The 72,089-nt window shown below is 43.2% G+C and overlaps 1 protein-coding gene and 2 long non-coding RNA genes across 5 annotated transcripts in view; 2 read left to right on the forward strand and 1 right to left on the reverse strand.

Annotated features, from left to right (window-relative positions):
* Positions 1–5,264: 5,264 nt before the first annotated feature.
* Positions 5,265–20,923, reverse strand: LOC309514517. Of its 2 annotated transcripts, none has more exons than XR_014212035.1 (3): positions 20,839–20,923; positions 7,464–7,548; positions 5,265–5,800 (listed from the first exon to the last, which is right to left on the reverse strand). It is a non-coding gene; the product is annotated as an uncharacterized lncRNA (long non-coding RNA). The 2 variants fall into 2 exon arrangements; XR_014212036.1 differs by having other exon boundaries at positions 7,464–7,571; positions 20,839–20,911.
* Positions 20,924–22,099: 1,176 nt separating this feature from the next.
* On the forward strand, positions 22,100–32,611 carry LOC309514505. Of its 2 annotated transcripts, none has more exons than XR_014212017.1 (3): positions 22,100–22,254; positions 26,739–28,733; positions 32,249–32,611. It is a non-coding gene; the product is annotated as an uncharacterized lncRNA (long non-coding RNA). The 2 variants fall into 2 exon arrangements; XR_014212018.1 differs by lacking the exon at positions 22,100–22,254 and adding an exon at positions 25,355–25,975.
* Positions 32,612–54,172: 21,561 nt separating this feature from the next.
* MEGF10 (multiple EGF like domains 10) overlaps positions 54,173–72,089 on the forward strand; it is a 118,711-nt gene continuing 100,794 nt past the window's right edge. Inside the window, exon 1 of the mRNA XM_082191545.1 lies at positions 54,173–54,696. The gene's annotated coding sequence lies outside the window, so the exon portion shown is untranslated. The remainder of the gene's footprint in view (positions 54,697–72,089) is intronic.

Here is a 72,089-nt window from a genome sequence, read left to right on the forward strand (position 1 = left end):
CCAGTATACCTGAAGGAGCGTCTCCACCCCCATCATTCTGCCCGGACGCTGAGGTCCAGCGCCGAGGGCCTTCTGGCGGTTCCCTCATTGCGAGAAGCAAAGCTACAGGGAACCAGGCAGAGGGCCTTCTCGGTAGTGGCGCCCGCCCTGTGGAACGCCCTTCCAGCAGATGTCAAAGCGATAAACAACTACCTGACATTCAGAAAACATCTTAATGCAGCCCTGTTCAGGGAAGTTTTTAACGTGTGATATTTTACTGTATTTTTGGTTTTTATGGAAGCCGCCCAGAGTGGCTGGCGAGGCCCAGCCAGATGGGCGGGGTATAAATAATAAATTATTATTATTATTATTATCATCATCATCATCATCCCTCACAAGAGGATGAACCCGCACTTTTCTCTGTAACTGTAACTACAAACTAAAGCCTGCCTTCAGGATCATTCTGTGAACTGAATGTAAGTAAACCTTATCATCACTTTTAAAAGAAAACTGCTATGTCATTATTGTTTTCAAGAGGGAACTAAAGGGGATTTACCAGCAACATGTCAAGGCTAAAAATTGGCCGCTGTTTCTTTAATGCTTAAAAAAGTTGGGTGAGCATTATTCAGCGGCCTGCAGTGACTCATGCACCCTTTCACTAGGTTGTACTTGTATATATGGAGTGAGAAATGTTAGTTTGGTGTTGGGTTGGTTGGTTGGTTAGTGAAAGCTGGTAGTGTTGATGTGTGTACAGTTGGTCAGTCGCTTTTGCAGAAAGACTTTTAAGAATAAAAGCAGAAAGTAATCTGCAAGGATATTCTTCTCGTGGACTCTTTTATGCTGACAAGAGTCCGAGGACCAGGCTGAGGCGACGAAGGGAGGTCAGAACCTTTTTTTTTTTTTACAAACACTGACAGAACACTCCAATATGGACAAGCCAGACTGGATTGCTTAACTCAAACGATTCTCACGAATCCATCAACTAGCTTCCTGCAATGTACAAGGGAATGTGCTCTGCTACTAGCTCACTAGCATGAGTGAGGAAGGATAATATTTAATCAATATATCCTCTCCTACCATCCTCAACATTCCCACAGTTCAAGCACCGCTTTGGCTTCATCACACAAGAAGCAGGGATGCTTCAGGAGAGAGGGGGAGACAGACAGCGATTAAATGAAACTGTGCGACACATGAAGCTCCCTTGCTAACATATTCTCAGACAACTGATCCCGCAAGATCTTCATCACTGTCATATCCTGCTCCATATTAAGATGCCGATGGCTTCTGTGGCACAGAGCAAAGGAGTTAGCATGCCAGGTCAGGATCTGCAAGCCAGTGTGCAGTGTGTCACAATTATTATTTATTAAATAAATAATCAAAGGATGACAGGGCTGCTTACGATATAAAATGCAAACTGGAATGTAAAATGCAATGCCGTGAGAGCAAGTGGGAAGATGCAGGCAGCATTTCCATTTCTTGGAATCAGCCTATTTGCAGCTGCCACGGAGCAGAAGAGAACAGGACATCGTGGAAAAGGACCTCGATTATGGTTACAATACACTACTTTTACATGCACAAAGATGGAAGGACCCAGCAATGGAAGGAAGGCTGTTCAAATCAACAGACTTGGCTGAGATGGTGAAATGGACATGCTTCATCAGAGAAAAGCCATTGCTAACATTGGTTAAGGACTGGAAACCTCTCATGGGCTTTTTTGTGTGAAAAAGAAATAATGATGGGGTCCCTGACATCAGCACCGTAAGAACCTCTGCTTCCTGTCATGGTAGAGGGAGAGCAAATTCTAGACTCCAGGATGCAAAGAAAGAAGTTGCAATATCAGATTGTGTGGAAGGGTTATGGCCCTGAAGAAAGATCATGGGAGTACGCAGAACATGTCCATGTGCCAGACTTGCAAAGGGCATTCCATACACGCCTCCCCAACCGACCGAAACCACAGGGTGGGAGGGCACTGTGATGTCTGGGGCTGGGCAGAGGAGGAATGGTGGAGACCACCTCCCCATCCTGACCCTTCCAGGGAGGAGGAAATGGAAGACAGTATAGATTTACAACAGGGGTTTGAAGGAGCTCACAGCTCAGAGGCAGATGAGGGGAAAAGTCGGGAAATAATGGGAGAGGAGGAACAGGCAGAACCCAGGGCTGGATTTAGGTTTGATGAGGCCCTAAGCTACTGAAGGTAATGGGACCCTTAATATGTCCAGCTGTCCTTTGTTAACAACAAATGGCCGCTGTTTTTTGTTTTGAATATATGTGTCAGGGAACTGACATCGGAGCGAGAGGCGAAGGGGAGGTTCCCAGATGATGCTGGCGAAGGACCCAGCAGCAGGGGGAGAAACAGCTCAGTAGAGGGGGAAGCCAATCAGCGCAACACCAGGGATAAAGGGAGGCAGACGGGGGAAGTGGAGAGAGGGCTCCAGGACTCTTCACTGGACATCAGTGAGGAGAGCCCAGGTCCTCCCCTACCCACGCCTTCCCTGCGCAGAAGACTCCCGCGCAGTGAGAGGAGGAGGAGACTGGGTGTCAAACAACTTTTATGTTGGAAGAGGTTCAAGAAACGCCCACTGATGGATTCTACCAGTGACTGAGGCAGCCACTATGAGAAGGAGCTGTGCAGTCAGAAAGGTTTAACAAGGCAAATTAACCGAGAAAGGCACCAGTTTACGCATGAGTAACTCATACCTATTACAGTATGCTATATGGTAATTTATGGACCTAATAGGTATCTAAAGCCATTTGCACAACACTGTTGCTGTATGTAGGTTTTATTTTATTTGTTTTTTATCTTTTATTTTGGAAATGTACATCCAGTTTTTTCCCTTTCATTTTTTTGGGGGCCCCCAATTGAGTGGGGCCCTAAGCCAGGGGCCAGCAAACTTTTTCAGCAGGGGGCCAGACGTTGTGGAGGGCCAGACTATATTTTTTTGGGGGGGGGGAGATGCAAGAGCACCGCGAGGCCCGGTGGCTGCTTACCTGTATCTTCCGAGCAGCAGGGGCTGGCAGTGGCGGTGCTGGAGGGACGATGAGTGGTGTGCAAAAAGGCTCCTGAGAGGGGCTGCTTAAAATGGCGGCCGCTCAAGCACTGCTGCTGCTGCTGGCACCAACAAAGCCCAGCCTCATTCCTCCTCTAGGCAGGGCAGGGAGAAGCCAGGAGGAGGGAGGCAGGAGGCGAAACCGCTGTGTGAGGGAGAGGGAGGGAAAGGGAAAGAACGCAATTGCTAGCGATCCACACGGCGATTCCCGTACCGTCTGCGGGCGGGATCCAGTAGGCAATTGGGCCTGATCTGGCCTGCGGACCTTAGTTTGCCTACCCATGCCCTAAGCTATAGCTTGTTTAGCTTATACATAAATCTGGCACTGGCAGAACTGGAGGCGCAGCTGGCTGACATGTTGTCACTAGAAAGCATTCCAGACCCTCTACCTCCAGAACCCGGCAAGCCTTAAAAGTAGGAGAGCAAAGAGCTCAAAGACAGAGGGCACTTAGCGGCACCCGTAGAGGAGATGATGGTGATGACGACAAATGAGGAAGTGGGAGAGATGGTGGTGGACGGTCACTCGGGGCAACGCCATTAACCAAGAGACTAGGTTCTATAGCCTCTCTCTGTAATATTGAAAGAAAAAAGGGCGGTAAGAAACTTCCTCTTGTTTTTCTACTTTCCTGGGCAACCAGCTGGGAGCCGCTGACATCATCCTGACAGCATGTGCTCTGTCACTGAGCCTCAGCCTTGCATGATAGGCTTCTTTCAGTGACAATGGGCCTGCTGCTGTATTCTTCAACAAGGAACATGGGGCAGTCGGGCCTTTGCTATTTCCAGTTGGGGTTCAATCACAGAGCAGCAAATTCAAGTTGCGCAACAAGCTCATTTCCTCCCCAAATCAGACTTTTTGCAATAAAGAGAGTGATGGGGTAACACTAGCTTTGACACACGGCCACCCAACACGTCAAAATGGATGTTCCTGAAACAGCCAACGTCTCCCTGAAAACATCTGAATCTCAGGTTGCGGGTTCGAATCCCACCAAAAGATGCCTGCTTTGCAGGGGGTTGGACTTAGTTGACCCTTTGTCTCCCTTCCAGCTCTACGATTCTATTATTCTTACGTAATCAGGATGAAATCTCAATAAACAGGTCATCTGGAAACGCCGATAAAAAGTTGCCAGGTGGACCCTTTCTGCAGTGGAATTTTTCTCTTCTTTTCAGATCTCAGAAACAAAGTTCACAGAGGCCAAATCCTTTTTCTATATGAAGCCGCTGGGAGAGATCATCAGGGGGTTTGGACTGGGTGTTCATCAGTATGCAGATGACACCCAGCTCTACCTCTCCTTTAAATCAGAACCAGTGAAGGCGGTGAAGGTCCTGTGTGAGTGCCTGGAGGCGATTGGAGGATGGATGGCGGCTAACAGATTGAGGTTGAATCCTGACAAGACAGAAGTACTGTTTTGGGGGGACAGGGAGCAGGTGGGTGTGGGGGATTCCCTGGTTCTGAATGGGGTAACTGCCCCTGAAGGACCAAGTGCACAGCCTGGAAGTCATTTTGGACTCACAGCTGTCCATGGAAGTGCAGGTTAACTCTGTGTCCAGGGCAGCTGTCTACCAGCTCCACCTGGTAAACAGGCTGAGACCCTACCTGCCCGCGGGCTGTCTCGCCAGAGTGGTGCATGCTCTAGTTATCTCCCACTTGGACTACTAGCTCTACGTGGGGCTACCTTTGAAGGTGACCCGGAAACTGCAATTAATCCAGAATGCGGCAGCTAGACTTGTGACTGGGAGTGGCCACCAGGACCACATAACACCGGTTCTGAGAGATCTGCATTGGCTCCCAGTACGTTTCCAAGCACAATTCAAAGTGTTGGTGCTGACCTTTAAAGCCCTAAACAGCCTCGGTCCTGTATATCTGAAGGAGCGTCTCCACCCCCATCATTCTGCCCGGACACTGAGATCCAGCGCCGAGGGCCTTCTGGCGGTTCCCTCATTGCGAGAAGTGAGGCTACAGGGAACCAGACAGAGGGCCTTCTCGGTAGTGGCGCCCGCCCTGTGGAACGCCCTTCCAGCAGATGTCAAAGCGATAAACAACTACATGACATTCAGAAGACATCTGAAGGCAGCCCTGTTCAGGAAAATTTTTAATATTTAACGCTGTACTGTTTTTAATACTTGATTGGGAGCCACCCAGAGTGGCTGGGGAAACTCAGCCAGATGGGTGGGGTATAAATAATAAATAATAAATTATTATTATTATTATTATTATTATTATTATTATTATTATTATTCAAACTCATGGGAGGAGAGGGAGATGAACACAGAACAGAGTTAAGTTTAGAAGAGTTCATACTCCAGAGTCGCGGGACGTGGACAGTTAAATAGCCTGGCACTTCCCTTAGAAAGAACTAAGCCAACTCGACAATAGTCCATTTTTGGAACAGGGATGTAGCTCCAGTAGGAGACCTCTCTGAAAATAATACTCTTACTGGTCAGATTCTCAGCAGCCTAGCTTTAAGCAGCTTTTTTTATGGGATGCCAAAGGAGATTTCTCAAAAGGTAATGCCTTTCCGCAGAGCACTCAGTTGCTCCAGTCGCAAATGGAAAGCAAAATTTTCCACAGAACGGACATACAGACCTGCTGGGCACCAAGAACGTGAAATGGCGAGTTTTATCCCTTCCCTGCAGTCTCACAGCATACTTCCCTCCTGACTTAAAAACATAACTGAGGCTGGACTGAGTGGAGCCAAGCTGGGAACACGAATTAGGCTATTAAAAGAAGCCTGCACTTTAGGGAGATAACTTTGCTCTGCGAGTCCACACATTCCCTGCAAAAAAAGGAGAAAAAATCAATCCCACATTCACATAAGCACGCATTTAACAAAAGAGGCCAATCTAAAATACTATTTCCAGTTTCTTGGTGACAATTTGCCCTTAACGTTTCAAACTGCTATGACCCGGCATGTGCTAAAGCATCACAAAAGACTTTCCCATCACCCAATTATTAACCTCTAAAAGTAATCCCGTTATTCACTACCTCATTGCTTTTTTGGATTATAAAACCGCATGGGCAGCTGGCAGAGAGAAGGAGAGAGAGAGAGAGAAAGAGAGAAGGAGACCTGTGACTTAATGTTTCCTCATCGAAGGAATGGCTTTGAGCAAATGAACCCAAGGCTGCTTTGATTCAGCTTAATTGGATCATATTAGCGAAACCAAATATTCCAGGATCAGGTTTATTGTTAGTTTTGCAGTACCCATTACACCTTGCATCAAACATTTGCTTCCATTTCCCTCCCCAAATCCTCTTTACAGCTTGGCAGGAACATTTGTCTAATTGTGAGGGTTCCACGCTACCAACCACAGGAGTCATCCACTTAAAAATGGTAGGCACTGGAGGACCTGAAATAAGTGTAAGATGTAGGCATAGACTTGATCATCTGTCATAGGAAGTTGACCACATAACACCGGTCTTGAAATATCTACATTGGCTCCCAGTACGTTTCTGAGCACAAATCAAAATATTGGTGCAGACCTTTAAAGCCCTAAATGGCCTCGGCCCAGTATACCTGAAGGAGCATCTCCACCCCCATCATTCAGCCCAGACACTGAGGTCAAGTGCCGAGGGCCTTCTGGCGGTTCCCTCACTGCAAGAAGTGAGGGAACCAGGCAGAGGGTCTTCTCGGTAGTGGCACCTGCCCTGTGGAATGCCCTCCTCTCAGATGTCAATGAAATAAACAACTATCTGACTTTTAGAAGACATCTGAAGGCAGCCCTTCAGGGAAGTTTTTAATGTTTGATGTCTTATTGTGTTTTTAATATTCTGTTGGGAGCCGCCCAGAGTGGCAGGGTATAAATGATTTAATAATAATAATAATAATAATAAACCTCAAATCTGGTCATTACTATGATGACGATTGGGGCTGGATGATATCTGATTTACAACAATATATCACTGACTAAATATCACGATATATCAATATACCATGATGTCTGAAATAAAGATGGAACTAAGTCGGGGGGAACGGTAAGGCTGGGCAATGTCTGGTTTTCAACATTGTGATATATCACCTGCTAAACATTGTGCTATACTGATACAGAGGTACCTCGGGTTACATATGCTTCAGGTTACATACGCTTCAGGTTACACACTCTGCTAACCCAGAAAGAGTACCTCAGGTTAAGAACTTTGCTTCTGGATGAGAACAGAAATCGTGCTTCGGCAGCGCAGCGGCAGCAGGAGGCCCCATTAGCTAAAGTGGTGCTTCAGGTTAAGAACAGTTTCAGGTTAAGAACGGACCTCTGGAACTAATTAAGTACTTAACCCGAGGTACCACTGTATATCATGTCTGAAATAATGATGGAGCTCTGAGGAGGCATCTCCCTGCGTCGTGATTTTTGCCAGCGCCTGCTCTTGTGATTCGCTGCCTCCAAGGTTTTGCAAACTACATTTTGGGTCATCATGTTTGGTTCATTCAGCAAAGTTGTGCTTACCTTGGTGAACTAGTAAACTGGCACTTGCTTCCCCCGCCAGACTTTGCAATGGACTTGAGCATTTTGCCAGCTGCGATGTCAAGCTCTGAAACCAGAACCAGAAATACCCTGTAGAAATGATAAAATATTCCCCTGCAATTATACGCATGGCACATTTTAATTGGGGGCCGTAAGTTATATATCAGCAGACAGTCACCAGATAGCAAGGATGCTTCAACGAAAGATTTGAAACATAAATGCAATTATAAATCATTTTCACATCGCTCCGAGAGAAAAAAAAGTTTACTACCAGACAAGCATAGTAATTTAATGCAGCACAAGAGGCACTGTTTAGAATTTACATTACATTTTCTTCCTGTAATGCCTCTTTTAAATTCACTAAAACAACAGCTGATATAAATACATTACACAGTTTCAAGGAGACACATGCCAGTAAGTATTAGCCAGTATTAGCAGAACACAAAGTGCTGTGCTTTGAACCTCTGATAATCTTACTGCATTGCTTGGCATAAAATATTCGTAGTTCTTCAAAATTATTCTAATAAACAACCGGTACTGTAGGCTGAAATGTTAAACTAATGCGTCCTGCAGCAAACATGAAAAAGAGTCAAGATGATTTAACTTTGTAATGTGACTTAAAAGCTTGCAAATTACCTTGTGGGTTTTTTAAAAAAGCAACAGTAAATTAATGTATGAAATATTTTATTGCTGGACTTCTTTAAAGCAAGCTTTACTTCCAAAAGAAAAGTGCAGTTTAAGTTTTATTTGGGAAGATTATAAACTATAATTTGGTGCACATATTGATTTGTAACTTTATTGATTAATGCTGACTTTCACCCTCAATGTGGCTCCTTTTCTTGCTCTTTTATTGGGGTGGGGGAGAAAGACAGTATCAATGATACCGTTGCTGCATATAAAGAGTATGGGTTTTACCTGACTTAATGAGTAGACCCATTGAAATAAGTGAATTTAAATTCATTATAACTAATTGTCTGTTGACTTCAATGGGTTTATCCAGAGTACAGTGCTTCCACCCCCCAAAAAAAGAATGTTTAGGGGTACTCTCATTTCAGCTCAAGAAAATCACCATTTTATAGATCATATCAGGAAAAATAAATAGAATAAATGGACAAAAGTACAAATATTCGCAAAATGTTTAGGGTGTGTGTGTGTTACGATATGGATGCAATGCAGCTGCAAACTGCTAGCTTGAAAGCATTACATGATGGAATGTTGGGACTGTCCGTGGGAAACAGAGGGGCAGTCAGTTCACAGGGCAATGCTCAGGAATAAGCTCAGAGTGTAATATGAGCTCTTCCTCTTACGTATGTACAGGAAGTACAGGAAGTCTTTGCAGTGGCATAGCGTGGGGGGTGCAGGGGGGGCCGGCCACACCGGCCGCAACATCTGGGGGTTAGGGTTAGGGGGCGCAAATCCATGGGTTGGGGGCGCAAATCCACGGGTTAGGGGGCGCAAATCCATGGGTTAGGGGGCACAAATTACTTGCCTTGCCCCGGGTGCTGACAACCCACGCTACGCCACTGAGTCTTTGTCACTTGACTGCTGGAGTTTGAAGAGTACAGACATGTTTTCTGTAATGCTGCAAAGAGAGAAATAAAAGCATGTAAATACGTTTCTGTCTATCTCCTTTTCCCTGCCGGGGGAGCAGGAGGGAGGGGGGGTGCTCTTCCCACGTTTGGGAAGAATCGCCTATCGTGACGTAGCCTGGATCTTGCTGGGGAATGCAGCCAGGGAGGTCAACAGGAGACCAAGCCGGATGCCTGGGAGAGTTGCCCAATATAGGCTTGCTTTTCGACAGTGTGTACCCCTGCGTACCCCCCAGAAAAAAGCACTCAGTATAATTAAGTTTGATACAACTCCGTATATACAATCCAAGAGGTAGGCACACTTACAGTACAATCCTACGCATATTTTCTCAAAAGTATGTAATGCTTACGAAAGCACACCCAAAAGTGCAAGTAGATAAATAAGTACCGCTCCGGCGGGAAGGTAAACGGCGTTTCCATGCACTGCTCTGATTTCGCCAGAAGCGGATTAGTCATTCTGGCCACATGACACGGAAAAACTGCAGACAAATGCCAGCTCCCTCGGCCAGTAAAGTGAGATGAGCGCCGCACCCCAGAGTCGTCTGTGACTGGACTTAACTGCGAGGGGTCCTTTACCTTTAAAGGATCCCTGGATGGTGAAGTCCAATCAAATTCAACTATGGGGTGTGGTGCTCATCTCGCTTTCAGGCCGAGGGAGCCGGCGTTTGTCCACAGACAGCTTTCTGGGTCATGTGGCCAGCAGGACTAAACTGCTTCTGGCACAACTGAACACCGTGACGGAAACCAGAACACCCAGAAACGCCACTTACCTTCCCGCCACCGTGGTACCTCTTTTATCTACTTGTACCGGTGTGCTTTCAACTGCTAGATTAGCAGCAGCTGGGACAGTGCAACAGGAGCTCAACCCGTCATGCGGATTCGAACCACCGACCTTCCGATCGGCAAGCCCAAGAGACTCAGTGGTTTAGACCACAGCGCCACCTGTGTCCCATGTCTCCTTATATAACTAACACTCAGGAGTTGTAGTCTTATTACCGTGATTGGTACAGTCACACGCTCCTCCTTCCCTTTGCACCATATCTTGATTTGGTGTTGTTATTTAATTTATATGCCACTTTAAAGGAAAAAGCAGAGTACAGTCAGATAAACCCATAAGAGTCAAAACAGGTTAAAAGTATATCATCAGTCTCAATTAGAACATATACTGATACAGTGGTACCTCGGGTTAAGTACTTAATTCGTTCCGGAGGTCCGTTCTTAACCTGAAACTGTTCTTAACCTGAAGCACAACTTTAGCTAATGGGGCCTCCTGCTGCTACCGTGCCGCCGAAGCAAGATTTCTGTTCTTATCCAGAAGCAAAGTTCTTAACCTGAAGCACTATTTCTGGGTTAGCGGAGTCTGTAACCTGAAGCGTATGTAACCTGAAGCGTATGTAACCCAAGGTACCACTGTATATAACACTAGAATTAGAGTGTTGCTACCCTCATCTTTCTATGAAGAAAGGTTCAAAAGCAACAGCAAAATCACAACTTTTCTTTCTAAAAAACTGGGCCATGTAAACAGCCTATATTTTTCAGAAATGAATTTATTTGGATCAGAAAAATTGCATGGTAAAACATTGCTCTCTGGATCACATTTGGCCCAATGCACTTTGTCCCAGTGATTGAGGAGCTATAGTGGACTGGTTATGTGACATTATTAAAAACGGCATTAAGAGCATATTAATTTTCGCTTATTTAACACGATGCATGGAAGTAAAATTATAATGAGACATCATTATGGGCTAGAAGGAAATAAAAATATACTGCAGCATAATTCTTGTTCGTGTTGTCAGCACACTAAATGTGACACTTTGACTGCCAGTTATTTAGCCAGAGAACTTTCAACAAAGTTGAACGCTCCACTGCTCAAACACTTTGAGACATATTTAGAAGTGGAGAAGAGAGCAGACGCCATAGTGGTTGTGTTTTCACATAATGCTAAGCTTTGTTTTAAACCATGGTTGGTGGAACAAACCAAGAAACAGTTTTATACACAAGGAAAGTAACCATACCTTGTTTTGCCTAATGTGGATCTTGTCTTTTAAGCATTCCCATGTTCTATACCCAGGTGAGACAGGGCACAAAAATAAGATTAGCTCCTTCAGTAGCCCATAAGACTTTTAATCTCAGGCTCATGGAATCGAGCCCCACCTTGGGTGAAAAATTTCTGCACTACGTGGTCCTTTTCAACTCTACAATTCTATGAAACTAAGATTAAGCCAGGATAGTGTGTTGGCATGTGACATGACATTGCGGTTAACACAAGTCAAGATTCATAAGCTGCCTTCAAACCATGGTTTCATAGTCTAGTTTGTTGGTCACATGCAAACAACAGACCATTTCCAGAGGTGGATTTGGAAAGACAAACCAACCAAAGTGGAGCCAGTCAATGACCAGCAGGGTTCAGGATTAAATATCAGTAACCATCTTTGCAAACCTGTATCCCACAAATATACTACATTAGGCCTCATTCAAGTGCCATGAACTATACAACCACTAGGCCATTCTGTGACCATTGGAGATTTTTGCAAGATGGGCATGTGACATTGGCAGAACTATATTCAATTGTGGCCTCAGTGGCCCAGAGTACCTTCCATCAGCTTCGACTGGTGGCCCAGCTACGCCCCTATTTGGACAGGAATAGCCTAACTACTGTTGTCTATGCTCTGGTAACTTCAAGGTTAGATTGCTGCATTGTGTTATACGCCTCTGAAAACAGTTGGAAACTTCAGCTAGTGCAGAATTCAGTGGTCATGTTGCTCACCGGAGCAAGACGGTTTGAGCATATTACACTGATCCTGGTCCGACAGCACTGGGTACCAATTTCCAGGCCCAATTGAAAGTGCTGGTTTTGACCTATAAATCCTTAAATGGCTCAGGACCACAATACCTCAAGGACCACCTCTTTCCATATGAACCTACCCGGACCCTGAGATCATCTTCTGAGGCCCTCCTTCGTGTGCCTCCTCCTTGAGAGGTCCACAGGGTGGCAACATGAGAAGAGGCCTTCTCTGCATTGGCCCCCCGTCTGTCGAATGCTCTCCCCAGGGAAGTTCGCCTGGCGCCTTCACTATACACCTTTAGGCACCAGGCAAAAATGTTCCTTTTTAACCAATCCTTTGATTGATCTGATTGACATCCTATACCCTTTTAAAATGTGGCTCTTTTTGTGTGTGGGGGGGGTGTTATTGGGTTATTATTCTTATTTTGATTTTATATATTGTGATCTTTTCTGTGAACAGCCCTGAGACCTCCTGGTATAGGGTGATATCTAATTAAAATAAAATAAAACAAAAAAACAGCGTGGAAGTAGAGTAGAGGAAGTCAATGTGATGTTCTCCAGAAGTCTCAACCAGCATGGTCAATGGCCAGGATGACGGGAGTTGTAGTCCAAAGCATATGGAGGGCACCATGTTGACTACTCAAGGAGCAGAGGAATACTGCAGTTGTGTGCTGGGATGCAATATAAACTCAATGAAAGATGTGTGGTCCACATTTATTGTACGAATAATCCAACTGTGTGAAATAGACCTTACTGGCTGAGGACAAGTAAGTGTTATTTTAGTGGGATTTAAATAAAAAATAGCTTTAGTTTTCTTTATAAGGTTGTTAGCCACTCTTAGCCTATGTGGTTAAAACATGTTATAAATCTAAAATGTAATGAAATAAAACCTCCTAGAGCTCCGGACACTCCTCTCTCCTTCACCATTTTGCAAAATAGCTATAATAATCACACAGAATGCCCAAACTTGGCCAGTGATATGTTCCAGGAAGCAGAGCAGAGCAATAAATCCTCAGCTACACTATAAATAAGCCCCAGCATTAGAACCAAGTATAATTTAGACCAATTAATTGCTTGTGCGTAAAACTAAGAGATAAATATGTCTCACTTTTCAGTTGCCCGTTTTTAATAACGGCAATTTCTTAAATAATCCCAGAGTGTCAAGCTAATGGCTGCTATAACCATGGGATATCAAATGATAGGTTATTAAACACACTTATGAGTATCTGGAATCAGCTGTTAAGATCTATTTTCTGCCTCATGATCTCTTTATCTGCCTAATCACATGTGCGTTGTTAAAAGCCAAAGGCTTGCCTGACAGAGCAACTATGAACCGATAGAAAAACAGAAATGTATTTTGTATTTTCTACTAGCTGGCCAGGAAACCAGAAATAATATATTCCCTGTGGTACAACCATAATTTCTGTTATGATATTTTAGCTTCTTAAATCACCCAATATATTTACTACCCAGGGCTTTCTTCCAAATTGCCCATTCCATAGTCATCCAGTGGCATCACAAAAGGGATCAATAAACTCACGAGAATTACATTCCCCAGTCAGAATGGAAAGGCAAAAAGTCAAAGGGTTTCCATTGACTGAAAGTTGCCGCATTGGCTTTGGCCAACAGAACAAGGCTCAACTCTGGTAGTCCAAAGATGCACACCAAAGAATCCAAAATGGAGAAACTTGCAATGATCCCTTTAGTAACGTGGTAGGCGAACTTATGCCAGTGTACTGGAAGAAGCAAAGATCACCAATGTCGAAGCAGTGATTCTTCAACATCAACTTCGTTGGACTGGTCATGTTGTGTGGATGCCTGATCATCGTCTTCCAAAGCAACTACTCTATTCCGAACTTAAAAATGGAAAGCGTAATGCTGGTGGTCAACGAAAGAGGTTTAAAGACTCTCTCAAGGCAAATCTTAAAAAACAATTGTGGGATAAACACCAACAATTGTGAAAGACTGGCCTGTGAGAGCCAGTGTGGTGTAGTGGTTAAGAGCAGTAGTCTCGTAATCTGGGGAACCGGGTTCGCTTCCCCGCTCCTCCACATGCAGCTGCTGGGTGACCTTGGGGAGGTCACACTTCTCTGTAGTCTCTCAGCCCCACTCACCTCACAGAGTGCTTGTTGTGGGGGAGGAAGGAAAAGGAGAATGTTAGCCGCTTTGAGACTCCTTCGGGTAGTGATAAAGCAGGATATCAAATCCAAACTCTTCTTCTTCTTCTTCTCCAATTGGAGAACGGCCTAGACCAAAGGTGTCATGGGCTTTGAAGACACTCAAACTCAGGACAAGAAACGTGCTAAGAGGAAGGCACACTTGACAAACCCTCACCACGATCAACACCCACCCGGAAACCTATGTCCCCACTGTGGAAGGACGTGTGGATCCAGAATTGGCCTCCATAGTCACTTATGGACTCACTGTTAAGACCGTGTTCATGGAAGACAATCTTACTCGGCGATAGAAGAAGAAGAAGAAGAAGAAGAAGAAGAAGAAGAAGAAGAAGGCGGCTTTAGACATAGTTTTGAAATACACATTCATTTTTAAAAAACTGAATTAAAATTTGGAAACATTTCTATGCTTAGATGCAGGTTTGGTGCATACACTATGACTGTAATATGACGGTCCTGGTTTTTTAAAAAGGCCTCTGGTGAAGAACATTGCACAAACCACTGCATGCACTTGGCTCCTACATGCATTAAGCTACTGCATGAAACGGCCACCTGTGTTTTGAAAGCTGTCATAAATTAAAGTAGCATCCAAATGATTGCTCTGACACATGCCTCAATATTGGCTGCAAATCCTGGAAGACTTGTTACCTTCCTTGTGGGCCTTTTCCTACCTGGCCTGGCAAGGTGGGGCCTTGACTGACTCCAGCTACAAAAGCTGAGGCTGCTGAACAGACTCTTGAGTGGGAATATTGGGGGTTTTTTTGGGGGGGGGGTGAGAGATGTTGCTGTTGGTTTTTTGTATCTTTATTTTACATTTTGTTGTGATTTATGTGGGAATTGTTCAGTTTGGTTTTGTATTTGTTAATGTCTGATTTATGGCTTATGACTGCTTTTGTTATGCTGTAGTTATGTGTTTTTTTCCAATAATGTTTATTAGGTTTCTTACAAATATAACACATACTAAAAAACCAATAAAGGAAGAATAGGAAAAAAATAAAGCAAATAACAACAAAAGATATAACAACAAGTACACAAACACAATACAAATTAATAATTGATTAAACTTCCAGCCTCATAAACATATTACTTGACTTACTCCAGTCCCTCCCATCTGAATTTCCTTGTAACTAAATGTAGCAGTTTTCCAATATCATTATTCAAAAACAATATTCCAATTATAGTCAAGTTTCTTAACTTTTCTTAACCTTCTAAATCTCATTTAATAATTAAATCCTAATTTAATCCTAGGCCTAATTGATACTTTCAGGTAACTTCTAATTTTCAATGTTGCAATCTCTATTCAAATAGTCTTTAAATTTCTTCCAGTCTTCTTGATATTCCTCTTCTTTCTGGTAGCAGATGTTATGCTGTAGTTATGTATTCTTTTCATGTCATAAGATGCCTTGAACATGGTTTGACCTGCGCAAAGGTGGCATACCGATAAAATTATGTTTTTTATATACGTATATATTAGATTTCCCCCCAAGTGTAAGCCACAAATGAGGTTGTGGGCACAGGTGTTACTGAGAAGCTTGATTCCATTGGAACTCTGCACATGGCCCAAAACCATGTGCATAACTTGGCTTTCCTTTGAGCTCTGGAAACAGAAGTGGATCCTTCCATTCTCCCCTTTGGGGTCATGCCAAAGGAGAGGGGAATGAGAAACGCAATGCTAAACTGTGGTTTAGTGTCATGTCTGAACCAGGTCTAGAAAAAGTTGGCTTGAAAGTAGTGCTTTGGTTTGGGTGGCATTTTCTAAAAGAACAGTTATTTTGATCCTGCCCTCTCTTGCACTGAAGTGGAAGCATTTTAACCATATCAGTACTGTCTTTTTGTTTTCTACAAATTGTGACATAGGTGATCCCAGAAAATAAGGCATCACACACAGCTAATCAGAGTTGGCTAGGTGACGAAATGAGAACTGCCTTCACTCTAGCTGGGGGGGGGGAATACTCCCCCCCTTTTTAATTTAAAAAAATCAATTTTACAACATACATTTGAATTCAAACAAGAATCATAATCGTCAACATTATTAAAGTTTCCATCTTCTTGGTTTCTGATTTTCCCAGTCATTTTCACCATTTCGGCATAGTTCATCAACTTTATCAACCATTCGTCTCTGGTCGGGACTTTATCTTCTTTCCATCTCTGGGCCGGTAGTATCCGCGCTGCTGTCGTCACATACATAAACAATCTTTTCTTCTCCTTTGGTATTTCTGCATCTAAATTTCCTAGTAAAAAAGCTTCTGGTTTTTTCATAACGTTATTTTAAACTTCTTTTTTTCAACTCATTATATATCATTTCCCAGAATGCCTTTGTTATTTTGCATGTCCACCACATATAGTAGAATGTGCCTTCCTTTTCCTTACACTTCCAACATACATTTGAAGCAGTGCTATTCATTTTTGCTAATTTTATAGGTGTTAAATACCAACGATACATCATTTTCATATAGTTTTTCTTCAACGCACAGCATGCAGTAAATTTTAAATCCTCCCTCCATAACTTTTCCCCAGATGAAAACTGAATACTATCGCCCAATATCTTTTGCCCATTGTATCATCACCGATTTAACTTCTTCATCTTTAGTATGCCGTCCTAGCAACAACTTATACATTTTGGAAAGTAGCTTCACACTGTTTTCCAATTGAGGAAAAAAACAAACTTTCACCCTCTTTTCAATCAATACATTTGTACCAATATATAAATAAATTGTGGAGGGCACTCCTGTTTGCATTGCTAAGCATCAACAGGAAAAGTGACCCCAACCTTATGACTTCCACTTGCTTGCAATGCAATTATACGAGACAGACAGTCTGCTGGCTTCACATTTCGGACATCAGCAGAAGATAGGTGTGCCAATGAACAGGCTGCACCTGCAACATGTCTTTATATTTTTTAAAAAAAGATTATTGCAGGCTGTCAGAAGCAATTGCAATAAAATCAAATATAATATGCTATTTTAAAAGGATTGAAACATCTTCATTACAGCAACCAAAGGAAGCAGTTACAGTGCAGTAGCTAATCAATCACCCTTTATATCACAGAGCATGAAAACTGCTTTATAATACAGGGGACAGTGATTTACTCCAGTTCAAAGGGCAAAATCATCATCATTATCATCAAATCTTTATTGGCATCACATGGCAAAATCTCAAGTGCTCAAGGAATTCAAGAATCTACCCTATTTGTGGATTAGCTACATACCCCTATTTCTGCCTGCCGTTTCCTCTTTCCTGGGTAATAATAATAATAATAATAATAATAATAATAATAATAATAATAATTTTATTATTTATATGGCGCTCATCTGACCGGGTGGCCGCAGCTCCCAACAAAATATAAGATGTGACTGGAAAGTAGGGTGAATCACTGCTGTATGTGATAATGGGAACTGCCAGATTCGCAGGGAGGGAGGCGTTCGCCCGTATCTTAGCTAACATATGTCCATGTGTCTTGGCATTTGTTGACAGGTCTACGTTCATGCAATAGCATTTTGTAGCTGTTAATAGTGCAGTGCGTTGCGATTGAAAATGGAGCAGAGAGTCAATATGAAATTCTGTTTCAAACTGGGTAAATCGGCATCAGAAACCCACAAAATGCTGACAGTTGTGTACGGAGATGAAGCTGTAACTCGAAAGACAGCGTATGAGTGGTTTGAGCATTTCTCTGAAGGGTGGCAAACCATCGAAGATGACCCTCAGTCTGGCAGACCATCAACGAGCAGAACAGTGGCAAATGTTGACAGAGATCATGAGTTATTGATGTGGGATTGGAATTTGTCCACCTGAACGGTGGTGGAAGAATTGCACATTCCACGTGAAATCGTTACTGAGGTTACTGAGTTGTCCCACTGTGCTGGTCCCAGGCGGTTACCGTGTGGTGTGGTCCGAGTCCAGTCCGAGGTCAAGGGTGTGGTATGGAGGCTGTCCGTCAAGGCTGAAGCGGGGTCCAAGGCAGGGAGTCGGGTGAGGTCAGGAACTCTTGGCAGAAGAGCAGGACAGGGTGCAGGCAGGAACTGGCTACCAACAACGTTGCTCCCGCAACCTGGGACTGGGCTGGCTGGCTTTTATCTGCCCCGAGGCATAGGGCGGCCCCGGTACACAGGTGACTCTCCTCTCCTGGCCTGGAGGCGAGCACTCCTCCTGCAGGAACTTAGTTCCCTCCGCCTCTCTGCTCTGAGCCTCTGCAGCTCAGGAAAGGCTGGAGGGTTACCGGACCCAGAGGCAACCTCCTCTTCCCCTGATGGGGCTGAGAGTGGAGCACCTGCAGGCAATGGGTCCTCGATCACCTCCAGAGCCAGAGCGGATTCAGCTGGTGTCTGCTCCTGAGGATCCAGCACAGGTGAGGACCCTTCAGGCTCATGCCCCAGCCCCGGCTCAGCTGGTCCTGGAGGCGGGGACTCCTGTGCAGGCTGGGATTCCTCAGGTTCAGTCTCTGAATCCGATTCCTAGGCCATCACACCCACCCCCCATATTCTCCCAATCCGGCCCCACCGGATTTCTCCCCCCCCCCAAACTGAAATCTGCAGTGAAAGGGCACAGATTTTCCAACATTTCACACGTCCAAGCTACTGCGATGAGGGAACTGACAACGAGAAGATGACTTTTCCAGAAGTTTCCAACAGTTCTACAAACGTTGTCAACGGTGCATTGTATCCGAGGGGGCCTACTTTGAAGGCCTGTAAGGTATGTATGTTCAAATATTTCTTGCTGTCCGATTTCTGTGACCATTCACCAAACTTTCTGGTCACACCTTGTATTAAAAGCACAATGAAAAAAAACCTGCCATTAAAAACTTCCCTGAACAGGACTGCCTTCCAATACAATATTCAACAGCAGTGAAGATCTTGATGGCTCAGTGTTGGCAAGATTAGCTGCCTTGGATGTTTTACGCTCACAGGCAGGATTTAAAATGTTCCACATCAATAAATAAAGGTTATTGATATGGAAGAAAATGATAATTCCTTAACAGAAATATTTCAGCAAATTTCCAAACAAGAGCTTTTCATAGCTGAATAATGTTTGGACGATTCCTGCTGATTCCAGTGTCTTAACTTCACCCCATCAAAACAACAGAATCATAGAAGCAATGCTTTTTTTCTGGGGGAACGCAGGGGTTTGCACACCCCTAAACATTTTGTGAATCTTTGTACTTTGGTCCATTTACTGTATTTATTTCCCCTGTTTTGAACTATAAAATGGTGATTTTCTTGAGTCAAAAGAAGAGTACCCCTATTTTATTTTATTTTATTTTTAGAAGGGGAAAAAATGTCCCTACCTAGAGATGATAGGGATTAAACCTGGGACCTCCTGCTTGTAAAGCAAATTGCCTAATGCTGTGTTATCAAAATGCATTTCATACTGTATTTAAAAGGAGATTTAAAAGGAGGGGTGGTTCTCTTAAAAATCAGGATAATCTGAAATGGAGATATGAATATGAACCAAGTGTAGGGGCAATTTATCCAGAAGACAATTGTATTTCAAGGAGATAAGTGATCTGACATGGTCTTCTCTTCCTGCTTCTGTTTACTTCCCCACTATCTGTTGTTCTACTCTTTGATAGCTGAGAGCAACCTTTAATGTATAATCTGGTGGAAGGAAGAAGCGATAATGCAGCGTACTGTAATGACTATAGGGGTTGCTCGTGCGTAAGTTGCCGCCACTCCTGGCTATGTTGCCTTGTTAAACCTTTTCTGTCTGGACAGCCCCTTCACTTTGTGGCTGCCTCAGTTGCTAGCAGAATCCGTCAGTGGGCGTTTCTTAAACCTTTTCCAGCATAAAAGCTGTTTGACCCCAAGTCTCCTCCTACTCTCCCTGCGCGGAAGTCTTCTGCACAGGGAGGGTGTGGGTAGTGGAGGACCCGTGCTCTCACCGCTGGTCTCAGGCAAGGAGTCCTGGAGCCCTCTTGCCGATTCCCCCATCTGCCCCCCTTTATCCCTGGTGTTGCGCTGATTTCCTTCCCCCGCTGATGAGCTGCCTCTCTCCCTGCTGGGCCCTTCTCCAGCATCGCTTGAGAGCCTCGGCTCCGCCTCTGGCTCCAATGTCAGTTCCCTGACAGGTACCTTCTGACCTTCTTTGATGTTAGACATTGTTTGGAGGAACGTGCGGTATTGGAAGAGGGGGCTAGCTAATGAATAATCTGCATGTAGGCCAGTGGCGTAGCGTGGGGGGTGCCAGGGGTGCTGGCCGCACCGGGCGCAACATCTGGGGGGGGGCGCGCTCGCTGCCTCCGGAGTCGCCGAAGAGCCTCGGGCGCAGGCTGTAGCGGAGCCGCATGTCTCGCAGAACCGACGAGCTGTGCGCGCATCCGGGCTGAAGGCGCCCGGCAGGCAGCGGCTCTCAGCGCTCGCCGCGGAGGACGCGCCAGGCAGCCCCTCCTCACAGCCCCGCCTCCGCCGGTGCTGCTGCAGCTGCTGGGCCGTTGCATTTTCCTCGCCTCTCTGCCCCCCTCCTCCTCCGGGCAAGCGGCGTCGTTTGGGCGGCAGCGGGGGGCGCAAATTACTTGCCTTGCCCCGGGTTAGGGGGCGCAAATTACTTGCGTTGCCCCGGGTGCTGACAACTCAAGCTACGCCGCTGATGTAGGCAGTTGGGCAAGCCATACAGGCTAGATATCAATAATCTGTAAATTAGATGATTTTGAGGCATACCTCAGATGCGCGTGTACAAACTCATGGTCAGGGGGTCATACAACCTGGGGCGTCACTTCACCACTTCTTGAGGGCTTCCCAGTGGCAGATCGAAGTGCTTGCTTGGTAATGTATATAATGCTTGCTGTTTAGAATAAAATCTTTAATTTTCTCAGTCACTTGTGTTTGTATTGCTTCTGAATCTCATAAAAAGAACCACCTTGCATTTGGCAAGACACAGAGGTGTTTCAACAAGATGTTTCAGACAGACTATCAGGTGCCTCAAAGTTCTGAAGAACTTTGAAGGCTGAGGAGCAATGCCCAGGTAGGTGGGTTGTCAAGGTAACAGTGACCTGCCCTCCTTTGTGACATCTTTTTGAATTCTGGCTTAAAAGTCACAAACCAGAGGTGTCCAGTCCAGGAGTCAGGAGTGGTAGGAGCAGTGTAAGAGTGTGTCCATGCGTGTGTGAGAAAGGAGAAGAGGATTTGTATTTTGTTTTTGCTATTTACACATTTTCATTCATCTTTTTATTTGATGCTTCCCGTAGCCTTGTATATTTTTAGATTGATATTTAGGGGTAGGGGTTGGAGTAGCTGAAGTGGGTTTTAGGGAGGTAGAAAACATAGGTTTTGGTTGTGTGTGTTAAATTACCTTTCTACAGAGAAACTTCATAATGTTAAAAATGTAAGTAGGATTTCTTCTGCAGCTAACTCAAAACTTGGCGTGAGAGGACTGGGGTCACCCACATTGCCTCGGCTCTCTTGAAGGTCACCAGTTTCTCCCCTGCGATGCTGAGTCCAGACTTCATTTAATGCAGAGTTTTCCAAACTGTGTGTTGAGACACCTGTATAGGTGTGTCATGCAAACACTCACTTGTTCCTTCCGGGGCTGGGAATGGGTTAGTTGAACCTCCAGTTTGCTAGTAAATCTGAATTACTGTGGCACTAAATAATGTATATCTTGAAAGAAATGAAACATGAAAAGTTTGGAAAGTTCTGATTTAATGGTTCACACAAGGCCTGTCTTCACCCCATACTGAGCTACCGAGACCAGTAGAATTACAATGATACCATGGTTCTCAAATGCCTTTGTACTCAAACAACGTGGAACACAAACACTGCAAACCCAGAAGTAAGTGTTCTGGTTTAAGAACATTTTTCGGAAGCCAAACATGCTCCGTTTTGCGTGTTACACTTCCAATTTGAGTGCCACACTTCCGTTTTGAGTGTTTGGCTGAGGTCTGTATGTTTTTGCTATTTTGCCTTTTTGCTTTTGCAGTTCTGTGTGTGTGTGTGTGTGTGAGAGAGAGAGAGAGAGAGAGAGAGAGAGAGAGAGAGAGAGACTGTGTGGAACCCAGTTCAGCCACTGATGGACTGATTGTGTGACTGCAGTACATTGTTTATTGCTTTCATTTTATGGATCAATGGTCTCATTAGATAGTAAAATTCATGTTAAATTGCTGTTTTAGGGGTTATTTTTAAAAGTCAGGAACGGAATAATCCATTTTGCATTACTTTCTATGGGAAAGCGCACCTTGGTTTTGGAACGCTTTGGTTTTGGAACGGACTTCCCGAACTGGCAGCCTGCCGGCTTAGGTAATCAACACTCAGTAGTTGTATTTACAAGAAGATTTATAATACACAGTAATTAACCTCAGAGTTAATATTAGCGGCTGTATTATCACAATGAAGTTGAGGCATCTGAGCTCAAATTATGCCACCAACAGGAAACACAAAATCCCCACCCCCTTCTTCTTTGATTGACACCTTTTCTTAACCTTTGTTTGTCTGCGCGCCCTCAGACTCTTGGGGTCAACTCCGACCTCCTCCTCTGACGAAGAGTTTTCCCTCCCCATAAGGTGACTAACAGTTGTTCCTCAGAGAATGGGCCACTGTCCAGTCCACTCTTGCTGTACTGATAAAGTACAGTCTCTCCTCCTCCTGAAAGGGTTGGGGATTTTTTAGCCCACTGCCTTCAGCTCACTGAGAAAGGGGCAGGTCTATTTCTTCCTCTTCTGACTGACTGCCCCCTCACTCATCCTGCTCATCTTGACTGTGGGAAGCCATGTCCATGACAGGAACTGATTAAGTTTGAGAACCAAGATACCACTGTATCTCACTATCTTTTTATTTGAGATGTAGACAAGACATGTGGTGCCAAAATCCCAATGGAGCAGAAAATATTATTTATGTATGTGACCACATCTGCGCAGATGTTATTGGCCCAGAGATGGAAAGAAGATAAAGTCCCTACCAGAGAAAAATGGCAGATCAAGTGGATGGATTATGCCAAAATGGCAAAACTCACTGGCAGAATCAGAAACCAGAAAGACCAAAACTTAAATAAGGGATGGGGAAAATTTATAATTTATCTTAAAAAATAATTGTAAACAGTTAGAATGATTAGCAGGATTGGAGTAACACTTATAGTTTAATGGTGAATTTTGGATATAATGGAGATGTAAAAGATTTGGATTATTATAAAAGATGCAGGAGGAAATGAGTAACAATAGGACCCACAAAGGGGAGGAGGGAATCCAGGAGATTCTTTGGAGTCTTGTTTTTATGATGTATGTTGGGTATGTGATTGTAAAACTTTAATCTGAAAAACCAAATAATTTTTTTAAAAAAATTGATGATGGTCAGGGAAGAAAAATGTTAATTGCGGCTGTTTCAAGAAGACCCCTGTCAGAACCTCATAGTCTGAGATTAGCTGCACCACTGTCTGGTGTCAGCACTTTCCCAAAAATTAGTGACCCCCCCCCCAGCAACAAGCACAGGGCACGAGCCTCTTAATCTGAGTTGTGGGTTCAATCCCCACATTGGGCAAAATATCTCTGTATTGCAAGGGGTGAGACTGGATGGCCCTCAGGGTCCCTTTCAACTCTACAGTTCTCTGATTCTGTGAAAACTTCATTGGGACTTGATGGGCCATTGGCCTGACCCAACAGGTGCTTCTAAACCTGTTTATGTTCCGTGTATCCCTAAGGACTATAGCAATACACCTGCTGTTACTTTTAGCTGAAATGGACAGTGTATATTTTCCCATGAAGCATAGTGCCAAAAGAACTAAGATTCTTCCTGTTTCAGCCAACTCCTTTGTCTTGCTTGAACAAATTTTGCTTGGATTGTTCCAGCTTTTCCCGTGATAAATCTTGATGTGATATCCATGATATCCAAATAACATAACTAACAGGAGCCGAGGGAATGGAAACGATGATTGCTTCCTTCCTGCTGCAAGAGAGGAAAGTACTAATTGCTCCTCATGGGATACAAATGGTTCCCTGCTCAAATATGTTATTTAGGATATTGTACAGTTGTTGTACTTCTTCAGTGGTGAAATCACAGCCAACCTCCTCACCCAGAACCCACTCCCAGCATTGTTTAATATCTAGCCTGGTGAAGAATTCTGGAGCATCTGAAAGTTTGCACGCTATTTTGTGACGTTTTCCTTGCCTGAAAAACATGTTGCCTTACCATGGATTGATGGATAAACATGGCTACCTTCTGAATTTGAAAGGAAAGAATTGATAGTGAGACAGCTATGAGCACAAAGCTTTCTACCAGAATGCCAGAGGACTTCTGGTGGCACTAATGAGCAGCAGTTTTTAGATATCTGACTGTCAAAAAGAAGATGCAGCAGAATTTTTCATAGATGCTCCAGAGGGCAGGACTAAAGCCAAGGTGTGGATATGGATGGAAAGCAGATAATGGCTAAAGATTAGGAGGCACTTCATAACAGCAAGAGTGTTTGGAGTAGAAGTGATGAGTTCTCCTCGATGGGATCAGAGGCTTGTCAACCATCTAGCCTGAATTTTTCAGGAAAATCTGGATGACCTCCCAGGTCTCTTCTATAATAAGTGTTATCCTGCCAACAGAGCTCTAGCTCCATCTGCAAAGCAGCACCTATGCTACTCACAGGTAAGTCATTGCTACCAAGGACGCCTCTTGGGCTTGCTGATCGGAAGGTCGGCTGTTCAAATCCCCATGACAGAGTGAGCTCCTGTTGCTCTGTCCCAGCTCCTGCCAACCTAGCAGTTTGAAAGCACACCAGTGCAAGTAGATAAATAAGTACTACTGTGGTGGGGAAGGTAAACGGTGTTTCCATGTGCTCTGGTTTCTGTCACAGTGTCCTGTTGTGTCAGAAGCAGTTTAGTCCTGCTGGCCACATGACCTGGAAAGCTGTCTGCAGACAAAGGCCAGCTCCCTCGGCCTGAAAGCGAGATGAGTGCCGCAACCCCATAGTCACCTTTGACTGGACTTAACTGTCCAGGGGGCCCTTTACCTTTACCTAAGTAATTGCTCCTTTAATATCCCCTTTTTGCGGTAACATGTTTTGAATGAACATCCAGGATTCGAATCTTTCCCCTTTCCAAACAAAACTTGTGACCGTTCCATGTCACGGGAAGAATTGCCTCATAGACTTGAGCACAGCGGAATTTAATTAAAATGCCTCTAGGTAAATTCAGCCTTTTTTTGCCCTCGCTCATTTCTGCCTGCTCAGTCTCTGTGGCACAACGGTCACGAAGGCCCAAGAAGATTTTAATTTTTCTTCTAAGAATATATTCAAGCCATCATTATGATCTCCCTCTGGCAAGTTCCTTAGCTTAACATGGTTCCTTCTAATTTTCCAACCTCTTTCTTTTGCATCTCTTCCTTTCTTGTTTGCTTACTCGCTTGAATTTATTGTATTGCTACAGAATGTGTTTTCTTTCTTGAAATCTAAGATGCTTTAGATAAAGGAGGTCAAGCCTCCCTTAATTTGCCACTCTACCTAGAGACCCATTTCATGAATTGTATTCCCTTTCCTTGCTAGAGTTCTTTCTCATAGTTGCACTTGAGGCTCAACCTTTTGCTGACCTTTAAGGTTTCTTCCATTTTTCTCCCTTACATAGAATTGTAGAATTGGAAGGGACCCCAAGGGTCATCGAGTCCAACCCTCTGCTATGCAAGAATCTCAACTAAAGCATCCCTGACAATTGACCACACAACCTCTGCTTAGAAACCTCCAAGGAAGGAAAGTCTACCACCTCGAGAAGGCATCTGTTCCACTGTTGAACAGCTCTTGCTGTCAGAAAGTATTTCCTGGTTTAGTCGGAATCTCCTTTCTTGTAATTTGAATCAATCGGTTCAGATCTGAGCCTCCATGCCCATCCTTCATGTGACAGCCCCTTAGATATTTGAAGATGGCTATCATATCTCTTCTCAGTCTCCTCTCCTCCAGGCTAAACATACCCAGTTCCTTCAAGAGCTCCTCATAAGACATTGTTTCAAGACCCTTGATCATCTTGGTTGCCCTCCTCTGCACACATTCCAGGTTGTCAACATCTTTCTTAAATGGTGGTGCCCAGAATTGGACACAATATTCCCAGTGTGGTCTGACCAAGGCAGAATAGAGCGGTACTAATACTTCCCTTGATCTGGACCCTAGACGTCTGTTGATGCAGCCTAGAATAGCATTAGCTTTTTTGGTTCAGCATCAGACTGTTGAGATATGTCAAGCTCATGGTCTACTAAGACCCCTAGATCCTTTTCACAAGTACTACTGGCAATTCAGGTATCCCCCATCTTATATCTGTGCAACTGGTTCTTTCTGCCTAAGTGTAGACTCTTACATTTGTCCTATTACAAATTCATTTTGTAAGTTTTTGACTTATGTTGGATAGCACCCACCATGTGCTTTTTCACAATTTGATCGTTATTTTCCCCAAGAATGGTCTTCTGAAACTTGCTTGCTGCAAATTTTTAAATATTTGTTCCTATCAACTGCCTCCCTGAGGCATCCAAAATACCATGTCTGGTCTTGCAGTGAAAGCAGTATTTTCTGCCTAAGATAATGGATGAAAAACCGCTAGGAATATAAATGACCTACGATTCATGAAACATGAGTTCTTTGCATGGTTTGGGGTTGACATCAGCATGGAGCAGAATTCTGGTGCCCTTAATGGCTATTAGTTTTTGTAGAATGTTTTTATATATAAAAAGAAATGAATTTACTTTAACCCCTATAGATTATCTGCTTCTCTGGTATAGCATTTCCTTGATTAATCACTCTTCTCCCCCGATCTCTTTCTTTGCAGATTTCCTGTCTAGAATTCTGCCTTCCTCTGTGTTTAGCATTTCTTATCTGGAAGCATGAGTACAGGCTCCAAATCCGCTCTTGCTACTCATATCCACCAAGAAGCAACGCAGCAAGACAGAGCCCGAAGGAACAAGTCCTGATCCTGCCCCCATAGCCAGCAAAATTAATCACCGAGCAAAGCACCACGTCTACTATCGAGTCTGAAACCTGCTGTCTCCCTCGGACTCATTTGTAACTGCTCTGTTAAACTGGGCTTTTTGAACATAGGATCTAATGCAGCGTTTGAACAGCGCTGTCTGGCCAGGTGACAAACCAAGCTCCCAAGACCCTAATTTCACCAGCTGGGATGTTTCAAATTATGAAGGCTTTGCAATACATAATCAGTAAACAGAGCACTCATCTTGTCACGGTGATGCAGTACTCTGCATTGTTTGTCTAAGTGGCTTGGCTATGGCTTCCATATAAGAGGGCTGCTGTCAGTTGTGTTCGGCTGAAAAATGAGAATGCAAGGGTCAAATATGACATGATGGAGCAGCAGCTAGGAGTATTCATTCCCATGACTGCTCCATTCACACAAGGGGGGGGGATATTCTTTATGTGGCAGAGAGCAAAATCTCTCCCTTCCCAACATTATCTCACCCTACTTGGAGCAGTTTCCTCACAGTATTTAATAGCTGGTGTTTTACTGTGTTTTAAATATTTTGTTGGGAACCTCCTAGAGTGGCTGGGGTAACCCAGTCAGATGGGCATATAAAAATTGTTACTACTACTACTGCTATTACATACCCTCCAACATTTCTTCAATGAAAAAAGGGACATCCTATTACAGTGGTACCTTACTTCTCAAATGCCTTGGTTCCCAAACACCGAAAACCTGGAACTAAGTGTTCGGACTTTTTTCAGAAGCTGAACGTCCGATGAGGCAATTGAATATTGTTTCTGGGGCGCCTGCGCCAATCAGAAGCCGTGCCTTGGTTTTCAAACATTTCAGAAGTCAAACAGATTTCCAGAACGGATTAAGCTTGGCGCTTTTGTTTTTGCTATTTATTTTGCGTTTTTGTTTTTGAGGCTTTTTCAGTTAATTTGTTTTTGTGACTGTGTGAAACCCAGTTCAGCTACTGATTGATTGATTGATTGTGTGACTGCGGAAATGGATAAAAGCCCGCCATCCAAACAATGACTATCATCAGTGCAGGTAAGAAAAAATAAATAAATTTTAATTTTTATCATCTACAATACTGTCTTATTTATTTTATAGTACAAGTACATTTATGACTGCTTTCATTTTATGGATCAGTGGTCTTGTTAGATAGTAAAATTCATGCTAAATTGCTGTTTTAGGGGTTGTTTTTAAAAGTCTAGAACGGATTCATCCATTTTGTATTACTTTCCATGGGAAAACGTATCTTGGTTTCGGAACGCTTTGGTTTCGGAACGGACTTCCGGAACGGATTAAGTTTGAGAACCAAGGTACCACTGTATTTGACCTGCAACCTTAGGAATTCATATATTCTCCCCCTCAAAATAATTAGTAACCCACTAGGGAAGCAAGTATATCGTATCCATTTCAACAACTTGTGTCTAGCAACTAATCAACAACAAACCCTGCCTCATTTTGTACACACCATCTGGTCTTCCCTGTACCACTGAGATTTGGTTGGATGCCAAATGCTACTTTGTTCTAGTGTAAGTGTATGTGATTTTCCTCCAGCAGGGATTCTCATAGTGAAGAGCAATATGGTGGCAGCAGCCTCCTCACAGCCTTATCAATACCTTCTGTTTATGTCTTCGCATAGGACTGTTTTGTTCCATCTGCCTGCTCTCATATTTACGGCTTCGAAGGCAAAGTCAGAACGCTGTGGAGATATGGAGGCATGACTTGAGTAGGCAGGAAGAACGTGGTCAATGTTGTGGGCCTGGATCTCAATCCCAGCCTAACCGCCTCACTTGCTCCTGTCACTGTCTTTGTTCTTCAAGGTAAGATAGCTGGCATGTCCAGTTATTGCTGATCTGGAGCTCTTGTGCAATGCATCCAGTCCATCCAAAGACTGGTGTTTTTGCGAAGAGAAAAGTGATGACGGAAAGCATGGAATGACGTCTGCTTTGATGTGACATTGTCTAGCTTCCCTGCAAACAAATCAGAGTGAAGGCTCATAGTCTACAGCAGGTTCCCCCCCCCCCCAGACGAATCAGGATGAATACTCAATAAACAGGTTATCTGGAAGTTGCCATAAGTGCCATAGTGTGGTGGAGGCCACAGGGGCGGTTGCCCCAGGCGCAAAATTGTTAGGAAGAACAAAATTTTGACACCTGGTGCTGCCTCAATACAGCTGAGAGCCAGTGTGGTGTAGTGGTTAAGAGCGGTAGTCTCGTAATCTGGGGAACCGGGTTCGCATCTCCGCTCCTCCACATGCAGCTGCTGGGTGACCTTGGGCCAGTCACACTTCTTTGAAGTCTCTCAGCCCCACTCACCTCACAGAGTGTTTGTTGTGGGGGAGGAAGGGAAAGGAGAATGTTAGCTGCTTTGAGACTCCTGAAGAGGAGTGAAAGGCGGGATATCAAATCCAAACTCTTCTTCTTCTCTTCTTGTGTAATTCTGTCACTGGGCTCTGTTGAAAACAGCCTTTCCATGCAAACCAGGAAGTGACCTCTTCTCCTGACAACGGAACAACTCTTCTTTCTCATCTCTGTGTTGGTGATCTCCTGGGTGATGTGGATGCCATTAGGCAGTTGCATGTGTGCCCCACCCATTTCCCTCCCTCCCACCCCTATCTGAGCAGCCCCGGGCAGAGGCAACCCACGCTATGCCACTGGTTCCCAGTGTCAGACATGATTTACTGTCCTGACTAAAGAGTCAGGGGCTAGATGAGAGGGCAAGTGGAGCCACTTCTGATATTAAGACTCTTCACTACTTATACAAAGACTGAGTGAAAAGGAGAGATGTAGCGCTTGACTTCTGGCACACAAAACAGAGGAAACTGCCTTTATGCAGAGTAAGAGCATAGATCTTGTCTGCACTGACAGGCAAGGGTTTCAGAATCTTTCCCACCCCTCCTTAGAGCTACTGGAGATTGAAAATGGGACCTTATTCATGCAATGTAGTTGCTCCATTGCTAGTAACAGGTGTTTGGCTCTTGATGTCAATAGATTTCTTTGTGGTGTTCTGGGTGTATCTGTGCTGCAATGGAGCAAACGGCAGTCACAGAAGAGAACATAACATGCCAGGCCAATCCGTAGACTGGAAAGGAAATGTTGGCAAACTCCAGGCTCTTCGGAATAATGTGAAGCACAGCTGGAATGTGACTACAAATTGCGAAGCCTTCTGAATAATACAGCAGGGACTTGGCAACCAATTCTTTAGGACACATGCAGACATTCCTTACTGCATATTACAACTGTAAAGCACAATCTCGGCTGGGTGATTTTTACATTTCGGAGAGAGACATTTATGGACAAATAATGACTAAATAAATAAAGGGCACATTTAATTAAACAAACAGTATAAGAGCACGACTTCAAATGAAGTTTCATCTGCATCAAACCTGCCCGCTCCCGTCAGTAATTACATCTGACTTTACAGAGTGGCATTCACATCTACACTGGCTTATTACAGCCTGCCTACCTCTGCATGGATTGGTGAAGATTCCTTCTTTCCTTGCAATGTTTGGCAGGAAGAAACAGCTTGCCTAAAAGGTAAAGGGACCCCTGACCATTAGGTCCAGTCGTGGCCGACTCTGGGGTTGCGGCGCTCATCTCACTTTACTAGCCGAAAGAGCCGGCGTACAGTTTCCGGGTCATGTGGCCAGCATGACTAAGCCGCTTCTGGCAAACCAGAGCAGCGCAAGGAAATGCCATTTACCTTCCCACCAGAGCGGTACCTATTTATCTACTTGCACTTTGACCTGCTTTCGAACTGCTAGGTTGGCAGGAGCAGGGACCGAGCAACGGGAGCTCACCCCGTCACAGGGATTCGAACTGGTGACCTTCTGATCGGCAAGTCCTAGGCTCTGTGGTTTAACCCACAGCGCGACCCGCATCCCTAATAACAGCTTGCCTAGTGCCCACCTAATCTTATGCAAGTACACAGTTGAAGGATGCTTCTCAACGACCTGCTCACTGAGCGTTCATCTCAATCTCTTTGTAGGAAGACTAGATGACATTAAATGCACTACTCTCAGAGACCAGGCTGAGGAGTACTGCTCTGGTGAGGAATGGTGGGAGCCTCCCCCTTCCCCCTGCTCCTGACCAGGATCCTGAAGCTGCCCAGGAGCAGTGAAGCAGTATAGATCTGGAACAGTGGTTTGCAGAGGGACATCGTACAGAAGGCAGAAGCTGGGAAGAACTGGGAGTGAACAGCAAAGTGAAGAAGAACAGGAAAAGAGAGTAAGCTAACAGACTCTCTCTCACTGGAGACTGTCCAGCCTATTAGTCCAAGGGCATGTAGAGCAGATAAGGTGGCTACACAAAAAGCACAATGGTTGCAAAATCAGGTTGCAAGGCATGGAAGTGGGTGGACACCTTAATTGGGAACACCGTCATTCCGAGAATGGCTGCTTTGTTCTTTTGCTGTGTTTAAAGACTCTTTAAATAATAAGCAACTCTTTTCGCTTTGTCCTGCTTATCTACGGCAAAAGGAGGGAAGGAAGCCGAGTCTCCGAAGCCTGACAACTACACATTTAAAGCAGTACCGCTCCAGCGGGAAGGTAAACGGCGTTTCCGTGCGCTGCTCTGGTTCGCCAGAAGCGGCTTAGTCATGCTGGCCACATGACTCGGAAGCTGTACGTCGGCTCCCTCGGCCAATAAAGCGAGATGAGCACTGCAACCCCAGAGTTGGCCACGACTGGACCTAATGGTCAGGGGTCCCTTTACCTTTACCTATATTACTTACATCATAGGAGCCTACACAACACTAAACTCTGTTGCTGTATTTAGGTTTTATTTTATTTGTTTTTTATCTTATATTTTGGAAATGTACATCCAGGTTTTTTACCTTTAATTTTTTTAGGGTCCCCCAAGAGAGTGGGGCCCTAAGTTATAGCTTGTTTAGCTTATACGTAAATCTGGCACTGCTCATGCCTGCATTGCAGGGTGCCCCCTAAACATTTGGCATGTACTTTCTTGTAATGTAAGACCTAGTTGTAGTGGCTATGTTCTGCCTTCACTGTCGGAGGCAGTATGTCTCTGAAGACTGGGAACTGAAAGTGCTGAATGTGCCATTGCGCTCATGTCCTCCTTGTGAGGTTCCTAGGATAGCTCAGTTGGTAGAGCTTGAGACTCCTAATCTCATGGTTGTGGGTTCAAGCCCCATATTGGGAGAAAAATTCCTGCATTGCAAGGGGCTGGACTGGATGACCCTTGTGGTCCCTTCCAACTATACAATCCTATGATGCTATCTGGCTGGCCACCCTGAGAACAGGACCAGATCAGCCGGCCCTGGAGGCAGGGACTCCTGTGCAAGCTGGGATTCCTCCGGTTCAGCCTCTGAATCAGATTCCCAGGCCATCACAGGACTTCAAGGTGATGTGAAATGTTATCTCAAGGCAATTTCGCTATCTTCGCATGGCTGTCAGAAAGGATAAATATTGCCCTTTGGAGACTTCTTCCATTTGAAAGTTTGGCATGCCACCGGACTGTATGTCTGTTTACTCAGAAGTAAGCTCCACTTCCTTCAGCGAGATTTCTTCCCAGCTAAACATGCATGGGATTGAAACTTTGACATACTGTGACCAATGAAAGATGCAAAGATGTGGCAATCACATTTTTTTCGGCTTAATATTTCATTTTAATTAAGGGAGGATGGGTCTTAATGAGCCATGGAATACGTGCCAACATTTGCATGCTCTTCTCAGAGATGTATAACTTTTAAAGTGCACTGACTATTAATAGTGGGCTTAATTAAAGCTTGCTTACATAGATAAGAAATTACATCAGCTTCGCATGAATTGTGTTTTGTCTTAAGTTATTGCAGACGGAATATAAAGGTTTGGGTGATGGAGCAATATTTTATTTCATTTTTAATTAGGATTTTCAGGTTTCAGTATTTTTTTTAAAAAAAGTAAATTTCCTCCTCTTCTTTTTTTAATCATTGCCATCCCAAGGCTAAGACAAGCATGAAGAAAAGCTGTAGAACATCCCACCCTGGATTATAGAGTATGATATAGAGCGTCAAACTAGGACCGGCGAGACTTAAGCCAGGAAAGGTGTGATATAAATGTAATACTTTATAAATAAAAGAAGGGAGAGATCTATGGCCAGTATATTATGTCAATAATAATAAAAACAATCACAAATTATTATTTATTTGTTTCCTCAGCCTCTCTGGGCTGCTTCCAACAGAATATTAAAAACACGTTAAAACATCAAACATTAAAAACTTCCCTAAACAGGGCTGCCTTCAGATGTCTTCTAAAAGTCAGATAGTTGTTTATTTCCTTGATATCTGATGGGCGGGCACCACTACCGAGAAGGCCCTCTGCCTGCCCTGTAACCTCACTTCTCACAGGGAGAGACCCACCAGAAGGCCCTCAGAGCTGGATCTCAGTGTCTGGGCTGAATGATGGGGGGTGGAGATGCTCCCTCAAGGGTATTCAAAAATGGCTAGAAGTTGTATATACCCCTCCACCACCCCCACCTGTTGTAAGGAAACCCTATTCAGATACCATATAGTTTCTGAAGAGCCATTTCACAACTTTTCTCCATAATGACTGCTTTTTTAATACTGTATTTTAAGCCCAAGGCAGCAGATTTTGTGCTTTTTTGGTGAGCATGCAAATATATGCAGACCCGCTTCTCTGAGAAATGGCTTCCTGTTGCAGCTCACACTTTGCACTACCTCCAGATAGGTTGGGCATAGAGCAATAGGTTAGACTGTATAGAGTTAGCTTGGTATTTCCCACAGCGGAATCCAGCATGGCCCCCCTGAAACTGGGTTTTACAGAGACAGAGCAGGGGCAGCCTGTGATCTGCTGGATCCTAGGCCAGGCCAGTTCCCATAGAGGTATTCCAACCTGGAGCTCATGTAGTCAAAAATGACAATGCACTCCAATCTCTACCATTGCCAGTGCAAGCATGCGGGTCTTTGGATGTTGGGATTGATCCTCCGCTCCGCTCTGCTCTGCCCCACTGCTCCCAGCCAGGGTTTAAGATTATTCTATAAAGTTGCAAGGCTATACAGTGGTACCTCTACTAACGATCACCTCCGGTTATGTATCTTTTGGGATATGCATGCGGCAAACCTGGAAGTGTTTCCCCGGGTTTTGCCATGTGTGCATGCGCAGATGCGCTCTACACACCACATGCATGCACAAAAGCATGCGCAGACGTGGCACCTCCAGATACGCACACCTCGGTATCTGACTGGAGCTCCGGAACAGATCCCGTGTGCAACCAGAGGTATCACTGTTTAAGTAAAAAGGTAAAGGACCTCAGGACAGTTAAGTCCATTCAAAGGTGACTCTGGGGTTGCGGCGCTCATCTTGCTTTCAGGCCAAGGGAGCCGTTGTTTGTCCACAGGCAACTTTCTGGGCCATGTAGTCAGCAGAACTAAAGTGCTTCTGACACAATGGGACACCATGATGGAAGCCAGAGTGCACGGAAATGCCGTTTACCTTCCCCCCGCAGCGGTACCTATTTATCTACTTGTACTGGGGTGCTTTTGAACTGCTAGGTTAGCAGGAGCTGGGACAGAGTAATGGGAGCTCACTCTGTCGTGGGGATTCGAACCGCCGACCTTCTGATTGGCAAGCCTCAGAGGCTCAACAGCACCACCCGTATCCCTATATACCAGGCATAGGCAAACACGGCCCTCCGGATGTTTTGGGACTACAACTCCCATCATCCATATCTAATAGGACCAGTGGTCAGGGTTGATGGGAGTTGTAGCCCCAAAACAACTGGAGGGCCAAGTTTGCCTATGCCTGCTACATACCTCACCTATATACATTACCTGTGAGTAAGCCTTACCAAACTCAATGGGGCTCACTTACAAGTAGACATGAATAGGGTTGATTTTTAAAGGAAGTTTTTGATTTTGCCAGATTTTCATTGACACACGCCCCGTACAATGGGGATTGGTTAATCTGTGGATCTTCAGGTGTTGTTGGACTACAACTCCCATCATCCCTGACTATTCACCCTGCTGGCTGGAAGTGATGGGAGCTTGAGTCCGCATTTGGAAGGCCACAACAGGATAGTCACCCTTGCCTTGCAAACTGATTTCAGAAGCCATGGTTATAAAGAAGGCAGAATTCAGCATGAGGTTAAGTTATATATTTTAAACTCATGCTTTCTAAAATGTCAGGGGTAGAGCATGTGGCCTATAAAGATTTGCCCTTATAAATCCAAGCAATAAAATCAGTTTACTGAATTTTGTGGCAGATGATCCAAGCTCTAGCATTCAAATCCAAGGAACAAATTGACCAAGGGTTGTATCCAATGATGTAGGAGCAGAGTTCCGCCAACGTAATTTCCCCTACCTCTCCCCACATGCTCCGAGAAGTTGCCTCTGCAGCAGATTTTGAGGGTGCTCCGACGGCTGCAGGTAAGAGGAGGGAAAATCTCCTTTGTGCAAGTTGAAGTCTGCTGTGCTAGTGGAACTGCAGTATTTGGTACAATCAGGCTTGACCCAAGCATGAGACATCAGAATCCACAAGGACAGCAGACTCCAAGGAATGCACAGCAATGGCTGTGGCATGCTCCTTGGAGGTCGGATCTGCCTCTTCCTTGGGAGTCCCCTGTTAAGGAATGCAGCGAATGGGTTAGTTTTCAATGTGCAGAGATTGCACATGCCCTACAAGGCACCTACAGGCATTTGGTATCTGTGTTATTGGGCAGATTTGGCAAGTAACTCTGTGTATAAAAGGGCGCAGGTTACAGCATACCATGTGGGTCATGGTAGGGCACTGTAGGAATTGTGGAAGGCTATATGTTGGAACTGTGGATTAGAGTGAAGACTTTTTGAAGAGATACCGTCTGAGGAAGAAGTTGGAAAACAGCCGAACTTCAGAACTCAGAGAACTCTGTCAGTTGCAGGACTTTGCAAGCAACTGAATTAAGGACTTGGCTGCGGACTTCAGCACAGCAAGGACTTTGATGCAAAGAGCCCTCTCTGGGCTCAGAGAGAGAAGCCTACTTGTAACATCTGTAAAAAGTCTGTGGGTTAAACCACAGAGCCTAGGACTTGCAGATCAGAAGGTCGGTAGTTCAAATCCCCGTGACGGGGTGAGCTCCCATTGCTCGGTCCCTGCTCCTGCCAACCTAGCAGTTCGAAAGTATGTCAAAGTGCAAGTAGATAAATAGGTACCACTCCGGCGGGAAGGGAAACGGCGTTTCCGTGCACTGCTCTGGTTCGCCAGAAGCGGCTTAGTCATGCTGGCCACATGACCCGGAAGCTGTACACCGGCTCCCTCGGCCAGTAAAGCAAGATGAGCGCCGCAACCCCAGAGTTGGCCACGACTGGACCAAATGGTCAGGGGTCCTTTTACCTTTACTACCGTAGGTATATTTTCACAGGTACACTACGCGGTGCCTTAACTGTTCAGAAACAATATGTGAGCCTAGATGATAAAAATGGAAAGCAAATACGCGCCAATCTCTCAAAAGACAATTGTGCCAACGTGCCAGGATGTAGACAAGGAAGCTTTATGTAAATACAGAAGCCAACAGCTACAGAAGCATCTGTCTTGAGTTTGTTTTGCAGAAGAAATTTTTAACACAAGATTTAAATAACATCTTCAGTGACCATAATGAGCCATCTGGCTTTGAGTGTAAATAGCCTGGTGGTAATAAATAATTTCACATAATTAGAGAATCACTACAAGCTCACACAGAGAGGAATGTAGCAGCAATTTACACATTATTTTTCTTATCCAAGCTGGACACGAATCTCTGACCACTCCAGATCTCTAATATTACAAGAGTATGTAGTAGCATATCTAATGTGCCTTTGTTTTAAGTATTTTTTCCTTCTTCTGAGAAGGAGGATTAATTGCATGGTGGGTTGAAGTTTACAGTTCAAATAGAACAATCCCAAATCACACTTTCCTTTAAAAATAATGAAAAAGGTACCAGATCTTTAAACTGGATTAATTAAATCCTCTAGACTGTTTAAATAGTGGAGTACCTGTTTCTAGTTAATCTCTGGGCTGTACATTTGAGAATTTATTGCTAACTCCTTAATACAAGTAGGTCAGCATTCTTGCCAATTCCTCTTTAGTATCTCAGCTGGGTTCAGCAGAGCTAGAGTAGCGATAAGACATCATTTTTTTGCTTGTGCATCGTGTTACAAAAGTTGTGTTTCTCTCTGCTAAGTGGTGGCAACAGACCAGGTGTTTTGAGGCAAGAAAATTGTATACAGTGGTGCCTCGCGAGACGAAAATAATTCGTTCCGCGAGTCTTTTCGTCTTGTGATGTTTTTCATCTTGCGAAGCAAGGCCATAGGGAAATTCGTCTAGCGAAGCAACGCAAAACCGAAAAACCCTTTCGTCTAGCGAGTTTTTCGTCTTGCGAGGCATTCATCTTGCGGGGCACCACTGTATTCTGATCTCTTTTCTAAACACAGTGTAAAGAATGTATGTGTTTGCTGAGGAGGTTTGGGGCCAGAACATGACAAGATGTTTTTGTTAGGTGGGTGGGACATTGGAGAAGAGAGCACTGTAGACTTTAGAGCCACTGTAGAGCCAGTGTGGTGTAGTGGTTAAGAGCGATAGACTCGTAATCTGGGGAACCGGGTTCGCGTCTCCGCTCCTCCACATCCAGCTGCTGGGTGACCTTGGACCAGTCACACTTCTCAGAAGTCTCTCAGCCCCACTCACCTCACAGAGTGTTTGTTGTGGGGGAGGAAGGGAAAGGAGAATGTTAGCAGCTTTGAGACTCCTTAAAGGGAGTGAAAGGCGGGATATCAAATCCAAACTCTTCTTCTTCTTCTATGGTGCTTTTAAATATTTCCTGTTTTTTTTCAGATAAACTAACAGAACACAACCTTCAACCAATCTTGACCAGAAAAAAGCAAAAAAGCACACCAATAGTTTTGGAGGTATTTGTAGTGTCTCAATGAGATTTCCAATGAGTGTTGGGGGAGATTTCAGGTGCTGGGGGAGAGGTGGTACCAGAGAAAATGGGCTTGACGAAACCAAAATACCTACAGCCATAATATAATTAATCCAGAATATAATACTGCTGCTGCGTACTGAGTGAACGGCACATCTACGCATGCATGGTGGCTGTCTCAAATGTGCAAACCATTCAAAGGGATGAATTGAGTATGGCTTATGTTTTCTAGTTTTTTTAAAATGTTTCTTATTAGGTTTACCCTGCAAATTTAGATTCAAATATTAAACATCAGTATCATCATTTAGGATCCTTTGACTCCCCTCCGCCCTTCCATGGTTACCATTATCAATCTTTTTTCAACTGCTTCACTTATTCTATTTTTAAAAAAATAATCCATTTTTACCATAGTTTTTCGTACATTATAAGCATTACTCAAATCCTGCCAAAGCTTTTAGTTGTTTATAGTGTTCTCTTAAATACATTGTAATTTCCCCCCATTCCTTCTTAAAGTTCTTCTCTTCCTGGTTTCTGATTTCCCCAGCCAATTTAGCCATTTCAGCGAAGTCCATCATCTTCATCAGCCATTTGTCTCTGGTCGGAACTTTATCTTCTTTCCATCTCTGGGTCAGTAGTATCCATGCTGCTGTCGTTGCATACATAAATAATCATCTCTGCTCCTTTGGTATCTCTTACGTTTTCTAGTAGGATTGAATCTGATTTGATGGAGGGAAATGTATTTGTCCAAGAACTACAAGATCAATATGGATTGTGACTAATGTTGTGTGAGTTTGGCTTCTAAAACCAGCAGTGGGAGCGCATTGGATAGGCAGTAAGCAGTAATGTGAGCAATCCCTTAGTTCAGCCATATGAAAGAGGACTTTTAGTTAAAGGTTGACTTGGGGGAAAATTGTCAAAATTCTCTTAAAAAATGGTGCCACTCTTTTCAAATGTGAGAAGCCGGCGATATAGTAAGTGTGGGTTGACATTTCAATAAAGCAACACATTTATCTTCGTCAGCCATAGCAAACAGGGTGTTTTTTTTCCTATTTTTGTTCTTGAAGAAATGTTCAGATGATTTTTAAATATCACAGATAGTCTGTTATCTCTGGCGCCGAGACTTACACCTTCTTCCAGATTAATTTTATTTTGATGGGATGCTCTTTTACAACAGGTAGCTCTTGCTGCGCACAAGAATGTCAAGCAGTTTTACCTTAGCAACTGCAGGTATTGTTTTTTTTGCCCAGTGATGTTGCTTAATATTACTCGAAAGCATCCCCGTTAATTCGCTGAAGGTCATTTTCAAAGCAAAACACAGCACGTCTCTTGTGGAAACAAACAAACAAGCAAGCAAGCAAAAGCTATAATACTAGCAGAGGTGGTTCATCCCAATTCACTGCTGCTGTGCTACCTCCTCTGCCAGCACTGCCGCTATGACACCTTGCTCTGCTGGCACCGCTGCCCACCTTGCCTCTTCTGCTACTGGGGAAAAAGCTGGGGGGGGGACACACACAGCTAAAACAGGCTACAGAGAAAGAGTGATTTTTGCAACTACGTAATGTTAAAATAATTTTGAATTATGGAAACTCTTGAGAGTCCCATGGACTGCATGAAGATCAAACCTATCCATTCTGAAGGAAATCATCCCCGAGTGTTCACTGGAAGGACAGATCCTGAAGCTGAGGCTCCAATACTTTGGCCACCTCAGTAGAAGAGAAGACTCCCTGGAAAAGACCCTGATGTTAGGAAAGATGGAGGGCACAAGGAGAAGGGGATGACAGAGGATGGGATGGTTGGACAGTGTTCTTGAGTCTGACCAAACTGCGGGAGGCAGTGGAAGACAGGAGGGCCTGGCATGCTCTGGTCCACGGGGTCACAAAGAGTCGGACACGACTAAACAACAACAATGTTAAAATCGTATTGTTAGAATAACATCGGGATATTCGCTCTGCTCAAGGCATGACGACTTTCAGCAAAATCCAGGGGGGAAAGAGACTGACAAGGACAAGAAGAGATATCAAGAACAGAATAAATCTCCACACAGGAAGTATAATGATACAGTATGATATCTTCACTTGTAGTGTTTATAAATTAATCTGCTAACACGAATAGAAGTCAAAAATATTGCAGCTGGTACAGTGGTACCTTGGTTTACAACCATAATCCATTCCGGAGGTCCGGTTGTAAACCAAAAGAGGTTGTAACCCAAGGCGCGCTTTCGCCAGTGGGGTCTCCCAAAAAAAACGGGTTGTAATCCAATAAAAAATGGGTTGTAATAAAAAAGGGGGGACATGCACTTCTGGGATTGACGTGGTTTTAATCCAAAATGGTTGTCATCCAAAATGGTTGCAAACCAAGGTACCACTGTATAAGGGATTAATATTATGATGGGAAGGTAATTGAAATTACTAAGATTTTGGAATGCATCGTCAAACCAGCAGTCCTAGCATGCGGGGGGCCATCTAAATTACACACTGTTATTTAGTATTGGAATGATTTGTATTTGTATTTTAATTGACATTGTTATATTGAGGCTTTTATTGGATATTGTAATTGAAAACTAATAAAAAATATTATCCAGAGAGAGAGAGAAATGATACTGATTTTGGGTGAGATCTTGTGAGATCTTTCAAAAAACTCTTGAGCCCTCTTGCATTCCCTGAGATCTTGTGAGACTTTGGCAAGACTTTGTGAGATCTCACAGGAAATCGGTGTTACTCTGTCACCGGCAGAGGTAAGGGTGTGTGGACCCCCCAGGAGCTTCTGTCGCCTGAGGCTTCACCCTGGCTCCTGGGTGGGCCAGCTCTGAATGATTTGTGTGTTGGCATCCATTTGTCTCAGGAGACAATGGAATAATTTGCATTCTGGGATAAAGTGCAATTCAAGAGGAGATTGCACTCATGCCACCTTCGTTCTGATAAACAGATTTTTCAGGCTTTGTATTGCTTCAAAAACTTTACGTCTTTTTTTGCACTGCTGCTGTTCATATTTTATTTGATGATTGCAACTTGTAATGGGTTTGAGTTACTTGTGCGTAAATTGTCCCCGTTAGGGGGCTTAATTGCCTTGGTTAAACCGTCCTGACTGCACAGCCCATCTCAGTGTGGCTGCCTCAGTCGCTAGCAGAATCTGTATGTGGGCGTTTCTTAAACCTTTTCCAGCATAAAAGCTGTTTGACTCCCAGTCGTCTCCGCCTCTCACTGCGCGGGAGTCTTCTGCGCAGGGAGGGCATGGGTAGTGGAGGACCAGTGCTCTCCTCACTGATGTCCAGGGAAGAATCCCGGAGCTCTCCCTCCGCTTCCCCCATTTGCCCTCCTTGATCCCTGGTGTTACACCGATTTCCTTCCTCCTCTACCAAGCTGCGTCTCCCCCTGGTGCTGGTACCTTCTCCTGCAGAATCGGGGAGCCTCTCCTTTGCCTTTCGCTCTGATGTCAGTTCCCTGACACAGCTATTGTTTTATTGTACTTTAATATGTTGTTATTTGTTGCTTAGAAGACTTTGGGGGATTATAAGCAGCAAAAAGAAACCGGTAAGTCAAACCCTTTAAAAAAAGAGATATGTTGGCTTGGGGCCCTAAAACCAGAAGTGCCTCTCCCAAAATTGTCCTGCAAGTGCTTTGAGATCTACCAGGGAGGTCCTGTTAGAAGTCCAGTTGATTGGCACCTGAAGTAACAGCTTCTTAAAAGAAAAAAGAAAAAAAAGGTAAAGTTAAAGGACCCCTGGACAGTTAAGTCCAGTCAAAGGCAACTATGGGGTTGCGACACTCATCTTTCAGGCCAAGAAAGCTGGCGTTTGTCCACAGACAGCTTTCTGGGTCATGTGGCCAGCAGGACTAAGCCACTTCTGGCGCAATAGAACACTGTGACAGAAACCAGAGCACATGGAAATGCTGTTTAACTTCCCACCACAGTGGTACCTATTTATCTACTTGCACTAGCGTGCTTTCGAAATGCTAGGTTGGCAGAAGCTGGGACAGAGCAATGGGAGCTCACTCCATCATGGCGATTTGAACCGCCGACCTTTCAATCGGCAAGCCCAAGAGGCTCAGTGGTTTAGATCACAGCGCCACCCACATCCCTAGCTTCTTAGTAGTGACACCTTGGCTTCTAAATGCTCTCCCTCCTGAAATTATATAGGAAATTAAAAAGGAAAGAAATGGGAATAGCAGAAATGATAGAAAATAATAGGATATCAACAAATGAATAACAAAATGTCCAATGTTTTAAAAATGAAAATAAATGGAACAACCAAATCAACTGAATTTCTTGCATGCAAGCCCATTGAAAGTGATAGAAAAGATTGACAAGTTCCAATGGCAGGAATAGATGTGTCTTTTTCAATGGGCCTTGGATCAGCAGAAATGATTTATGAATATCTAAATAAAAGGAGTCGTTTTCCTTGATTTTAAACTGTGGTTTATTCTTACCAGTATTTCCTGTAGTCTTGTATTTTTTGCCTTTGAACTTTAACTCACTCTATGACCATTGGGTTGAGCATTGAATATGAATAAAAGAAACAAAAGAAATATATGCGGGGATCCTAAGAAATGAAGGATCTTTTATATCACTTTCAATGGGCTTGCATGCAAGAAATTCAGTTGATTTGGTTTTTCCATTTATTTTCACCTTTAAAACATTGGACATTTTGTTATTCATTTGTTGATATCCCATTATTTTCTATCATTTCATTCATTTCTGCTATTCCCATTTCTTTCCTTTTCTAAGGTTTTCATATTCCCAAAAAGTAAAAATCTGAAGTTGCACAAAGTTGTTGAGCTTTAGGGGGAAACATCTCCCCCAAAAAATGAAGTTTGGGGGGCTTTGGGGAAATGTTTTTAAGCACCCTGCTTGCCGGGTTCTCCTCAACATTTTGCTGATTTAGCAAATCGGACATCATTTTGCAGCCCGGTTCCCGGATGTGTCTGGGACAACCCAGATGTACAGCAGCCCTAGCTTTTCTACTGCTTTCAGCAGGATTCCCAACTGCTCTTCTGCTGCTTATAATATTTGTGTTTTCCATCCAACTGCCACGAGACTTCCAGGCATTTTCCTACTGCTCCAAGGCATCATCATCATCAGTTTTATTTATACCCTACCAAGGCCGGGCTCAGGGCGGCTAACAACCAATAATAAAAACAAGTTGATTGAAATACAACTTAAACATGAGATTAAAATACAACATTAAAACATTAAAATGCAGCCTCATCACGGGAGAAGAGAGGAAAAAAGAAAGAGGAGGAGGGAATCAAATTGACTCCAAGCCAAAGGCCAGGCGAAACAACCCTGTCTTACAGGCCCTGCGGAAAGAAATCAGATCCTGCAGGGCCCAGGTCTCATGAGGCAGAGCGTTCCACCAGGCCGGAGCCAGTGTTAAAAAGGCCCTGACTCTGGTTGAGGCTAATCTAACTTCCTTAGAGCCCAGGACCGCTAGGGTGTTGCTATTTATGGACCTTGAGGCTCTCCGTGGGGCATACCGGGAGAGGCGGTCCTGTAGGTATGAGGGTCCTAGGCCATGAAGGGCTTTAAAGGTCAAAAGCAGCACCTTAAATCTGACCCTGTACTCCACTGGGAGGCAGTGCAGCTGGAAAAGCACTGGGTGAATATGCTCCCATGGCAGAGACCCCGTGAGGAGCCTCGCTGCAGCATTCTGCACCTGCTGGAGTTTCTGGGACAGCTTCAAGGGCAGCCCTGCGTAGAGTGAATTACAGTAGTCAAGCCTGGAGGTGACTGTCGCATGGATCACTGTGGCCAGGTCGGGGCGGGAAAGGTAAGGGACCAACCAATCATCCGAATCTACTCTCCCTTTTCTCAGCTTCCAGAAGTACTATTAAAAGGCTAATAGCGTCCCTCTTTTTCCATTATTGCAGGGAATAATATAAGGAAAATACAATGAAGTCATCACTTTAAAAGATTATTGTTGGTTCATAGGCAGTGTTCGAAACTCCCATTGTTCTAGGCGCATTTTGCGACAGGGGATTTTATCAGTGCGAGCCGTTTCTGAACTCTGGGCACAGCACTGAGCCTAAGATTTCAGATCAAAACTACAAAGTGGACGGAAAGGAGGACCTTTCTCTGCCTCCCCACTTCCAGCTACTCTCTGAAGACTGGAGAAGAGACCCTCTTAAGAATACTAGAGGGTGGGCAGGGGAAGGACTACACCGTGTGAAAAATGAACACAATACAGTGGTGCCCCGCAAGACGAATGCCTCGCAAGACGAAAAACCCGCTAGACGAAAGGGTTTTGCGGTTTTTGAGCTGCTTCGCAAGACGAATTTCCCTATGGGCTTGCTTCGCAAGACGAAAACGTATTGCAAGTTTGTTTCCTTTTTCTTAACAGCGTTAATACAGTTGCGACTTGACTTCAAGGAGCAACTCATAGAACGCGGTGTGGTAGCCTTTTTTGAGGTTTTTGGTGATTTTTGAAGCTTTTCCAAAACTTTTCCGACACCGTGCTTCGCAAGACGAAAAATTCGCTAGACGAAAAAACTCGCAGAACGAATTAATTTCGTCTTGCGAGGCACCACTGTATTTTAGTTGCAGTTCAGTCATTTTCAGCTTTGTATTCTTCTTGGTTTTTTTTTAAGGCACCTAGACGACTGTTATTTGTGCATTGTTGTGCCCATAACCCTGGTTTAAGGTGCCATTTAGCTCCTAGCTTTCATATCTCTGTTTCTAACACTGTTCATAGGTATTCACTGCAAGGGTCAAAGTGACTTAGAAATTCGTAACCATACAGCTACATCAGAAAAGAGTATGACATCTGCCTTCATAAAAGGCTCTGGGCAGTTGAAAAAGCTTCTGCATCTGCAGCGTTCTCAGTTATGATAGGAAATGCCTGGAGCTCCCCAGGAAGCCATGGAGATTATACTGTTAATACTTGTAGGGTGTGTGACTGCTTATAAGGGGATTACAGATGTCCTAAAGACTTTTAGGAATGTGAAAAGGAAGTGGTCAATGAGAGCATTGTACACTCTGCGAAGCACAGGAAGTGGTCAGTGAAGGCATTGTACACTATACAAAGCAGAAGAAGTAGTCAGCGAAGGGGGATTATTGGGTTGTTGTTTTCATTTTGATTATATATATTGTGGTTTTATACAGCGGTACCTCAGTTTTCTAACATCTCCGTTAATGAACGTTTCGGTTTTCAAACGCCGTAAACCCGGAAGTAAATGCTTCTATTTTTGAACATACCTCGGTAGTCGAACAGCTTCTGCTGAATGCATATGTTATTTTTCTCAATTTTCTCTATTAAATTTGCAGACCACCCTTTGCGCCTCGGTTTTCAAATGTTTCAGAACTTGAATGGTCTTCCGGAATGGATTTCATTCGAAAACCGAGGTACCATTGTATTGTGTAGAACAGGCATTCCCAACCTGTAGCAACTCCCATGATCCCTAGCTAACAGGACCAGTGGTCAGGGATGATGGGAAATGTAGTCTCAAAACATCTGGAGGGCCAAAGGTTGGGGATACCTGGTGTAGAAGAATTCTCCTCATGTTCTGCCATCTTTACACTGTGCATTTCCTTCATTCCCACTGTCTCTCTTTGGCAGTTCCTGATAGGGGCGAGAATAAGAGCAGTAAAATTATTTGAAGAAAGACATGAGCTAAGTTATAATATAGATTGCAGAGATTGTGGGATGTCAGAACTATAAATGTTTTTGCCAGGTACACGTTTCTTCTCTCTCTCTGTCATTTAAGCAGATCCATTTTACACAAGTTGACAATGTAAGGTTATTCTGCAAAAATGTACCATAATGTATTTTTCTTTCTTTGCAATACGAAAAAATGAGACTGATATTTTCTCTTGCTGCCTTGTATTTTTGATTATATATAGTTATATATAGTTCTATCCTGAGCTGGGCCACAAAAGACATAAGAACAGAAATGAAATACAATGAATGAGATACAAAGTATCAGAACATGCCACTGATATTTCTTGAAGCATTTGCCAACAGTGTTGAGATGGTCATTATATTCAGTCTACAGAAACGCACCCTTTCCAGTCCGTTTTCAAATCAATGGCTTACTGACATTTTCATTTATGTCAATTAAGCCTGCAAACTTTTCCTTACGGCAGTTTTCATTTGCTATTCTGTCACCTCTGAAGACTCTGAATACTATGAGAAACGTATGGAAGACAATCAAACCAGGCGAAATTGCAGGCAGTGATCCTTGAAATCATGTTTTGCCTGAAAGCACTTTCTGTTATGAGTTATAAATTTGCACATCCAAAGCTTATGGTATTTCCCTTTCTCCGACATTACTTAAATAAATAAGACCCATAGATGCTAATCGGTTCCAATAAGTTAAGGAAAAATCTCCGAGGTTGGTCATATCTATTTACACAACTACCTATGACAGCACAAACAAAAAAACTATGCTACTATCAGGTGTTCTTTCCATTGTTTCAACACTGAACTGACATAACACATTATTGTAGTACTAGTTTTTTAGGATGTCATCACTGTAGAAAGTCCAATCACAATTTTAATTAACACATTTAAAAATTATAACTGGGGAGGGAGGGCCAATCTGGCAAACAAAGTTATGTTAGGCTGCCCTCTGCTGGAAATATTCCAGGTTTGACACATGAAAGAAATGTATTTATCGAACCAGCAAAATACAATTTGTTTTCATTTGTAGGCAATTAGATACAAATCCAGAATTTCAGTAATGGCCAGAAAGGCTATAAAATACTTGTTTTAGGGGGCTACAATTTAATAAAAGTTAATCTGTTGCAAAAGCATGAACAAGTATATCATGAAGTACAGTGGCACCTTGGTTCTCAAATTTAAACCTTTGCAGAAGCCTGTACCAAAACCAAAGTGTTCCAAAACCAAGGTGCTCTTTCCCATAGAAAGTAATGCAAAACAGATTAATCCATTCTAGACTTTTAAAAACAGCAATTTAACATGAATTTTACTATCTAACAAGACCATTATCCATAAAATGAAAGCAATAATCAATGTACTGTACTACAAAATAAATAAGACAGTATTGTAGATGGCATATATAACAATCCAAACAATCATCAGTGCAGGTAAGAATATATATATATATATTCTTACCTGCACTGATGATTGTTTGGATGGGGGGCTTTTATCCATTTCTGCAGTCACACAGTCAGTCAATCAGTAGCTGAACTGAGTTCCACACAGTCACAAAAACAAAACAAAAAGAACCTCAAAATCAAAAACACAAAATAAATAGCAAAAACTGACAGACCTCAGCCTAACACTCAAAACCAAATTGTAGCACTCAAATCGTCAGTGTGGCACTCAAAACGGAAGTGTAAGATTCAAAATGGAGCATGTTTGGCTTCCGAAAAATGTTTGTAAACTGGAACACTTACTTCTGGGTTCGCAGTGTTTGGGTTCCATGTTGTTTGAGTACCAAGGCATTTGAGAACCACGGTGCCATTGTAATTCTACTGGTCTCTGTAGCTCAGTAGGTGGTAAAGACAGGCCTCTTGTGAATCATAAAATCAGAGCTTTCCAAACTTTTAATGTTGGTGACACACTTTTAAGATATACATCATTTGGTGACAGTAATTCAGATTCACTAGCAAACTGGAGGTTAAATTAACCCATTTCCAGCCCCGGGAGGAGCAAGCGAGCGTTTGCATGACACACCTATACACACTGCAGGTGTCGCAACACACAGTTTGGAAAGCTCAGCCTTAAATGAGGTCTGGACTCAGCATCACAGGGGAGCAACTGGTGATCTTCAAGAGAGACGAGGCAATGTGGGTGACCCCAGTCCCCTCACGTTATGAGTAGCAGCAGAAGAAATCCTACTTACATTTTTGACATTATGAAGATTCTCTGTAGAAAGGTAATTTAACACACACAATCCAAACCTATGTTTTCTACCTCCCTAAAACCCACCTAAGCTGCTCCAACCCCTACTCCTAAATATCAGTCTAAAAATATACAAGGCTATGGGAAGCATTAAATAAAAAGATGAATGAAAATGCATAAATACCAAAACAAAATATAAATCCTCTTCTCCTCTCGCACACACCCATGGACACACTTTCACACTGTTCCTACCACTCCTGACTCCTGGACTGGACATCTCTGGTTTGTGACCTTTAAGCCAGAATTGAAAAAGATGTCACAAAGGAGGGCAGGTCACTGTTACCTTGACAACCCACCTACCTGGGCACTGCTCCTCAGTCTTCAAAGTTCTTCAGAACTTTGAGGCACCTGATAGTCTGTCTGAAACATGTTGTTGAAACACCTCTGTGACTTGCCAAATGCAAGGTGGTTCTTTTATGAGATTCAGAAGCAATACAAACACAAGTGAGTGAGAAGATTAAACATTAAGCATTATATACATTACCATGCAAGCACTTTGATCTGCCGCTGGGAAGCCCTCAAGAAGTGGCGAAGTGAAAAAGTCTCAAAAACATAAACACAAAATAAATAGCAAAAACAAAAGCACCAAACTTACCGTATTTTTTGCTCTGTAAGAAGCACTTTTTCCCTCCTAAAAAGTAAGGGGAAATGTGGGGGGAATGCAGGCTGCGCAGCTATCGCTGAACCCAGCAGAGCACTGCGCAGCGTCTCTCGCTGTGCTGCCTTCACAGCAATGCACGATGAGGGATGGGAGGGAGCCCTTAGGGAGCCCCTTCCGTCCCGCATCCTGCTTCGCTGGGAAGCCAGCAGACCAAGAGGCGCTGTGCAGCTCTCCCTCTTGCTCTGCTGGGTTCAGCAGAGCAGAGCAGCACAGCGCCTCTTCAGCGATCCCCCCAGCAGGGACAACGCTGCTAGGCAGCCAGCAGATCCTGCTTCCCCAGCTTGATCCTCCCTCCTCCTTCCTCTTTAACAACATTTGATTCAGAATATTTTTTTCCTTGTTTTCCTCCTCTGAAACCTAGGTGCGTCTTATGGTCGGGTGTGTCTTATAGACCGAAAAAACGGTAATCCATCCATTTGACTTCCGAAATGTTTGAAAACCAAGGCACAGCCGGAAACAATAGCCCACAACCGCACCGGATGTTTGTACTTACTTCCGGTTGTACTTACTTCTGGGTTTTTGGAGTTTGGGAACCAAGGCATTTTAGTACCAAGGCATTTGAGAACCAAGGTACCACTGTAAAATAAAATTAAGATAATCTTTCACCTCTAAATTCAGCATTGTTTAATTTTGCTTAGGTCAAAAAATATAGAAAAGTCGTACACCATATAAGTAAAATATACTTTGGTGGGCAGCAGAGGGTAGCTTTGGTGGGCGACTTGGGCAGTGGGGGCTTTGACAGCAACAGGGGGCATCATTTTCTGTTTTGCCCCCAGGGGAAAAATGTGCTGGGCTGTTCCTGATGGTGGGATAGATAGATGGCTATTAGCACTAAACCTGAAATGTGTTATAAAGCACGAAACTAACCACTGGTAGGATGTCTCAGATCAAATTTAAATGAAGTTCAGATATGGTGTTCTCTATTACATAGGTTAAAGCAGTGCTTTTTTCTGGGGGGTGGGGTGGGAGGGCACAGGGGTACGCATACCCCTAAACATTTTGTGAATCTTTGTACTTTGGTCCATTTACTGAATTTATTTCCCCCAATTTGAACTATAAAATGGTGATTTTCTTGAGTCAAAATGAGAATACATTTTTTTAAATATACAAAAAGCACTGTCCCTACCTGGAGATGTTAGGGACTGTACCTGGGACCTTCTGCTTGTGAAACAGATTACCTAATGCTGTGTATTATGCATTTCATCTTATATTTAAAAGGAGATTAGGGTGGTTCTCTTAGAAATCAAGATAATCTGAAATGGAGATATAAATATGAACAGAGATGTTTCAACAAGATGTTTCAGACAATCAGGTGCCTCAAAGTTCTGAAGAACTTTGAAGACTCAGGAGCAGTGCCCAGGTAGGTGGGTTGTCAAGGTAACAGTGACCTGCCCTCCTTTGTGACATCTTTTTCAATTCTGGCTTAAAGGTCACAAACCAGAGGTATCCAGTCCAGGAGTCAGGAGTGGTAGGAGCAGTGTGAAAGTGTGTCCATGGGTGTGTGCGAGAGGAGAAGAGGATTTATATTTTGTTTTTGGTATTTACACATTTTCATTCATCTTTTTATTTAATGCTTCGCAGAGCCCTGTATATTTTCAGAGTGATATTTAGGGGTGGGGGTTGGAGTAGCTGAAGTGGGTTTTAGGGAGGTAGAAAACATAGGTTCTACAGAGAAACTTTATAATGTCAAAAATGTAAGTAGGATATCACTGGGTTAAAGATTCCACTTGAAAGCTTGCCATGTATTACATTATATAAATAAAAGCATTGCATTCGTTCCTTGACATGCAAGCAAAGCTGGATGGCAAAGTTGGATGAAGACTATTGCAGACAGCAGATGGCCCTGTTTTCAAATACATTTCTACAGGCACTTAACAAAACACAGTTATTTCTCTTTGGCTGATTTTTCACAGTAATGACTTTACCATTTGGCTTTCGATTAATTTTTTGCAGAAAAAGAAAAAGAAAAGTGTCCTCATTTGCAAAGCTGTTTGCATTCTAATTATGTGAATATTCTAGATAGATGCTACCAATATATAGAGAAGCCAGTCCATGAAACAGCCCCTGGTGGTCTTGCCCTTGTGAGGTTCTCCTGCGCAGATAAACAAGTTTGCAGTTCCAAAGAGATGAAATGTGCCCACGTGTATTCCTTGTGAATATTAGGAAAATACTGTGTTCCGTCTACATTCCTATGCTCTTCTGTTCTTCTTCTCTTTGGCGATCACTCGTAGCCAAGTAAGATTGTCTTCCATGAACACGGTCTTAACAGTGAGTCCATAGGTAACTGTGGAGTCCAATTTTGGATCCACACGTCCTTCCACAGTGGGGACATAGATTTCTGAGTGGGAGTTGATCATGATGAGGGTTTGCCAAGCATGCTTTCCTCTTAGCACGTTTCTCCCTTTCATCCTGTGTTTGAGCGTCTTCAAAGCCTTTGGTAAAAGGCTGTTCCCATTGGATTGCTCGCAGGCCAGTGTTTCCCAATTGTTGGTGTTTATACTACATTTTTAAAAAAATTGCCTTGAGACAGTCTTTGAACCTCTTTGTTGACCACCAGCATTTCGCTTTCCATTTTTAAGTTCGGACTAGAGTAGTTGCTTTGGAAGATGATAATCAGGCATCCGAACAACATGACCAGCCCAATGAAGTAGATGTTGAAGAATTGTTGCTTTGACATTGGTGACCTTTACTTCTTCCAGTACACTGGCATTAGTTTGCCTGTCTTCCCAAGTGAAGGGTAAATTTTTTCGGAAACACCGTTGATGGAATCTTTCAAGGAGTTGGAGATGGCGTTTAGAAGTGGTCCATGTTTCAGAAGCATACAGTAAGGCTGGTAATTTGATAGCTTTGTAAACAGGCATTTTGGTTTCCCTGCAAATGTCCCAGTCCTCAAACACTCTGCATTTCAATCGGGAGAAAGCCCCACTCGCAGAGCTCAGGCAATGCTGGATTTTGGCATCAAGGTTGGCCCTCGTGGAAAGATAACTGCCCAGGTAGGAGAATTTTATTTATGCATACTTTCCTGGGAGGAAGTCCCATTGTATCGTCAACAAAATAGAGTCAGAAAAGAACAGCAGTGGAACAAAATGATGCAGAAATAATTAGGTGGTAGAGTATAAAGTATAAGACATTCCCACATTTTATATTGAATGCATTAGCTGTAAGCAGTGCTTTAATCTGCTGCCTGACCTCTTTTGACAATTCTTCTAGCTTCTGTAGATATAATTTGGCTAAAATTGGTGGCCGGGAGTCTGTTGGTGTAAACTTATTTAAGGGCTCCCTCGAGCAATGCCTGTTGGAATGGCTGTCTAGTTAGGCAGCTAGTTTTGATCAGAATAACTTTATAAAGTACAAGAAGCCTATATTTCAGTATGGTATCCCATTCGCATGAAATCTACTGTGCCAAATCTTATGGATGCTATCTGGCCAAACAGAAAATTCTTATAAAGGATGACTGAATTATAGCCGTTCAAAAATGTTGTGTGTGTGTGTGTGTGTGTGTGTGTGCCCATCTGTGGAGAACCATCCCACGGGCTGCATTCCCTCATGGGCAGCTTTCTGAGGATCACATGCCAGTAGTGGTCTGGGCAAGGGGTAAAAGTGAGTGAAGCAATGGAAGTGATTTTTTAATTTTGCCCACTCCTGCCATGCAAAACTCAGGTGTTTCTGCATTCTCACATCCATCCATTCTCCACCAGGTAAGCAGGAGGCATTATCATAGTTCAAGGACACTGGCAGAAGCACTTGAGGAAGGTGTAATGAGGTTCCTCACCTCTGGTGTAAATTTTATTTAAAACAGAAGAATGCGGGTCTTCTTTTTGCTGATTTAGTGTAAATCTGTTGTGTAATCCTAAAGTTTCATGGTATCCATTTTAATTGGTGATTACGCTCAGTGCAGCTTATTCAGCTATGCACATGCGCGTTTCCCTGACGCAGGGTGATCTGGATGTGTTTGTGAAATAATAATAATATAATAATTTATTATTTATACCCCGCCCATCTGGCTGGGTTTCCTCAGCCACTCTGGGCGACTCCCAAAAGAAGACAATATGTGCTGCTTCTATGTACGTTTGCTTGTAATTTGCTGCAGTGTGTTGCTTTTGATGTGCATTGTGCTCATATTTTCAGAGCCTACTTCTGCCTGTCCTTGTCCATCATTTTTGCTGCTCCTGGTGTTGGTTCGTGTACTACAGCTGCTCATATTAGTTTAAGTGGTCTTCCTGTCTCTTCCATTACGAGGCATTGCTATGATGTGCTACTGCATGTTTGCTCATGTGCCTGGTTGTAAGCAACAAGCTGCTGCCTGGCAGTATATTCACTCACTCATGATTGTTCTCTTACCTCTGTTTGCCTGTGTAGGGCCATGCTGTTGTGCTTCCTGTGTTTGTTTGGCCTGACGCACATTGCTGCCCATGTTTTCTTGTGGTGCGTTAATGCCTATCTTTGCCTATGACATTCTGATGCCTTATTATTATTATTAGCCTCTGTTGATCCATGATGTGCTGCTATCAATGTACGAAAGCCCATGTTTTCTTTTGTGTAGTGTTTGCCCAAGATGTACTGCTCTCCATGTTTCTCATTGAAAGATCTACCCAAGTTTTCTTGTGATGCCTATTTACCCTCTTTTGCCTATGACATCTTGCTAACAACATTCAGATCTGTTGCCCATGTTTGTCTGTGTCATGTTGCTGCTTATTATGTGCTATTGATTCTCATGTATGTCTAGGATGTGCTGCTTCCATCGCTTGCCCAAGATGTGCTTTTTCCCATGTGGGGCTGACTTTGTGTGTTCTTGCAAGAAAATTCACCTCTTGTTGCTGAATTTCCATTGCAAGGGAGTTTTATTAGTAGTCTGCTTTCGCTGTTAGTTTGGACGGTATTTTAGCAATTTTGGGTGGGCTGCCTATTTCATCAGTTGCTGGTCTCCCGCTTTATGAGCATTTTTATTGAATGGTATTTCTGTATTTTATGGTAAGCTGCCTTGAAAGAGCTTCCTCTCAAAGGAGGCATAGAAACATTTGAACTATTTTTGTGCGTGCCCAGAGCCTTGTTGTCTACATGTGCTGCTGTCTAGGATATGATCTTGCCCCTGTTTAATCCAAGTTTGGGAGTGACGTGGTACTGCCCATGGTTAGTCTTTGGTCTAAACCACTGAGTCTCTTGAGCTTGCCGATCAGAAGGTCAGTGGTTCAAATCCCCGGGGTGGGATGAGCTCATATTGAAATGTCAAAATGATTGTAAAATGAGTGAAATGTATAAACTTGACAAGTGTAAACAACAACAAAAAACCCAAAAAAACTTGACAAGTATATAGTATATCAGGAAGAGTGGATTAAATTTAATGATTACTTAGTTAAATATGTTAAGTTAAATTAACTGAAAACAGCTTGCAGATACTTAATTGGCTTAGGATTTTATTTATGTTAAGGGATGAATTAATATGTTTAATTTCATAATAATGTGAAGATTTAAGGATGTTAACGTTTAAGTTAAATTTTGTAAGAATTGTGATTTGGAAAACCGTTAAAAGGATATGCAATGAAATTCAACCAAGGGGAAGTGAGGAAGTCACTTAACAATGATAATAATTATAATTTTTAATAATGCCATGATTTATGTTTGTTTGTCTTATGTTTTTGTTTGTTTATAATGTTGTGAAAACCAATACATTTTTTTGGGGGGAAAAGACAAGTATAAACAAAAAAACTTGACAAGTATAAATAAAAAAATAAAAAGACTTCTTAGTTTCCTGCCATCGACCTGAGGGAACCTGAGGCAGGAGGGCGTCTCCCCCACTCCCGCCTCCGCCCCGCGCATGCGCAAAGTTGGCCGCGCGTGCTAACAGGCTCCGCCGCGACGGGGCGGGCCGAGAGATTTCGCCTTCGCCTCACGACCTCAGGCGGCGACACCTGTTCCTCAGGCTAAGCGAAGCGCGGCGGCGACGACATTGGCATTGGTCTTCCCCTCGCTTCTCACTGCCGCGCCCGGGACGTTGGAACTTCCTCGGCCGCCTCCGCCTCAAGTTGGCTGTGGGGCAGCCTCCGCCGCCGGCCACCTGCGCTCAGCCTCGGCCAGGGAGGAGCGGGGAGAGGCGCGAGTTTCCCCCCGGAGGCGCCGGTCGCCGGCTTGGCTCGTTTGTCCCCTCCGGCGCCCCGTCGGTTATCGCAGCCGCCTCAATAGTGGCTTCCCCTCAAGCCGGGCAAAGTTGAGGCTCCGGGGCGGGAGTTGTCGCCGCTCGGGCCGGGCTCGGGAGGAAGCGCCATGGCGCCTCTGGCGAACGGCCTGTAGGGGAGCTGGGCTTTTTGGGGGGAAGGAAAGAAGTCGCTTCGCTCCGTCCGTCGCGGAGGAGCCTGAGGAGACGAGTCCGCCCGGCTCCGCTTAGAGCAGGTGAGGGACTGGCGAAGGCGGGAAAAGCGCAGGTGCCTCCGCCGCTCGCTTCGCGCCTGTCCGGAGGGGGAATCGCGGGTTGGGAGAAGACCCCAAAGAAAGGGAGAAGCCCCAACCCCACCCCGCACACGGGTATCGCGTGCGGAACTTTAAGCCCCCCCCCGATCGTCTGAACAGAGCTGCGGACCGACGCGTGGACGCCACACACACAAACGCGCATCGGTCCGGGGCTCTGTTCAGACGATCGTTTGGGGGCTTGGGTGGTACTGCTGCTGCCGCCGTTCATGCGCACGGGAGCTGTCCGTTGAAGGTCAGGCGACGGGGCGTACACGGGTATCGCATGAGTAACTTGAAGACGATGCGCGTGTCCGGGGCTCCGTTCAGACGATCGGGTCGGGGGTGGGGGATGTTGGGAGTGCTGCGGCCGTTCACGCGCACGGGAGCTGTCTGTTGAAGGTCAGGCGACGGGGCGGAATTGGGGTGGGGAGCTAAGATTCGGGCTAAAACTTTGCCGGCTTCCCCGAGCCTTGGGCGGTTGGTTGTCTGAATGAGGCTCGTTTGGACCCGTCGGGGGAAACGCGGTAGGGGGAGGTAGCGCTGCTCTGCACGGGGGCGGACATCAGCATGTCAAAATTCGGGGCAACCTCCCCCCCCATAACCATGGATGCAAATCTCATTCTCATTACAAATTTGAGTGTCAAAATTCGGTGCCACACACCCCGCATGGTGGGGGGAGGGAGCAGGGGGCAACTTCCTCCCCCCCAACCCCCCCAGGAAATAAATAAAAACAACTAACTGAAAGTAGAAATTGTAGAAGGGCTTTGACAGGTGTTTTTTGCTGAGCGCTTGGGGTGGGAAGGAAGTAATTTAAAACTGTTGCTTCATGGCTGAGTTGGGATTTGAACCCAGATCTCCTAGGTCACAGTCCAACTCTCTTCTAGCCAATATACTGCACTGGCTCTCCCCAGAGACTCTGAGAAATTGTGCATGCATGTTCCTCTGCTGAAAATTTGGGTGTAATGTTCTGGTGTTTGTATTTAAAGTTCTTTGACAAATAATAAATGTAATAATTGTAAGCACAGTAAAATAATAGTAATAATAAAATTGTTCCTGAGCCATTTCATGCTGGATCCCCCAGGCAGTGCCAGACAGAGGATGGTGACAGGTGGGTGTCTTGCCCCCCTTAAATAAATCTTGGCTGTGCCAATGTCCCTCCCCCCGCCTCTCTTGCTCCATTCTGAATAATAGTTGTGGGGTCCACCGTGGTGTTCAAGGTGTGGTAGGGGTTGCAGGGCCACATGGACAGGCCTCATCCCTTGATGTCCATGTGTCCAAACTCTTTTGGAAGGGGTTGTTTTGGTGTGCACCTGTGGAGCTGCTCCACAGGAGAAGGGGCCGCGGTGCGATAAAGGTCTCTCCTTGCTTGGAGTGACTCTGTGCTCAGAACGTAGTGTGCAAATAGAACTCCTCCTGATGTGTTTTGGACACTGAGGAATGGATTACGGTGCATAGTGGTGACGGGAAGTGAAGCTTGCCTGCTGGTCCCAGGACCCTCTCCACTTGTTTGGATACATGGAGGAGGTCATGTGAGCCCCGCCTAGTCAACTGTCGAAAGAGACATGTATGCCGTTGGCACACACAACTTTCACACTAGATGGGACACCCCTGTAGGAACGTCATTGTGGGCAAAGTAGTCTTGTGAAATGAACTTTTTTTTGGTAAACAAATGGAGCACAGCAGCCTACGTATCTCTTCAAGTAAATCTGATAAATAATACTTTTGCCTATAAAAGCTAATTCCCTATGTTTCCAAGGCGGCACACTTTCTACTGCTGTCGGTGTACTGGGTGCGCTTTGCCCATTTGTCTTTGTTGTTCCACTTTCTCCCGTATCCATTGCGACTTTTCCCTCTATTTAAATGAGCTCCTTTTAACAAAAGGCTTGTTTTGAGAAAGAAAACTCCTTGTCCCCATCTCCTCACCCCTACCTTCCTAAGTTCGTGCAGGAATGTCTTCTACTCAGCATGCACTTTGCGTTTCTTGAGGGGTGGGCTGTCGGTCTGGGTTGTTTTGCTGATAGTTCAGCACTGGGTTTTAAATGCCTGGCTAGCTTAACATCCTATACAGCTGCTGCTTTGCTCTAGAGCTGGAGAGAGTAAACTTTTGACCGTAGCTGTAAAACTTTGTTTTCGTTTCATGTGATCCATATATTTCTTGCTGAGAATGGCCTAAAAGGAATACTTTAATTTGCGGAAGCTTTGGTTTCGTTCCAAACTTTGTTGGCAATGCTTGTGAAATAATTAAAAAGAAGAATGCTCAGAACAAGTGCAGAATACCTTTTCCTGACCTGATTAAGTTCCAGGATGGAAAACAGGGATATCTAACTACTTTAAGCCCCAGAACCTCTCAATTTTTTTTTTGAAAATTAAACTTTATGTATGTTGTAGTCTGGTTCCCTGGATCAAAACATATCTCTGTCTTTTAACTGAAAGGTGTTACTGTAAATGCTGCTGCTGGGTTTTGGTTGTTTTTATCTAAATTACTGGGTTTGGTTATATTTGAAAATATTTTTCCTGGAGCTAGCTTACTTTAAACTTCCATACTGCAGCATTTTGTTGCAGGCTTCATTCTAATAACGGTGTGTTACAAAGTCAGAAGGTTTTAATTGCCCCAAGCACCACTCCACTGGCAGTATTAACCTTTGTATATGTGGTATGGTGTAGAGTTAGTGCTTAAAAACTATGAGTACATGTAATTATATACAAAATCAGGAATTAATGGAATGTTTCCATGGTCATTTATAATTGATGCATAATCAATCACATAAGCCAGTGGACTGCATAGAACACAGAGCAGCATGTGTCTTGCTTTCCTAGAAGTCAGGGTGGGAAAATGTCAGTGCCTTTCCCCTCATGGGACTGCTGTATTGGAACTCTTGCACATCAAGCAGGAAAAGTGTAATGTTTCTCCATTCTAGGCTAGTTTTTGAGGGTGGGTGGGGTTGTTGTCTCCTGAAGATTGATGAAGAACAGAAAAACATGTTTCATAGTCAAGATCTATTCACATGGAGGATTTGCAGCAGAGAATAGATATTTCCTTGTTACTCAGACACTTGCTGGGGACAAATGCGGCGGTGGGGGCAGCTGTAGTGAGAAAGCTAAGGTCATTTCTCTGTCCTACTACCAGCCTGCAACACCAACAAGCTTCTTTTGTGCCCCTTTCGCTGCCTGAGGCATGAGGCCTGGGCATCCTGATGGATGGCTGCACACAGTACTTCTAAAAGACTGAAAATGTGCTCCTTTTGTTCAGTGGTAGATCTGGGTCAGGGGAAAAGGATCAGGAAGAGGTGTCATACTGTCTGTTTCAGTCTTCCTCTCTAAAGACCAGAAGCCCATTTCATCCACTATCTTGTTCTCAAAGTGTCCAAACAGAACACAGCCACCATAATTAGTTGCCACTGAGTCCCGTTAGGGAAAAAGGTGGGGTATGCATGAATGAATGAGTGAATGGTAGACTTTTTATCAATCCACGAATTTTCCCAGCCTGCTTTTAATAAAACTATCCAAGTTGGTGGCTATCATTTCATCCCGTGGCAGTGAATTCCACAGTTTGATGATATAGTATGTGAAGAACTGCCTTCTCTTGTTTGTTCTGAATCTTCTAATATTCAGCTGCATTGGATGACCCTGGGTTGTACTGTTAGGAGAAAGAGAGTAAAATATCTCTCTACCCACTTTCTCTGCATCACACATACCTTCATCATGTCATCACCCCCTTCCTTTTGGAAACCAATGGATGGTGATGATGGGAGCCAAGAAGACATTGATCTACCTGGCCTCCCTCTTGCAAGTGCTTTGGTAGGAGATGCAGAGACATTAGCCCTGGTAGGGTGTGATGGTGGAGCTCTTCTCCAGCCTCAAACATCTGTGTCCTATGAAGAATAGGAAGGATTCCAGAAGGTGGGGAGGGTGCTCGCCAACTGATAATTATTGAGGATAAAAGAGGCACAGCAGTCTGAACTTTTATTGAACAAGGTTGGTTGTTAAGCGAAGACCTGTGCAGGTGTTTCACACAATTAGAATTGTGTGAGGAGAGAGCAGAGTATGCCAGCTACCCAGGTGCCCCACCACCCTCTATGCATTGGAGGGCAAATGCCTGCAGCGAGATGCCTGCTGTGCTCGCTGAGGCTTCTGGCATGATTTAGATCTCTCAGTTATGTACCTGCAACATGTGGAGAGTGCTGGCATTGGGGTTATGATGCATAGGATGGCTAATGTGTTCTTGCTCTCTCCCTGATCACATGAGGAGGAGAATGCCTTCATAGGAGTGAGTTCTGAGAGTATCAAAGAGACAAACAGGTGCCAACATTTGTGTTCATTGAAAGCCTCCATTATGGCTGGCTTTGGGCTGTTATGTTGGGCTCCCCATTGATTTTGGTGGGAGCATTTTAATAGATGCCACTTTTGTTGTTGGAGTATGAAGTTTGCATAATTTGAGCTAGGACTACTTCTGACTGAGAATAGGATCCCGATCAATTTCCCTGCCATGTCCCTTCATCCCTCTTCTTCTTTTTGCACTAGCACAATAGTCTTAAACCTTTTCAGAGCCAGGTCCCACTTTCAACCCAAACACTCATTTGGTGACCCATTTCTTAACCTTCTATATATTTGCAAGGTGGCAGTGCTCCTGTTGCAATCCAACTTGGATGAAGCTGTGACCCACTAGTGGGCCCCAACCCACTAGTTAAAGACTAGTGCCCTAGCAGACTCCTGCCAGTGCAAGGTTCAAGCCAGTCATTGCTTCTCTGTCCAATGGCATGCATCTTTCCACTGATGTAGCATTGTGCTCTGCTGGAATAAGGGTTTTGTGAGCAATCCTATCCTGCCTGGTGGCTTTAAGATAGGACAGTGCTATTCATTTACAACTGCATTCACCAACTAGGTTCCCTCCAGATGTTTTGACTGCAGCTCCCATCAGTTCTAGTCATCACAAACTCTAGGCCTCTCTGTCTGGCCCTCAGGACTCTCTCCAAGCCATGCTTCCTCCTCAGCCCACACCCTTTCCCCCGGTTACAGGTAGATAGCAATGTTGGTCTGCCGTAGTCGAAACAAAATACAAAAACTCCTTCCAGTAGCACCTTAGAGACCAACTAAGTTTGTTATTGGTATGAGCTTTCGTGTGCATGTGCGCATGCACACGAAAGCTCATACCAATAACAAACTTAGTTGGTTTCTAAGGTGCTACTGGAAGGAGTTTTCTTTTCTTTTCCCCTGGTCACATCTAGACTTCATTGCCTGATAGAGTGGAATGTGTCCTTGGTTGGCTGGATAGAGGATAGCAAGAGCTATGAGAGCAGCCTGCTTTTACAAAGGCTTTATCAGTGACTGCTCCCAGACTTTGGCACTCTCTCTGTAGGGAAGCTAGACAGACTCCCTCCTAGCTGTCCTTCCACAGGTAGGTGAAGAATTTCTTGTTCCAACAGGCTTTTTGGAATTGGACTGCTTTTCATTAAAGGGAGGATCCCACACAGTTTTTATTGTAATGATCTGTACGTTTTAAACAGATTTTATATGTGCATATAATTTAAATTCTATCACTGTTTAATTGTGTTTTAATGTTTGTTTGTTTTCTATACTTTTGGTGTTTCTTGCCGTGGTGTAAACAAATATAATAATAAAAAAGTTTACATGTGTTGTTTTGCCCTTTTTTGCCTCTAGTAAAACAATAAACAGTTTTCCCTCAAGGGCCAAGGCACTACTCTAGCCTTGTATCCAGTCTAGCCGACCTTGCTGAGCATAGCTAAGAAACTTAGCAATTTTGATAAAACCAGACTGAGTTTGCGTATTATGTGAGCTGAAATGCTTGTAGAAAATGACCTGAAATCCTGTGTCCCACTAAACTTAAGATTTATTTGGGGAAGTTGGCTTTGGGAAAGTTGTTCAGATGATGATGTGGTCTTTGGTCTGAAAAAAGTTCCCCACCCTGGAATAGACTTACTGGGTTGTATTCATCATAACACAAAGGAAATTGCTCCACCAGCTGATGGAACAATCTCTCCTGCCTCCTTTATGAGTAGATTTGTGGAGGGTGCGGGGAGAAGAGTCCCATTGTGAGAGTGGGCATCATTGTGCTGGTTTCCACTTGTTCAGTGATTTAGTTGCATATGACCCACTGAGATCAATGAACAAGTATATTAAGTTTCATAGATCCACTCTGTGTATTACTTAGGTCTATAGCACCCTATATTCTGGTGACACTCATGGGGAAGCTTACATTTGGCTCCATCAGGAGCAGGACCTTTTTTGTAACAGTGCTTATGTGCTGTGTTTTCTTCTGAAAGAGTCCATACAGCTTCCACCATGCTCTTTATGAAGATGCGTGCAAAAACCTTGCTTTTTTAGGTAGCAGCTGAGAACAGTTGATGAACACTGCTATGTCCCATTACTTAGTACAGTCATACCTTGGATCTCAAACGCCTTGGCTTCCGAAAAAATTGGCTCCTGAATGATCGAAACCCGGAAGTGAGTGTTCTGGTTTTTGAACGATTTTCAGAAGCCGAATGTCCGGCGTGGCTTCCACGGCTTCTCATTGCCTGCAGGAGCTTCCTGCAGACAACCAGAAGTCGTGCTTTGATTTCTGAACATTTTGGAAGTCGAATGGATTCTGATTGACTTCCAAGATACGACTATCATTGTTTTGTTATGTCATCACTTCTGTTTAATTGTTGACTGGGCTCATGTATTTCATTATTTTATGGTTGATTTTCGTTGTGCATTTTTTTTTGAGAAACAGTTGTATAGAAGTATTTAAAAATAAAATAAATACTGGTTGAGTGCAAATAAATCTAGTTAAGTTTAGTGGGACAAGGATTTCAGGTCATTTTCTACGAGCATTTCAGCTCACATAATATGCAAACTCAGTCTGGTTTTATCAAAATTCTTAGCTGTGCTCAGCAAGGTCAGCTAGATTGGATACAAGGCTAGAGTAGTGCCTTGAGGGAAAACTGTTATTGTTCAGCAACTTGGGATGGTTAAAGACAAGTCTGGAGAAGTGAAAGTGCTCTGCTTTCGTGCTGGATAAGCCACTTTGTTTTGTTTAAAAGAAATGTGTCCATTGACTGAGCTCTATATTTAATGCAAGACTGAAACTGAAAGCTGGCTTCACTCTTCATTTTTCCTTGTAAATACCCCTGAATGCCCAGTAACACAATTCAGGAAAAGAGCACACTTAATTAGCTATGTCTGATCTTCCTGATGTGCCTGCACTATGGGATGCAACTACTGTAACTGGATTTAGGAAAATAGTAAACTGAGTCACCAGCATATACAGTATGTTCTCTTATGCTGCTGAATAAGTTGTTTACATCTTTCAGGCTCAAGTTAGGAATGCCAGTTGATTGGCTATGCTGTAAACCTTTTTATCTGAGTATGCAACATACCATGGACCATATTTTCTCATGGTGCAGATTATAACAATCTGTACTCTTCAGCATGTGTTCTAGATTGCCAGTGGAAATTAATAGTTGATTCCATGTTTTTATTACATCCTAAATAGTATTACTTTTGTATACTTTTATAAAATTATGATCTGTATTAAAACAATTTGGCTAACAATATTTCATTATTGGATAATTTTGTAAAACTGGCAAGTTTGGCTTTTAATTTCATCTTGAGCATAGTGGTTTACGTCTGTATTTGTCCATCACGTCCAAAATGAGCAGCTGCTAGTTATTCCCGGTTCTGTATAATATGACTAATTTGTCTCAAGCTTGTTCCCACCAAAGAAGCTTCTACATCATGTGACAGGAACTAATTTTGGTGTTATTTGCTTCAACACAGTAAATAAAAGAGAGAACATGGATACTCTTCTTTGTAGGGTGGAAATGGTAGTACGGTAGAACACAGAGCAAAAACAACAATCGTAGCTCATTACAATTTTCTGTGCCTGTTTCTATAGTACTACAGTTGGATCAGGGTCCTTTTTTTTGTTGAGCAACAGCTGTTGTAAATAGCATGGGGTGACCCCACATTCTCAGGTTAGGGGAGAGAAAGGAAAACCTCTATCCATTTTATTCACTTCATGCTTAATTTTGTAAACCTCTGTCATGTCCTCTCTTACTCATATTTTACACAATAGTCTGCATCTTATTAACATTTACAATGTTCAGGTTTTCTAATGGTGGAACGCAGTTTAAGTACCTGACTTAGCTATTGTTCCTGTTCAATAATGTTATGCACTATTAGTGGCTGACAATTAGCCTTATTCTAGTGGTTTTACCACTTCGTCATTTATCTCCTTTGGCTTTTCTTATATCATTGAAACATGAATTGTTTGTAAGTCCCCTTATCTGAAAGGCAGAATATAAGCCTTTCTTTGGCAAACTGTGTAGAATGTAAGGCATTTTGTTGAAGTCTGTAGATTGTCTGGGTGAGCTTCTTTGCAATTGTTTCTGTACGGTGTCACATAAAGCCATAAGGCTGTGAAAAGTCAGTCTGTAATATTTATTATTTGTTTGATTTTATATGAATTGAGAGTTGCTGTTACACAGCAGATTCTCTTTATTTTCTTGCAGAAATCAAGCTGGGGTAGTTCAGTCAGTAGAGCACGAGACTCTTAATCTCAGGGTCATGGGTTTGAGCCCCATGTTGGGCAAAAGATTCCTGCATTGCAGAGGGTTGGGCTAGATGACCCTCGTGGTGCCTTCCAACTCTATGATATTCCATTTGTTTGTTTGTTTTTGTTTTGGAGCTACTTGTTCTCTCTCTCTTTTCTTGAGAAAATGTTATTTTAGCTTTTCAGGCAAAACTAAGACCCTCTCAACCTTTTTGGAGTATTTTGGACCGTTCTTGTTTCAAAAGGATATGATTGCCTACAGCAGGGGTAGTCAACCTTTTTATACCTACCGCCCACTAATGCATCTTTCTTCATGGTAAAATTTCCTTACCGCCCACCAGTGCTCGGTGGAAGGAGGATTCAGCTTGTGCCGTAGAACCCCCTACCGCCCACCTAGAATCCTGAAACGCCCACTACTGGCCGGTAGGGACTAGGTTGACAACCCCTGGCCTACAGCATCAGACAGAGTCTACTTCATAAATCAATTTAAGCATTTCTTAAATGGACATTTTACAGAGCTTGCTCAGTCAGTGATCTCTGGTCAGAGAAAGTGGGTGTAACCTTTAATTATTTCCTGGTACCTCTCAAGAAGCAAAACCCACTTAGCCTCTCTTTCACAGTGTTACATGGTTGTTGTTGTTTTTTAAATGGATGTAAATCCATATGTATACAAACATACACACTATTAATATTTAACTTTTTCAAACTTAGGAGCTACTTTTAACTAAATTCTGGAACTTAACATCTGTTTTTCAATTTTTAAACTTTCAAGTCAGTGTTTCTGACTTTCAGACGGGGGTCAGCAACATTTCTGGGCCATTAGGCACTTCACAAACTGGAGAAACTGTTGTGAGCAACACATGCACACACTACACCTTTTAAACACCCCTTTCTGTTTGCCTGGTAAAAGTGCAGGTGGCCTTCCTTCCTTGACATCTGGTATCATCCTATTCATACCAGTGCTACAACTTCCTTAGGCTGGGTTACAACCTGCTACTTGAAGAACAGTGGTCAATCCTGTAGATACATAGGAAGCTTAGTCCTGTAAAGAATATGTTAATGATTGGTTATATTATCGCCAGGTCAACAAAATGTTTAAACAAGACTCTAAAGAAAACGGATTTGATGAAAGTGGATCAAAGTTTGAATTAGAGATATTAAGTAATGATGCAAAAATTTTGTCTAAAATGTATAAATTGCTGCTTGAATGGCATTTGAAGGGCGAAGAGGTTAAGTCAGTTATGATTCACTGGGCCAAAGATTTTAGGTATAATATACAGCTGAGTGATTGGGTCAAATTACGGAGGGAAGGTTTAAAATTTACTGCATGCAATGCCCTAAAAGAAAATGTGATGAAAATGATGTATAGATGGTATATTACACCTGTCAAGTTAGCAAAAATGTATAAAGTCAGTAATAAATGTTGGAAATGTAAAGAAAAAGAGGGAACATTTTATCACATGTGGTGGGAATGTAAAAAGGTGAAATGCTTCTGGGAGATGATATATAATGAGTTGAAAAAAATGTTGAAATATACATTTATAAAGAAACCAGAAGCATTTTTATTGGGCATTGTAGGGAGTGACATAAACAGAAAGGAATGTAAGCTCTTTTTATATGCAATAACAGCAGCAAGAATATTATTGGCCCAAAAATGGAAGCAAGAAGAGTTACTGTCAATTGAAGAATGGAGGATGAATGGCTGGCAGTGTGCAGCTTCGCTCCCCCCCCCACTATCCATGGTAATTTGGGGGGACTGGGCAGATATTTGCACCCTGGCACCGCATCTGCTAAAGACGGCCTTGCTAGTATCAGACGCACATATTTTTGGAGAGTTGAGATACCACAAGCGTTTAAGACCACCTGAATCGTAATACATAATCAAAGGGTGAAGAAGTCAGCTGTAGTTCTTAAATTCTTGTTTCTTCCCTCGATTCTGTAATGCTTGTACACAGCATGTTGCTTCCTTAACACTTGAAATTTTGGGTCTCAGGTACAAAAACACAAGCCTTTTTATTTTGAGTCATTATAATCATGTTAGAAACTCCCTGAATTATCAGAACCATTTTTATCACAGTTCTCCAGAGCTGCATTAATCTCCTAAACTGATTAACTTTGAAAGGAGTACAACAGTATTAATTATGAAACACAGAAGTAGGTGGTCTGTTGGAAAGCATGCTTTCCATTTTAAGCCTGGAGTAACAATCATAGTAACACAACGCTGCTCATGTGACAGCTAGACAAAGAAGCCATTATGCATGGCTAGCTGGAGATGTAGCGTGCTCAAACCTATATTCAGGCAAAACTTGGCAGATCCAAACTTAGAAAGTCTACTTTGTTAACACTCCTCCTTCCAGGCAGTTCTTCCAGAACTCCTGGGTTTCATTTCCTTAAGTAGACAAAAAATGGGAGACTTACAGTATCCTTGTAATATTTGCTTTATGCAATATATGACATACAATTAAAGACAATTGAGATTTAGAATAAAGCAGAGCTCTAAAAGCTAGCAGATTTTCAGAGAGCAACTTGTGTGGCCACCCCCAATGTTGCATCCTTTGTTCCAGCTAATTCCAGCTAGAAGCTTTTAGCTTTCTCTCAGCTTCTGCCTCTATCTCAGTTTCAAACTCCAAAGTTAATTATTTCTTCCAAACTGTTTTAAGACTACCATAGATAGTCATTAAGAAATATTAATGTTCTTTTGTCAGTACTCAGATCGACGGTGATCAAGGCAGCTAAACCCATAACAATATTATGGGATCAGTCACAGATTAAACCAAAGAAGTCCAGATTTGCTTTAATTATCCTGCTCATAGTGAGATAACAGGTGCAGGTCATATTCAGTAAGTTAGCCAATGAGTTACATTTTGATGTTCCATGTTCCATTCTTACCCTTTAATTTGATACTGTCTTCATTGGCTGGCAGTCTAATAGATCAGGCAATGAAGGGATTATCAAATGAAAGGTTAAATTGGAAGCTGTAACAATAAAATGTAAGGCATTATTGAACTTTTGCTTTGCTCCAATTTAGCCTTCCCCAACCTGTTGGCTTCCAGATGTTATTCCTGCTCATTCCATCATTCCTGATCATTGGCCATGCAGGCTGGGGCTAGGAATATAAGAAAGCAATGTTTGTTTTACTTCCTTTATGTTCAGCACATGCATCATTTTTTCCCATTCCGCTGCAATTCAGCTTCTGACAAAAACTGTGTTATTCGTCTTGCTGTCTGCTGTGGTGGAATTTTATGTGCTTAATTACAGTTAATCATGCTACCTGACCCTAGTGCACCGCAATACAAATGGGGGTGTGGTGGGGTCATCATTTATGTATTGTTTTGTGGACTGAAAGCGCCAGCAGTGAATACCGATAGTATTTGTTCCAGAAGTGAAAAATAAAAACCAACAAACACTGGCAATTTCCACTCCTGTTTCTGTTTCCTTTGGATTTATCCAACATCCCCAGCTGCAATTGATGGGAACTGCCTTCAAAACATATCATGTTGAAGATAGCTGCTCTTTTTTTATCCCAGTAATGAATCTCAGGGCAGTGCTATTTAACTTATCCTGCCATTTCTAGCATTTGTATTTTTGACTGTGTGTAAAACAGGCATTATATGTGTCCTTGCATTCTTGCAGTATATTTTGAATCATCACCTAACAATGATTCCAAAATATAATTGGCCGGCCCATCTAGGGGCATATATATTTGAAAGCAAGCTTTCATATGCATATCCCTAGCTCGTTGAGGATTTATATGCATTTGATATTTGAACCTAAAAAGCACGCAGTGAAGGCTACTGTGTGATGAGATCATAGCAATAACACAAGAAGGGGAGAGAAAAATTCATTCATCCTGGATCCCCTGGAAAGATGACCAGCACAGTCCTCAGTGATGCTCTAAATAGAGGTCACATATTGACAGCAGTTTACTGTTGTGCACATTTATTGCTGGATTGGAGCCACTGAGTCCTTCCTTGCTTGTTGATTCTGACTTCTGGCCTGTCTCATGATCCCTGCTCCTGGCTCACCTCACACTGTTGCCCTCAGTCCAGTTCTGACAGACACCATAGAAGACAGAATCAATACTCAAAATGATAGTCTGGAACTCTGAACTGAAACCAGGAAGATGAAACACTCTGGAAATGAATGCCATGTCTTGCATTTAGGTACAAATAAATGAAAAGCGCTACTATAGTATAGTATGAAGGACACTGAGCTTGTAGCAGTGCACACAATCTAGGTGACTCAGTGGAATACAAGCTGAACATGAGCCAGTGGTGTAGTGCAGCTGTTAGAAAAGCTATTGCAATCTTGGTCTGTATCAACAGAAACACAATGTCTAAATTACAGGAAGTAATAGCCCCCCCTTATTTTCCATACATATGAAATACTTTATCAAGTTCTGGGTGCCACATCTTTTGAAGAATCTGGATAAACCAGAGCATGTCCAAAAGAGTGGTCTGGTAAACCATGAAAAAAAATGCTGTGTAGAAGACTTGAGAAGAGAAGATTAAGAAATGAGAGTCTTAAAATATCTTGAGTGGTTTGTGGACATTTTGTACTACATTTGGGGAAAGATTCAATTAGCCTCCGTTCTCTTGCATTCACGTTCCAATAGGTCTTTGACTGCTGAATTTTCAGAGGAAAGAATGTGGTTCCACAAGTTGTGGAAAAAGGAGGTCCAGTCTATAATTCCTCATTTAAATCTTTGACAGTTCAAATGAGAAAAGATCTCACTCTTTAAACCCCACCATCCCATCTAGTCATAGAACTAAACTAGTTATGTTTTAATACTTGAATCAAATCTGATCCTATATGTTTTCTTTTATGTAGTGTCACAATATCCAAGATGTAGTCATAAATATTATTCTACTTTGTTTATAAGTTTTCATCTGGGGATTTGTTGTTTAGCTTTCTGGCATGGGAGAAGATAGGAGGTTGAAAAACATTGCTAAGCCTCAGCAACTTGATAGCTTAAAACAGAAGCCTTGCTGGGCTTGCTTGCAGGATTTGAATGAACTAGCAGCTCAGATTTAGTGAAGTTATCTTAATTAACCCTGACTTACACTACATTAATTGAATAATTGATGTTATAACTCACAAGGGTGTTTGCAGTGGTGAAAGGAAAACAAAAGCAGTTTCTTTGTCATTGCCAATGGAATTGTGTTAAATAATTTATCTTGTTTATTCAGTTAGCTGTCACTAATCTATTAAAAAAACTTTATTTATTTATATACATTTGGAAAAAGGTGTCAACAAAATTTGCTTCCAGGAGGATCATATAATCCACTGAGAAATCTGAAACTCTGTTTTGCTGTTTAGTTGTGTTACAATTTATAAGAGAGGGTGATGCCAGGTAAGGCATATTCAGAGTAGACCAAGTGAAATCAATTTATATCAATTAAACTACTCAATTATTTGGTGATATCAAACTAAGAGTAGTTTCATTTAAAGATTCCACTTTTTATACTATGGGCATTATTAAGAACAGAAATCTGAGTTCTTACTGTTATAATCACTACTTCCTATATTCTACAGACAACACATAATTTATCACACTCTCCTAGATTTACCATTTTGGCTAACCTCACTTTTACTTATAATGACTGTAAAATATGGTTAGAGTAATGCATGTTGAAATATGCAAATTTTCCAAAAAGCCTAACAATTTGGAGCTACTAACACACTTGAATCAAGTCACTGCAAGTCTCTAATGATTCCTGAGAATTGCCATCGACGATTTCTAACTAGGGAAGTAATCATGGTAAAACATGTTCAGTAAATTTTTGATCATTGTCAGCAGTTAAGGAAAAAATTGAGGAGAATGTTGACACACCACCAGGCCTGAACCCAGAAACAGAGCCTGTCTAGGCTATCTGCTTCAGACATTCTTTCCATTGACTAGATCCAGCCTCCTAGGAAAAATGATCACTGTGACAACACAGCTGAATGGGTTAGAGTCGTTAGACGAATAAAGGCTTCACAAGTGTAGGGCTGAGCTAGACAGCCTGTTTCTATTCTGTAAGAGGCAACTTTGAAGAGAAGGAGCTTTATTTAACCATTTATTTTTTTAAAAAAACACCCTTGTTTCTGAGTCATGCAGACATGGCGGGTGGGGTGAGTAAAAGGCATTGTGTTCTATTAGAGAAGTACTTTGAAAGTGATGCCTTGGAGCTTTTCATGAACTATTGTTAAAGGGTGTTCTTGGGCTGCAGAACATCATTAATGACTTTAGTGGATTTTAATTATTGAATTTTTTTCCTGCAGATAAGTCACCTTCATTAAAATAATCACTTTTTTTAAAAAATGACAGTCACATAAAACTGGCAATTTAATGTTTGTAAGATAGTATGGGAGAGCTGAGGAATTATTTTTGAAAATTACTCAATATAGTTGTTTTCTAGTTTCACCATTGCTCTATTTTTATAGAACAGTACTTAATAGTTTTGGGTGGAATCCAGTGTTGTGCAAGCAGATTTCTGCTCAGGAGACAGGCTTTCATCTTCTCCCTCCTGCAGCCTTTGTGTGGCTGTAAAATCTGTTCCAGAGGGTCCCCCAGCCCTCTGGAGCAAATTTTGAAGGCCCACAGGGGGTGCAGTGGGGAGAATAGAAAGATGAAGTCATACTGCATGCGTGGAATTACATTCTGCATGGACAGCAATAGATAAACCCATGCCATTTAGACATCTAATTGCTATTATAGAAGCATAAAATCCAGCCATATTTATATTTATGGTGTATAGTTGCAGAGATTGTTGGTGCATACAGATAAAACAAAGCAGTTGGCACTGTTTTTCTTCCCATAGAGCGAGACTGGAGTATTCCCACTTTCCCACTGCATTTACTCCCTAGGAAGTATGTTAGGGATTCCTGTCCAAAGCAGAATAATGAAAATACAACATAACATATTAATAGTGCCTATCCTTTGCGTGTTGTCTCAGAATTAAGATGCATTCGGTTCAATGGAACTAACTTTCAGATAAGAAGTACTACAGTCTATGAAAGATTCCTTAACATTTACACACATTTACACACTCAAAATGTGACTGTCGCCATGCTGCAGTTTGCTTGGTCACAGAAAACTACAGCCTGATGACAACCTTCAGAGAGCTGCCAGGCCTTCGCAGTAGTATTGGAGGGCAGTGTTGGTGGCAGGAAGGCCAGGCAATCTGCAGAGGAACAGTCACAATAGTCCTCGGCAATTGTTCTGCTGCCACCACTGTCCACTTTACGGATGCCACCAATTGATCCTTCACTGCCAAGTAGGACTCCATGGTTGCTTGGGCAACGTGCTGCTATCTCTTTCGTCTTCATGGGAGGAAGTCTATAGGGGGTTCCTCCATAGGTCGCCTGGACTGCCCCCACCTCACTCGTGAGAGAAGGTCTAAAGGGAGGGGGGTGCCTCTCCGTGGCTCATCTGGACAGCTGCCAACTTCTTCCTTTTCACAGGAGGATGTCTAAAGGACAAATTGCTTAGAATCGCTGCCTTAATTGGCTCCTTCTCTCAGATGTTTTGGTATTCTAGATTAGACTAAGGTAGGATATGAACTCCACTCATTGAACTGTTACTGCAGTACATACGTACGCAGAAAACCATGAGAAAAAATAACCGTGTTGAAGCACATCATGAATGATATGCCAATCTCTTATGACGAATGTCTGCTACTCCAATGTTGTAATCAAACATGGTAGCCATAGGTGACGAATGAGTAAGCTGGTGGAGGAGGGACAGAGTACTCCATTCTACTATGCAGCTAGCATAGAAACGAAGCTTGCCACTGGAGAAGGGACACACACTTTCCCCATTTTCAGCATAAAAATGCATCAGGTTGTCTCAAGAAGGATGGAGCTCTTTGTTTCTCTATCAGTTCCCAGGAGGCTAGCAATACTTTTGTGGGCTAATTTGAAAGGTGTACCAAATGGAAGAAATGTGTGTTCACTAAGTTCATAGTATGGAGGCGTGCTTCACCTATTTAACAAAGATATTTTTTAAAAAATATGAACCTCAGCATTTGAATTTTCCTTTAAACTCAAAGCACATTTTCACAGCTGTGTGTCATAAATTTGCACATCTCTCCTGTCATACACATCTCATTCTCACAATGCTGAAATAAAAAAGCTTCCAAGGCTCAGTACACACTAGCAAAGCTGTGACAAATGCAAAAAAGTAATCTTGCTAGCCACAATTGGTAATTTACTTGTTTAAGCTTTAGTAGTTTTAAGGGACAATTCATTGGATGACAGAGGCCTGTGTGTAAATTGAAGATACTGTGCCCATTGAAAGGTACATTTGGAAGGTAGTACTTCTCAAAACATTTTTTCTCCCACATAACATTACATTTATCTTGAACTTTCCTTTGCATTATTTATATTCAGCCTGACAGTACACAGGATTAATCACAGATTTTGGACTGTTTTCAATTGTACTTAAAAGAGACCTTTCTCTGTGTGCAAGATGCGGAAACCCCTCTGAAGAGAGTGTCAGATGACAGAATTTACCAGTGTCACAGGAGTTTGGTGTATAAATTCACTGTTTAGCCTACTTTTATAATAGAGCTTTATTGCTACTTTAATCCACACCACATGCAGATGACCTGAGCAAACCCCACGGAAAGACAGAAGTCTTGTTGTGTGTATGTGAAACAGTTGCTCAAAATCTGATGCACCAGCTGTGGCTCGACTAGTTTGGAAGTCAAGGGAAACTTGATCTCTTAATCTTTTTTTTTTCACCAGACAGATATTGTAAATAACAACTGTTTCCTAACTGTATTCTGTCAGTTAGGCA

The sequence above is a fragment of the Podarcis vaucheri genome (genome assembly GCF_965113315.1).
Source record: "Podarcis vaucheri genome assembly, chromosome: 11".
Classification (NCBI taxonomy): domain Eukaryota; kingdom Metazoa; phylum Chordata; class Lepidosauria; order Squamata; family Lacertidae; genus Podarcis; species Podarcis vaucheri.